Source organism: Quercus suber, unplaced genomic scaffold (assembly GCF_002906115.3).
Source record: "Quercus suber isolate HL8 unplaced genomic scaffold, Cork oak 2.0 scaffold_251, whole genome shotgun sequence".
NCBI lineage: Eukaryota > Viridiplantae > Streptophyta > Magnoliopsida > Fagales > Fagaceae > Quercus > Quercus suber.
In genome coordinates, this window is record NW_027069707.1 from 695364 (window position 1) to 758110 (window position 62747).

The 62747-nt window shown below is 34.2% G+C and overlaps 2 protein-coding genes and 1 pseudogene across 3 annotated transcripts; 2 read left to right on the forward strand and 1 right to left on the reverse strand.

The window, feature by feature from the left end:
• The first annotated feature begins 8659 nt into the window (after positions 1-8659).
• LOC111998154 (zinc finger protein 8) lies at positions 8660-9850 on the forward strand. The gene has a single exon (XM_024030256.2). It carries the CDS (start codon positions 8998-9000, stop codon positions 9748-9750), a length of 753 nt encoding a protein of 250 aa, XP_023886024.1. The 5' UTR covers positions 8660-8997; the 3' UTR covers positions 9751-9850.
• Positions 9851-19278: 9428 nt separating this feature from the next.
• On the forward strand, positions 19279-19900 carry LOC136070672 (NADH dehydrogenase [ubiquinone] iron-sulfur protein 3-like; annotated as a pseudogene).
• A 10459-nt stretch (positions 19901-30359) lies between these two features.
• Positions 30360-51188, reverse strand: LOC111998144 (uncharacterized). 2 transcript variants are annotated; one of them, XM_024030245.2, is made up of 16 exons: positions 50974-51188; positions 49535-49604; positions 49154-49255; positions 48916-49032; positions 48536-48795; positions 48102-48361; positions 47561-47714; positions 45742-45851; positions 45545-45632; positions 34554-34889; positions 34346-34420; positions 32830-33178; positions 32574-32739; positions 31807-31915; positions 31508-31687; positions 30360-30995 (listed from the first exon to the last, which is right to left on the reverse strand). In XM_024030245.2, the coding sequence occupies exons 5-16, from the start codon at positions 48701-48703 to the stop codon at positions 30819-30821; spliced, it is 2172 nt and encodes a 723-aa protein (XP_023886013.2). In that variant the 5' UTR covers positions 48704-48795; positions 48916-49032; positions 49154-49255; positions 49535-49604; positions 50974-51188; the 3' UTR covers positions 30360-30818. The 2 variants fall into 2 exon arrangements, with proteins under 2 accessions (XP_023886013.2, XP_023886015.2); XM_024030247.2 differs by lacking the exon at positions 49535-49604.
• Between the last annotated feature and the right edge of the window lie 11559 nt (positions 51189-62747).

Sequence of the window (62747 nt, forward strand, 5' to 3'; positions counted from 1 at the left end):
TATAACATTCATCTAGAAATAAGTTCTTCACACTCCAAAAGAAGTGCATACACTTCAACCCAAATTCAAAATAACAAAGTTTCAAAAAAATAAAATAACATAGTTCAACAAATATATAATATTCTTGGAACTCGCCAAATGCTAAGTATCAATATTGAAAGAATTTGAGCAAACAGTAGACTAATCCTAACTATGACCACGATTATCATCCATAGATTCTTTATTGATGTCCAAATTCATAACATCTTTCACAAGCTCATCAAATTTCATTTGTGTAAGTTCTATGCCAAAAAAGAAAAATAAAAAAGTATTAGTAGTTCTAAGATCTGTAAAGTTTCAATTTCCAATTATATCTCTTGTAAATTTTTATAATTACACACTTTTTTTTTAATTTAAAATATATGTTGGATATAAAAGATATTTGACAAATCTAAAATAAAATAAATATTTATTTATTATATGAGTTAAACGGGTTGTGTTAAGTGAGTCATTTCGGGTTGACACAAATAAATTGGCGTGTCAAACGTGTCTATTGCGAGTTACGCGGGTTGACCCGTATATGACCTGTTTCTTATCGTGTCGCTTTCGAGTTGACCCGTTTATGACCCAAACCCATTAAGGCCCAACCCTAACCCGAAAAAACCCGTGTCGGGTTCGTGTCGTGTTCGCGGGTTAGGTTGAACATTGACACCCCTACTTTTCCCCGAATAATCAGTGGTGGAGCCAAGTTATGATTTTAGTAAATCAATTAAAATATACTTAAAACACATGCATACAAATTTATAATATGTGTGTATGACAAATAAAAATTAAAATTTTTTAATTGGAAAATAAGTTATAACTCATCAACATATTGTATATAAATTTATCAAATGATATATATATATATATATATTCTAAATTCTAAGGAATATACAAAAGTTATCTAGTTTTCTTTGAATATATACAAAAATATCCAAAATAATAATAATAATAATAATAATTCTCTATTTTTGATAAACCAAAGCATAATATATAATATTTGTCTATATAAAGAAAATAATATCTATGACAAATGAATAACTAATTATAAAAATGTAGTTTTTTTTGGGGGGGGGGGTGGGGGGGGGGGGGTAGGGGGTGTTAAAAAGCTTTCTTTTATTTTAGGGGGCTACCTAGAATACAATTGAATTAATTTTTTTTCCCCCAAAAGGTATTGTTCTAAGAATAATGCTAGAGATACAAACTATTTTACTAAAAATTCTATAAACTGCTGATGTGGTGAGTGATTATTGGTAAATGAAAAAGTGATATTAATGGTAGGCCTAAATAAAAACCAATAAGGGTTGGTCACATCAATATTTTGTAAAAATGTTGTAAAATGATTTATATCTATAGCATTACTCTTGTTCCAACTCGCGCAAATGTTTCTTTTTTAAATAAACTCAAAAATTTTAGGGGGCCCAAGTCAGTTTTTGAATACCCAAATTGTAAAAACCAAAAACTTTCAAAAGAATGCATTTAATGGTAAAAGAAATTCAAAACTTTTTAGGGGGTTGAGGGGGGAGAAAGTATACCATATTTCGATAATACCAACTCAGCATATATTTTGGTATTTCCTACCCAATAAATGAGTGACACCTGTTTCAAAAAACCACATCAGACTACTCCAATAAATGATTAATTTATCTTCCCGATAGTATAGAGGATTATAATTAATTTATTGGAGTAATCTGATGTAGTTTTTTAAAACAAGTGTCACTCATTTATTAGATAGGAAATACCAAAACAGATACTGAGTTGGTATTCTCGAAACATAGTATACTTTCTCGGGGGTGGGGGGGGTGATGCCCCCAATGACTAACGTGGCTCTGTCATTGCATGTAATGGTTAGTAGTAAATTGTAAGGAAGGGAGGCTAGACATATCGTATCAATGGTTAATTTAAAGTAAATTTCTTTACTACAAATTATTTCACAATTTTTTTGTCACAATTTTGATATGGAAAACGGCTTATGATTGTTTATCATTTATACATAAACCAACTCTTTTTTTTCTACTATTCATACTCTGTCACATCACAGTTCTAGCAAGAAGTTGTGAAATAATTTGTATTCTTACGTTTCTTAAACTTCTTATACCCAATATATATAACAATAAAATAAAATTTTGAGATGTATCATTTGAAATTAATGGTCGACTTTGAAGTGGTAATACAGCATTTAGGAATTGCTTTTCTGTTAACAACGAAATCCCTTCAAGTTATATTGAAATGGCATGGTAGTTATTTATATATTCTGGTGAAGGACCTTTTATATCAATGATAGCGACTCAACTATAGGAAAGCATATCACAGTTATTAGAGTCCCCAAAAAAAAAAAAAAAACATCTAAGAACACACTGTAATGCAAAAGTAGATTCATTACGCTTCAAGTAGCTGGCACAGACTCTCTTTGTGCTCGTAGATTCATGAAGGTACTTTGAACTGGAACAACATTATGGTTTCTGACTTAACATTGCTAACTTTTTTATTCATGCAATTTACACTTGCTCTACCAGTTCAGCAGGAAATCATTCTTCTTTTTATTATTTTAATGTGTTGAAATTCATGTTGGGAAACATGAAATTCTTGATGTCATTCCCTAAGAAAGGTGCAGAACATGCCAAGTTTCGGGCTTTCTCCTCTTCAATCAGGCAACTTCTACGAGAAAAAGATCTATAGCAATAAAAAAGATCACTGTATTCAAACACTATAGAACACATTTTCCTTGAAAGATGGTTGAGACAGAACACATATCCCAAAATCAATGTCAATGAAAAAGTTTTACTCTTTATAATTGACTACTTTATCCGTATTTTGTAAGGGATTCATTGAGCCGTATCAATTATTATCCAAAACTCTGACCAAGCTCTGCTGCCACAATAACAGTTAGATTAAAGAAGTAGATAGATCCATAAGTACTAACTATCACTGAATTATTGCCGAGAGAAAAATGCCCTCTTCTTCCCTAGAGAAGAATCTCTAAACTCTACTCACCTAAGTCTAAGCCAACACACACCTCTCTCTCCCCCTCTCTCTCTCTCTCTCAAACAAACACATAAAAGCAGAGGTACAAAAGATGTAAAAATAAAGGTGGCAGTCTAACTACCATGTTCATATGTTCGAGTCCTTTAGAGGGAAAAGGAAGACACATCCTTTTCCGAGGGTCGGTTTTGCCATTTTAAAGCCATGAAAGCTTTGGCGGTGCTGCCTCTGAATGTTGAAAATTTGTGTTTAGAAACAGCCACAGAGACGTGGCCCATGCCTTCCTAGTTGTAGACCCTCATCAACTTAGTAATCACACATGTCACTTTATTTTTGAATAATCTTGTTTTCATTCCGCTACTCCAACATGTTGTGTCTTACATCGCAACCAGTTAATTTCAACATGTTGTATAACAACCAAGGTCCCACAACTCTAAACCCCATATGATCAATATCAGATGGTGTAGGTTTATGGAGATCTTGTTAGGAATTCCATCAAATATATCTTTTTATTTAATTCACCGACAAGAACCCAGCTTTAGTCTCAAATATTGTCAGGTCGACTATAGATTAACAACAAATTAGTCATGATGGGGTACATGTTAAGGAATGCCCCAATGAGTATCTGTAGTGGGTCCTTTAATAATAAAGTGACGAAATTTTAGTCTACCATTAACCTACTACAATATAAATCTTCCCCTTTTTCACAAACTTGGGTCATAAGAACAAAATATGACACTAAGTACAATCATATTTTTTATTTGAAAATAGGAACAAAAAAAAAAAAAAAAAAGAACAGTGGTCTTACAATTACTGACTTTGCTTCCTCAGCCCTAGGCCTCATGGCAGGAAGATCAACAGCACTATTCTAAGTAGAGGCAAGACAAAAATTGTACTTTAGTAGGAAAACATACATATAGATCTCTCTCACTCTTACACACTCAATGTTTTGCTCACAGTAAGTGTGAAGCAAAGGTAGAATATGCATTAAAGATTGGGAACTATGCCACCCGCAAATGCCATGGAAATATCATTATCTTTCTGCATCATAAGCAGAAGAGACATCAAACCTTATCACCTGATCTTTCTTATCTCTCTGTTGCACTGAAACGAATCCCACCTCCCTTCCCACCCCACCTGTCTAGCAACATAAATAGATATATGCACACGTGTGTACAAGCAGACTTCATGCTCACCCAAATGATACCTTGTATTCCACACACGTGTGAAACACTGAAGGAAGAGATATAGATTGCACTAGAGAAGTATTTTCTTATCTTTTTCTTACAAAATTCAATGGAATTTAACAAAGAAATTAACCAATTGGTAAACTGTAGCGTTAGCACTCCAAATCACTTATCTTGCATTTAAGAGCACAAACTAGTGTAGTTTCTGCTTCCGAAACCAAGAAAAGTGGTTCCAAATGTTAACCTAATGATGCTTTCTTAATTAACCCCATTAAAAGTGAGGATTTCATCAAGTCTTAACATGAACAACATGCTGTCCCACATTCAAAGACATAAAAATTTACAAAACAATTAATTTTTTTTTTTTTCATTTCATATACATATTAACTCTTACTAAAATTACGATGTCAAATTAAAAAGTAGGGAAAAAAAAAAAAAAAAAAAAAATCTGATAGTGACTTGTCTGGGACGGCAAAGAAAGGTAGAATTATGAACAAGTGAGAGGCAGTTGGGGCTGATCGAGAATAATTGCAAAACGAGTGAAGCATGCACGAATAAAGCAGACTGTTTTGGTGCAGACACCAAAAATATCATTAAATTACTATTTTAGATAATAATCATGCAATACAAAATTCACAGGCACTCAAATACCCCCCATGGAAAACAATAACAACAAAGAAAAAGTACCTCAAATAGGTAGAATAAAACTTTTTATGCCAACAAACAGTAGAAAAAAAGTTGGCCCGTGTAATTCTTGAAAGAAGTGAAATAGGGAAAGACTAGGATGTTACACATAAATGATAAATCTCCCCCACCCTTTTGTACGTGACAAAAGTATATATCTTTGTTTTCAAAAAATAGATAACTGAGCTTTGCAAGTTTTTTCCTTAAAAAAAAAATCTACAATTCGATAAGAATAAGAATCTATTGCTGGTGGGTCTTACATTACACAAGCATTAAAAAAAAGCAAAGGTAAATTCTAAGCATTCACCGTGCATGGATTGAGTTTTTGTCTGTGCCGTAAAAGTCACTATTGGAAATTTTACACTACATGGAAAATGTAATGTAATTACAATGAAACAAACAAAGCAGAGGGATGAAAGAGAAAAAGAGAAGTTGTATATAGTACTTTGTTACTCAGAGGACTTTGTTTGAGAGAGGGGGGGGGGGGGGGGATCACTCTTTCCCATTTGTGCTAGCCTATTCCTGTTAACATTTTTTGAGGACCACATTGCAGAATCCCTGCAACTGATATAAAACAGCCAACAAAGCTATAAAGAACCAACACCAACTATTAGTACTCTGGTCCTGGAGAGAGAGAGAGAGACTTACCACCGAAGTTGGGGTCATTTCTCTGTTTTTTGTTCAGTTTGTACAACTTACAAAACGTAGTGGTGACTGATGCATACACGTACATGCAATTAGAGATTCACAGTAAGAAACAGATGTGCCGGGGAAAAAAGAGTGTGATGAAACTATGCTATCCTTAGCACTTTCGACCGAATAATGATCCTACTATAAGGGGTCTTTAATTTTGGGACAATGTTATTTGTATTATTAATTTTGAAATAGCGGATATTTTAATTCAAGCCAATAGCGAATAAATCTTCTAATTGAAAATTGGACCAAGGAAAGAACTTTAATTTATTTAGTTTATTTTTATCTCTATAAAGATCTTTTCTTTTATTCAAAACTTGATCACAATCATAATTTTTTAACCTATTTACATTGTAAAATACTGTGTTTCTATGTATACCATTTCCATTCCTCGAATTGAAACAAATTATATTTCTCAACTATCTACGACACCTCGTGGATAAATTTTTTTTTAGGAAAAAGAAAATCATAATGATTTTTGTCTCTATTTACAATCATTTTTTTTTATGTAGTGCAATGGATTCATCTCCTTACTCCCATAGATTTATTTCAAATTCATGAATCATCTCAGGAATTTTTCTACTTGATTTGATTGTAAAGTTTATACCCACTCGCTCAATTAGTAATTTTTATTATTATTATTGTCTAATAAGAAATATGAGGTTCAAATTGGTGTCCTGATTTAATAACAAAGAGCAATCATCACGAAGCATATATTAAAGTTAAAATTCTATCAAATCAATAAAAAAATAATTTTGAAATAAATATAAACGTGACATTAACTTTTAATGATATAGATAAGACTTAAGAGGCATGGATAGATATATAAGAGATGTCAAAAACACTTCACAACATAATATCATTTTCTTCTCAAAAAATAAGAAATTATTTATACTGTAATTAAACACACAAGCTTATCTTTAAATGTTTTAAGAACAATAATATGAATGACAACACAACAAAATTTTCAATTTTTTTTTCTTCATAACAATAAGTGATTCCTAAGGCCTCATGATGTCCTTGAGATCCTGTGTTCAAAATTTCTTATCAGTATATTGGGACCATCTCATGGGATATTTTCCTGTAATAACTTGGTGTGTGTGGAACAGGATGAAAGCATACACCCAAGAGAATAGTTAAATACTCGAAAATGTTTGGATACCCTTATTTGTTAACAAAAAGTTTAGATTAACGTATAACAAAATTAAAGTTAGTAGTTAGCACTATGTAGTAAAAGTGATGAGCAGCAATTATAATTTGCCACATCAATAAATTGTGAAATTTTTTTTATTTTTATTTTTTATGTTTGTAACTTGGCCAGAACAGAATGGAATTTAAAACCTTATGGTGTACCTGTGGTATTGAGTTATAACAATTAATTGATGATCTATGCTATTCTTAGTTCTTCTCCACGGAATTTATTACTTCTTTAATTTTCTCTTGGGTCGGGGAAAATTATTACATTATGGTCCAATCACTATATCTTCTCAGCATGCTTTTGAATCCATACATGATGAATCATTACATACCTTTAGGTGATGATTTGTGCAAAGAAATTCTTGATTATACATTAACAAAACTTGCTACGATCCTAAGGAACATGAACATAGAGGTGATAATATAACATTAGTTTTTTTTTATGAACATATAACCTTTGTTGATATGGACTCAAAATGAAGCCAATTTCATGGCATTCAAAATTAGAAAAGGGATGAGAAGAGACGGGGCCCATACAACTTGTGAAAGAACTTTCAATTATGATTACGTATTGGCTTGATCATATATAATTTATGACTGCCTTCTAATTAANATTTCATGGCATTCAAAATTAGAAAAGTGATGAGAAGAGACGGGGCCCATACAACTTGTGAAAGAACTTTCAATTATGATTACGTATTGGCTTGATCATATATAATTTATGACTGCCTTCTACCTTGTGTCTTTCAAACTCCAGTAAGCTGTCACTTCTTGCAGTTATAACATTGTAACGTACGTTGGCATCATACTGATAACTAGAGGAAGCATGTGTTATGCACCATTAAAAAGAAGTAAAATCTGCATTGATAATTTGAAAATGTTAGGATAGCAATATATTTAATATGAACCTATTTCTTAGCATACTAAAACTTTGGCATTTAATTTTTTGTTGTTGTTGAAATAGAAGCCTTGGCATCAATTAATTAATAAAAATTCAAATAAATATTGTAACAATCAAAGTCACTCCAGATCTAGTTTCTACCAATAGCTAAAAAGACATCGTAACTCTCAAAATAGAAAAAAGTACTAGTACTAGGCCACAGAACTGAAATTTTGTTCACTTCTAATCAATTAGATATTTATACATTAAGTATGTTGCGCTAACAAGTAATTAAAATGCACGTTGTCTTCTCTTTTTATTTTTATTTTTCATGGTACGTAATTATCATGTTCGTAATGGAGGCCCACTAGAATAGCAGAGCAATTGATGTAGGCCTGCCACTGGCTTAGCATGTCCTTATTTGGTGTACTAAAACAACAACCATAGTAAATTTTGTAAATATTATAGTACATCGCCAATTAACTTTATGGCATTATCAGTAAAACGTTGTAATACATCAACGATGATGCCGTTTATTGATAATTTGATATATGCTTTTCTTTTGGAGGAGGTTTGAAGCGTAGTAAATTTTGGAGGTGTTTGGTTTGTGTTTTCAAACAATCATTTTTAGTTTTTTAAAAATATTTCATGTATTTTCATATTTTTTTCACCCACATGTATTTCTACAAATGTTTCTAAACAACAATTTTCAGTTTTTAAACACATATACCAAACAGACCCTTAGGATTTATGACATAAGAAATATTTACCGACAAATGTCGCACTACTAACTCATCCTCTTTTGGACCATAATAAGTTTGACTTAATAATTTCTAAGGTTTTATGAGATGTATAAAGCATTAGGTTTGAAATTTTTAACCACTAACTTGGAGACGTTATATCCAATGAATTCTTCACTATAATTACCTGGTGCGTGTAGAGAAGCTTAAAAAAAAAAAAAAACCCCTCTTTTGTAGTGACATGGGGAAGATACAAAATTATCAAAACTTGGAGGGTTTAGTTGTGTGAAGAACTTTCCATATCAAAGGAAAACTGAGTGAAAGGAGGCAAAGGTGGTACTTTGAGTTTGAGAGGAGCCGAAGCCACTCTCAAAAAATTACTTGAGGGCTTTGTCAGGCTTCACTCTCAGATGGGTCAGCCCCAATTGTCTAAAAATCAGACCTCTCCGCCCTCCTCCCCTTTATAGGTCCCACCACACACAATACAATCTTTCAATACCAAACCTCTCTCAGCCGAGGTAGCAGTACTAATTGCTTCACCCATTTTTTTCTACCTATATCTCTATTTCTCTCTCTCTCTCTCTGAATCTGTGTTCATCTTCTTCTTCTCCTCATGGACAAGACGAGTGAGAGAGAAACCCATGACTTCATGAACGTTGAATCATTCTCTCAGCTCCCTTTCATTCGACCAGCACCAGTTAAAGAAAAAAGCATTAGGCTTTTTGGCATAGAGTTTGGCAGTGACAACAACATCCCAGCTTCCACCACAGATGAGTCCGAGTCAGCTGAGCTCAACGCATGCGATGATATTGCAAAAGACAACAACAATAGCACCAACAACAACAGTGAAAACGGTGAGAGCAACCGGAGATTCGAGTGCCATTACTGTTGTCGAAACTTCCCTACCTCTCAAGCCTTAGGGGGTCACCAAAACGCACATAAAAGGGAACGTCAACACGCAAAAAGAGCACACCTTCAGTCAGCTATGGTGCATAGTAGTCTCTCTGATGCACACGTCTATGGCCTCATGAATTACCACCGGCTTGGCTCTTCTCCAATGCCACCTATGACTTACCCTTCATGGAACACTAATAATTCTAACACAGCCAGGTATTATGGAAGCCACACTAGCTCGTATTCTCAGCCTGCACCTATAAATGGGAGTCCTTTACCTTTGTGGAGAATCCCAACTGTCCAAAGTAGTAACCCTACTACTCGGAACTCGATGCACCCTTTGCCACTGTTTGCTGGTGATGAGTTAAAGCCTTCACACTCGCAGGTTGGTGGCTCTACTTCACAAAGCAGGTATGTTTATGAATCCAAAGCGAGCGTGACAGACCATGTCAGTTTGGATCTTCATCTTTAGTGATATATTTCATCGATTACATCGTGAAGAAGAATTTGAGATTTAGAGCTGCTGGCAATCTTTTGATAGGCAAATGAGGAAATTCTAAGGAACCCCCATAACTGCTCTCTCTCTCTCTCTCTCTCTCTCTCTCTCTCTCTCTCTCTCTCTCACATAATTTATTGGACTTTGTCATTAAGATTATGAGCTTTTCTTAGACCACTTCAGCAGAGACCCATTTCCACATTTTCTCTCTCTTTTTTTTTTATATATATAGATTTAGTTTTCTGATATGTATATATAAAATAAAATGGAATAAATGCAATAGACCCTTTCATAACAAAAAAGGCTACATATACCAAAAAAAAAAAAAAAAATTCATAACATTTTTTATCACAGTTGAATTAAGAAGTTTTTACAGATTTTTATATGCCGCATAGTAACATCATTTTTTTTTACTTATCATTAACAATCAATCACATCAATAAATACGAAAATTTGTCATTTTTTTTTTTTTTGGTGTATATAGTTTATCATTTATGATAGATGCACCCATCTCAAAGTGGGCCCCATTAAAACCAACATGCCCTATTAAAAACCCACATCTCCTTAACCCTAACGACAACAACAACAACAACAGCCACCACCCCACACCCTTCCTTCCATTCTATGCAATTGCAAAACCAAAACACCCTTTCTTTGTCATTTGCCATTAAAGTCACAGTCGCAGAGAGGGTTGTATTGTGTTGTTACTTACATTGGGAGGGGACCGTATTGGGTTCAATGCAACTGCACCAGTTATATATGTGCCCTTTCATAAAGTAGAAAATTATCTGATGTGAACTCAAGCACTTACCCTTAGCTTTGCCTCATCATGTGGCAACATCATGTGCGACGTATCATGACTCTAAAGATAGATATGGCACCCCTGCCCCCCCAACCTTTATTTTGATCATGTTTCAATTGGTGTATATATAACATATACATGTACATGACATGAGCAGCTCATTGAGTTTAATCCAAATTACATTTTCTATAACTGATAAGAAAAATCCCAAAAAGTACAAGCATTAATCCACCGTAATTATAGCCTATGTTTCACAAAGATAATCATTATCTCTTTCGATTTCCTTGGGATGCAACTCAAGTTGCTGCAAGTCAAAATATACACGACACATTTCTAAGAAATTCAGAGCCAACTTCATGTCTTGTGTATTTCACTTGCGTTTACAATAATGCTCTATAATCTATATACCATATGTTTCCTTATATTCCACATTTGGAGGTTTAAAAGATCTCTTAATTTAATTATACCAGTTTTTTATTTGTCCCCGACCTACACATGCCTTTCTTCATTAATTATGAGTTGTTTAATTCTTGCAGTTGCTTTTCTAGTGGTGCAATTGGATAATGAAACGAAGTTAATAGTGGAAAGTCATGAAAGCGGCTTAGACTTAATTTTCAAACAGTTTGCATTAAGTTGCCTGATTGGACTTGAAAATTCTTATTATTAATTAAGGTGTGTCGGTACGTTAATGGCTCAAAAAATTGGTCTTCACATGCAAGACCTTTTAAGTTTTATTTTTCTTAAAAAAAAAAATGTTCGCGGGCGGTTAAAGCAATTAACAAAATTTGCTTATAGCTTTTTTTTTTTTTTTTTTTTTTTTTTTTTGAGGGGGGGGTCTAATTTTTTAATAATTTGACATTTATGAGAATTTGAATCTTAGAAGTCTTTGTTGAAAATAATAAATAAGAGGTGACAGTTAAGCTTCAAAAATTTTATTTTATAACTTAAAATTTTGTGAAATAATTCAATATATCTGTTATACTACATATTTTTCTCACATAAAGATGGACCTTACATGTGGATTATATATGTAAGACCTACAATTATGTGGGAAAGAAAGGTACTACACCAAGTTTATGGAATAATGTCTCTTAAAGTTTCAATGTCTTTTGATTAGATATGCAATAGATAGGGGTTCAAGCAATAGCTCAATGATAATATTATCTTTTGTTGTGTCACATTTATGTGGTTCAAATGTCACGTATTTAGTTACATATCATATAATTATATAAACAGAATTAATAATTAATGTAATATATATGGTTATGTATAGTTTAATTACCTATGAAAATGTTTGAAGAATGAGATATATATAAACTAAGAAGTGCAAAAACTAGTTACACTTTCTTAGGTATTGTATCTAAAGTTCTCCAATTAAGTTCAAACACATAACCGCATTGATCAATGCAAACACAAATAGTGTTATCTTTGTTTTAAAATAAAAATGAAGAAAAATAAAAGATGTAAAGAGAGAAGGAGAGACTAGAGAGTGAAACATCAGAAACCCTTAGGATACGTTTGGTACGCTGTAATAGCTCTTGTAATGGAATAATTATTCATGTGCAACATCAATTCGGTCATTTGGTTGCATCTTTATTACATGGATTAGTTATTACATTAGAATAACTATTCTTTAAATTGAAGAATAGCTATTCCTCTTTAAAATAAATGTAATAGCTATTCCTTAGTATATATAATAAGTTTTAAAATTAATATATTTCCAAAAATATAAAGTTTCCTTATACATCATCTTTTACAAGTTTTTCATATGTAACAATCAAGCTTATGAATAGTAACAGTTATTCCATTACAATGTCTTCTACTCCCAGTAATAAAGATTACTATTCCTAATGTAATCTACATTCAGTGTACCAAACGTACCCTTAGTGACTACATTTTTACCATTCAAAATTGTTGTTTTAAAGTGACCCTAATTCCAAATATGGGAACTAAATTTGAATCAAGAAAATCCTTTTATTGGAGTAAAATCAATGACAATTAGTGTTCCTTAAATTTAGTGAGTAAAGTATATCAACGTGTGTTAAATGTGATTTGCACAATACACTAACATCCCCCTCAAATCCAAGGTGGAAGCTTGATGATACCTTTAGTTTAAAATGTAAACTTGTGAAGATACCTTGAAGATGACCATTAGCAAATGAATGAGATGTATAATGACAGGCATAATGTGGAATGAATCTTGCAAAATATTGACAAATGTAGCAAACAACAACATATGAATGTCGAAAGATGGCTAGAAGGGCCTCAGAACAACTACACCAGTTATAAATATTTTAAAAAAAAATTAAATTAAAATTTTTTTTTTAAAAATGGTTGATATGGCCGACGGACGACCACATAAGTGGCTTGAGGAATATTGGCAAAGGTTTATGTCATGATGGAGCACATTAGTGAGTTGGTGAATTTCACATAGATTAAACCCAAAAGAATGAGTGATTGACCAAATTATGTGACTTGAGAGCCTCAAATGCAAAAATAAATCCCCAAAATTGAAATCTATGCATAAAACAAAGTGGGCATGCTCAGAGTAAAACAATGGATGGACAACAGCAGTCAACAACGATCAAAAGTGTTGGGTTCTAGATTGACCCCGTTAATTAATTCAATTATCAAAATTAATTAACTAGGTCAAATTACATGAAAATCGTGGAGGCATCAATAAATCACCAAATAAACTAAGTGCAGTGAAAATTAAATAACATAGTGATTTGTTGACAAATGGAGAAAACTTCTCGCAAGGCAAAAATCTCACTGGGTAATTTTTCGGTTACTACTCCTAAAAATCCACTAATTAAGAATAAGCGGTTACAAGTATAAAGAATCTTACTACTACCCTGAACTATCTCAAAATACCAACTTACAGTTAAACTTTTAGTCCAATCCCCAATTAGATTTGATCTTGTAAAGATTTCTTCTTTTACACGGACCTCAGTACGTGACTAATTCCAAACAACTGATTGATTGTTGTTAGATGCAAAGTTATTCACTTCAAAGCACATTGAAGATCTGGAAGCACTTTGTTACAAAATCCTAAAGCGCACAAAAATGCAGTAACTTCTCACAGAGTGCATAAGTTCTCTAATTAAATCTCTGTGTGTTTGATAACTTTAAAATAAAGCTTTTATATGATCTAAAGGTTTAGTAAACGAAATCTAGCAATTCAAATCTGAGAATTCTGAAATCGCAGAGCTTGATAGATCGAGAGGTATCGAGCTTGTGTCAAGAATCCTTCATTCAGTCTCAATAGATGCTAGTGTCAAGCTTCACTGCATCAGCTTTTCTTCACTTATTTCAAGGTTCAATTTTTAAGCCTTTAATGATACGACTTGTAAATTAAACTTCACATACTTGTTGATATGTTAAACCCCACTTTTGTCAAATGATAAGTTAATACATAGAAAATATGACCCTAACAAAAAGCAATCAATGACTTAGCTCAAATGATGGTTGGCAGTTGGTTGCTTGAAATCAATTGAATTCCACATAAAATTGACTTTGATACAATGTTAAAAGAAAAGATCAAGAGAGAATAGAAGTAAGAAGAATTACATGATTAGGCTTGATGACTTACATCCATATTGAAATGCTCGTAGTACTATATTCTGTTATTTTTACTATTCATAACTAGTTTAACAAAGAGAATCCCTTGATTGGACTAAAATCAAGGGATTGGACTAAAAATAACAGAATATTTTTACTATTCTGTTATTAAATTTAACTAAAATTTGATCTAAGAGAATCCCTTGATTGGACTAAAATCAATGACAATTAATGTTCCTTGATTTTAGTCAATCACGAATCAACTTGTGCTAAATGTGATATACATGATATGCTAAATTATTTTTAAAACAATTAAATTTAATGCAATTATGTATGTAAATGTAATTGAGAAATTTAAGGTATAATATTTAAGAAACTGTACATAAGCAAAATTTTGCTCAATCAAGAATAGTGACTATGCTTTAAGAATGTACTTTTAAATCCATCAAATACAAAAACTGAAGGGAAAAAAACCTTAATTTGATCACCTTTGTCTATTATTCTCTCTATTTCAAGTGAAATATATAGAAAGATCTCATTCACTTTATATGATTTTTATGTTATTTAAATAATGTAACATTAAATACGTATTTAAGGGGTTTTTTTTTCCCCCCTGACCTATGTAATATCTTTTCTAAAGATACTAATCCACAAACTCCACAGCCCATTGAATTCAAAAGAATATGCAAGGGAGACGGATTAAATGTTAGATCATGATTCTTGTCTTCATGTCCTGTGAGCATGATGTTATTTAAAACCTGAGATATGGAAGTTTCAAATGTGAGTGAAGTGATGTAATTATTTAAACAGTAAGTCTCACATCTCATAATCGTGACATGAATGGGTGAGTGATAGATTGATATAATATGTGTAGACTAAAACCTATCATAGCTTTCTGAGTTAAGGTGAGATGCACTTGTAAATGTCGTTGGCTGCATCTAATGGCCACTTTTGGCTTATGCATAATAGTCCAAGTCTAATTCTAGCCCACCAACAAAAATGTCACTATCGTGAAAAAAACCCTAATTCTCTTCCAAGAAGCAATTGGTATAATGTGGCATGGCTCATCATGGTGTCTTATTTCCTTCTAATCTCTCTCTCTCTCTCTCTCTCTCTCTCTCTCTAGCAGCGTTGGTTAATTGTCTGTTGTGGCAGAAGCGAAGGGTCACTATCTCCTTGTTCCTCATCTCTTTCCCATTAGGTGGCTTGAATACGACGTTGCCTCTGAGAGAACTCCTGTCTTGGGCCTCCCACTTTGCCCTTTCATACAAACATCATCCTTCCTTTCCCTGCAACATATGGATACTCATGTGTGGACCAAATGGATAGAAATAGAGTGATCATGTCCCTCTAACCAAAGCTTGTTTAGATGCGGACATTCATCATTTTCTTACTGCTTTTTTTTATAAATATAAGAAATGCTAAAGATATAACAAATTTTATTTCATAATTTTTACAGATGTAATAATGAATATGATTGATGAATTTTAACTACCTTATATATGAATGTCTAAACTATTCTTTTTGTAGCTGATAATACATTAGTTTGTAAATATTTTGCAATATTCCTAACATCACTTTTTTAAAATTTTGGTGCTTCCATATAATAATATTTTTTTCCATGTGTGTCAGCTATATTCATTCATCCACATTTTAAAATTCAAGTTCTTGTCGACCAAAAATCAATTTAAAACCAGGTGCCCATGTTGAATTGAAGTTCATTTCAGACGAACAGAACTTAGGTGCGCAGCTTTATAAATCTTTTCTGCCAATGGAAAATTCCTGAAGGTAGGTATTTTATTATTAGACTAATATTTATAGGTATAATGCAGTTAAAATATTCAAATGAATAAGAAAGTATTTATTGGTTTAAAAGGACACTAAAATAAAATAAATTTAAAACTTTGAACAAGAGGGTTGCCAATTTTCAAAACCAGTTTGCAAATAAGATTTTTTTTTTTTTTTCCTTTTTAGTGACTAATATTTATTTATTTGATTCCATCAAAAAAATACACTTCAAACTTTGTAAAATTGAAAACCACTTTCCAACTTACAAATTCAACAAATGCTGTTAGAAATGAATGTTCTTCTTTTTTTTTTTTAGGCTAATTTCATTTTTTTTGTCTCTCAAAAAGAGTCTGTTTGATTTTAGTCTCCTAATTCTGAAACATTCGATTTTGGTTCCAAAAACTTTATTAAAAAAATATTGAACAATTTGGTCCCCTTCTATTCTTCTACTTAGGTGACTAACATAGACTAAGGTACCCCATTTTTTAGGGATCAAATCGAGGCGACCACATATTTAAGTGACTAAAATTGAACATGAACCTTTTTAAAATTTGAAGCTCCAAAAATTAAAATTACTCTAAATTTTGTGAATAGATTATGAGAGACATCCTTTGGTAATTCTAATAAATATCACGCACATTTTAGAACATGTCAAATGTTGTTGGAGATTAGTAACTTTCACATTCTACTTGTTTCCACAGATGTATGATGTATCCCATACCCATATGTAATTCTATCTAGTATCTAGAATCCTCCTGCAGTTGTACTCCAAGATGATTTGACCTGCAGAGAGATGTTGAAGTAGCAATGGAAAAAGGGTGTTGAGACCTTCTTTTTCGGCCCTTTCATCACGTGTAGTATCACATTCGAAGCTACAAACCAAAAACTTAATGTTTGGAATAGATATTTGTGCAGAACCAAACAGAAGGAAAAATGTGGATGCAAGAAGACGATGAATGCAAGTGGCAATGAAAACATGAGAGCCCACCATTTATTTGAAGGATAAAAAAGCAGTCTAGCACCATCAATCACACACACAACAATATATTATGCATGGGCTAATGTTTGTGACCATGATGGAAGGTGGGCTTTTTTTCTACATGTAAGATCTGAACTGTCAAATGTAAGGATAGTTCTTTGAACTCCTTTTAATTAAAAGCCTGACGCGTATGATATCATTGTTGTCTCAAATTGGAGACCTCTGGACCACAAAAGGGCATCTTTTCGGATGTTGCATTGAGGCTGTGGGGTTAGCTTTAATTATTTGATTTCCTTCGTCCTTTGCCTTTTTATGTTATAAATGGACATCTCTCAATGTATCGATCGGCCATTATTTTTATTTGGTAAACTTTTTTTTTTTAATATCAATAAATATAATAATTTTTGTAGTTATAACGAAAGATGAGAAATTTAAAAATTCTAAATATCTTGATAGAAAACACCATGAAATGTCAATTAAGCCACAAAGCTCTTAGCATGATTTGGTAAACTTATGAAAACACAAAATAAAATAATAGAATGCAAGCAAAGAGATATAAAATCTAACGGGGTTTGGTCTATACCTAGATCTATGGATAACACCAACCAAAAAAAAGATCCTACATAACCACAATTACAAGCTCTTATAAATAAAAACTAATCTCTTTTCCCAATACATTTGGTGTCCTGAGAGAGGTGGTCTAGCGGTCTTGGTGTGAACACGGGAACACCAAGTCCCATGTTCGAGTCTCAATGGGTGAACTATGGGATTCTGCCTGCAACTAGCCCAAGCTTCTAGCTCTCTCGTGGGGCTAAGGTAAGATCTATGGTTACCCCCGGCCATAATAATTATAGCTCAATCTAACATTCTCTAGCGATGGGAGATACCCCTATGGTCAAGCTCAAGGAGGTGAGTCACAATGGTCACCCCCACTCCCCTTTTTTGTTCATAAAATATAAAAATTAAAAATTAAAAAAAATTAAAAAATAAAAAACATTTGGTGCCCCAAAACAATAACTCTTATATCAATGTATTGTGAAAAGCATAAAAAATAAAATAAAAAATAAAAAACAATTAATATTTTGATAGCATTCTCAATTTTTCATAAAAGTGATATAAAAACTTTCTTAAAATTGTTTGTTACAATTTTCCTAAGAGTACCTGTTAACCTGACCTTATAAAAATTACAACCACATCCAAATCTCCAACACATCCAAAGGTGCTCCTACACTAACACACAAGACAAAATTTAGTCTTTTAACTCTTGCACTAGACAAAGTTGTGTCTTCTAATTAAATCTCACACATCACAAAAGCTACACTACCACTCTATTTATAGGAACTATTATACCTTCTTACTTCTTTTCTTACCAATTTGGGACTAAAGCTCCTCGTACAAATTAACCATCCTTATTATTCTTTTAGCCAATGTATGATTCTAAAACAAATCAAAAAAGACCTAACACATGCACACTCCAATTGGTTACAAAGTAGAAAGCCTATGAACGTATTCACACAAAAAACTACTATGGGGATTAACCACCAATCCCAATGAAAATTCAATAACCTCATTAAGATTTGATCTCCATAGCAAACCCTAGGATGGTTCTATGGCTTCAGCCTTGATCTACACTGTGGCAGCATCAATACCAAAAAAATGTCTTTTCAAATGCAACGAGCATGGCCTGATTTTACGTAGTTCCATATATTGATTCTAACGAGTGAATTCCATCCATTTACTGATAGATAAAGGATAGGAACCTACCTATCAAAAGAGTTTTAAACTAGAATACGAACAAGATAAGAGGATGCCCCATTTTTTTAGAGGTATAGGTTTGGGAAAATGGGGTTTAACCTAGTAGGGGTGTGAGGGCTTGATTAAGAGTTTTTGGTAGGAAACTACTTGCCAAGGCTTCATAGGAAAGAGGCCTTGGAAAAGGCTTTTTTAGGACGAGCAAGGGCCACGAGAGAGGTTTTCCTATTATCTGCCACTAGAAGCAATCGGTAATGGAATAAGAGGAGCAACCAAAGGGGCACCTATTTGCATCTGAAAAGCGGTACATTCTGACCCTCCCTTGCTGCATCAATAAGATACAGCAAGCAACAGCTAATGTAATGCTATTTGTATATATATGTATGTAGGCTAGGCCTTCTCTTTCGTATCGAGAAAGCCACTTCAGAAAAGAAGGCAGAGGCTGCTATGGACGTCTTTGATTGGATGGAGACAGATATATATATATATATATAGAAAGTGTGCAGTGAGGAATCTTTATAGGTAGCCAGTCTTTACTTAACTCGGCCCAAACAATGCCCAAAGACTCCCATGCCTTTCTTGGTTGGACCAACCCAACCGGCGATTTCTGACAAGCCTTTCTTCATTTTTAGAGCAAGAAGCGGAACTACAAGAAAGCTTTCTTTATCTTTATGGATAACCAATCCATTTTCAAATATAGTTGGGAGACTTTCCCCAAGAAATGGGTAAAACAAATGGAAAGATCAGAACATGGGAATAGATCTGATACCAATACGGACTACCCATTTCAATTGTTGTGATTTCTTAAATTACATACCTATACAAGGGTTCAAGTTTCGATCGATATTTGCAAAGTTGATTATCCCTCTCAAAAATGAAGATTTGAAGTGGTCTATAATTTACTAAGTACTCAGTATAACTCACGCATTCATGTACAAACCAGTGCAGACGAAGTAACACGAATATCTCCGGTAGTCAGTCTATTTCCATCAGCCGGCCGGTGGGAGCGAGAAGTTTGGGATATGTTTGGTGTTTCTTTTATCAATCATCCAGATCTATGCCGTATATCAATAGATTATGGTTTCGAGGGTCATCCATTACGAAAAGACCTTCCTCTAAGTGGATATGTGGAAGTACGCTATGATGATCCAGAAAAACGTGTGGTTTCTGAACCCATTGAGATGACCCAAGAATTTCGCTATTTCGATTTTTCTAGTCCTTGGGAACAGTGTAGCGATGGATAATTAAGAATCAGAATAGGTCTAGTCCAGGGGACAAATCAATAGGAAATGCTATTTGCTTTGTAAGAATAAGAATAAACTTCTATGAAATGAAAGAGTTTCGTGGGAATTGTTTTGATTGTCGGATATCATTGAGAAATAGGAAGAAGTGTTATCGAACGATTTCCTGCAATTCTTCCTCTTTCTGTATTGAAAACAAGAATCGTCTTTCTTTTTTTTTAAAGACCAGCTCTCTATTTTACTTAAGACATTCCGTCTTTTTTCTGTGTCCTTCAGATCATAAAATAATGTAAGTGATATTCGATATCGCTATGGTCTGAAATCATACCATTAGGCTTCCTTTCAGTGGTTGTTCTGGTTCCTTCCTCCTGCAATGAGGCAGATCGCTGAGGAAGCTATTTCCTAACCAGAAAACGAGAAAGGGAACCTAATGTTCCACCTGGCAAAAGTAATGAGAAAAACCCCATTTCTTTAGCAAAGAATGAACAAGATTGAGCTAGCACGTCAGACTTGCCTGTCTACTTGAAGGAAGGTGTGAATCCTGTCTTCTTTGAAGAGCAATCGCGTAATCATTCTCACCTGTTATTGTCAGGTTTGGCTAGCCCATTTCCTTTCAATATAAACTAGAGTTGTTAGTTTGCTAGAAGAGGGCTTTTTGATTAGGAAACCTATGAAAAGAGAACCGGATATCCCGGCAAGAAAACGGATGCGCTAACGCGCAACGGCTTTCGCGCTAGCGCGCTCAATCTGTTGCTTGTTGCTTCAGAAGTTGGATTTGGAATTATATACTACAACCTTTGCTCCTGACTTACCAAGCGCTAAGTGTACCTACATTAATATACTTTCAGACATAGCTCCAGATGGTGTTCATTAATATACTTCTAAACTCTTGGGTTTGATAAGTACATGCTAGGGTTTTCTCACTGAATAGCACTAACTTTTATGTCTCTACAACTCTTGTAAAAGTCGTGCATAATGGACATTTATATATTCTCTCTAATTAATTAGAGTTAAAATAACCCACCTCATCAGCCAACTTAAAACTAAACGTGTCAAGAAAAAAATCGACTTCCCAATTCTCAATCAATTGAGAATCTTCCAAGAGTCTGTTAATGTATAAATCGATAGATCAAATGTCTATCGAGCTTGGAATTTAATTGAACACCATGGGTTCATTGGCACTTTAAGTCAAAACCTAAGTTTCGTTTCAGGCTAAATGACTGTCATTCAGCACTCTTGGACAAATACTCTAGGATTTGATCCTAACATTCTTCGACTTCTCATGCAACACTTTTATCATTTCTTATTGCACCCAGATGCCCTTGACATTACTTTTCCAAAAAAATAATTTTATTTTTCTCATCGAAGGACTCCACCTATGAGCTAGGCATATTCATATCCCAAACCAATAGCTCTAATACCAATTAGTTATGAAAAAAATGTAAAATAAATAAATAAAAAATGAGCAAAGTAAGATACAAAATTTAACGTGGATCAACAAATTTTGTGCCTATATCCATGGGTGACACCAATAAAAAAAATCCAGTATAAATGATAAAAATTACAACCACACTTACAATACTCCTAAATCTCACAAATATAAGCTAACCCAAATCTTCAATACGCTCAATGTGTAGTCACACTAACACATAATGTAAGGTTGAATTTAATCAACCATCTTGTTGACTTCATTCCGTGCCAATTTGCTTGTATTTCAGCACTTAGAAACCTTGTATTTAGGTGGGATTCATGTAAAGGTAGTGAGTGAAAGAATGTGAAGAAATGCTCAAGAAAATGCAAGAAAGCAAGGCTTCGCGCCTAAGACTCGCAGGTGACTCGCAACTGGCAAGCCGCCAAATTCAACACACGAGTGAAGCATGCGATAAGGTGAACAATCGCGCCAGTTGGAGCACTACAAGACAAAAAGTCCATCCTGGCCGTTCTGTTAGCTCACGGCTTGAACTCGCGACTCAGCCAAGTCGCGAGGCCAAGCCACTAACCAACTCTATTTTGAAAAACCTGATGTTTCACATTCCTATCTCACCCTAGTATAAATATTCTCTTATTCCCACGAAATGTAGAGATTTTCTTAAGAGAATTTTGAAAAAGAAACCCTAGAGAAAAACAAGATTGCCTCATCCACAATCTTCACCTAAGAGACTCTTCAAATTTCTCAACTCTCTTCCTCTCCATTGATACATCTTTGAGAGGTTCTTGATCAAATTCTTTTCTCACCATACCCACGTCTGTGAGAAGGTTCTTTTGATGCTAAGAGAAACAGTCTGGAAGAGGCCAATGATTATTAGTTGATGTTATGGTTTATAGTGGAATCCGGTAAGCTAGAGAAAAAAAAAAGGTTCGGCACAACCTCATTGGAGCAAGAAGCTTGGAGGGCTTAGGTACCTGGGTAGATTAGGTTTGGAGGGTCTATTACTGTTCATGTATCCCAACTTCATTTTCTAGTGGATTATTGACCGTTTGGAAGGCGGTGAAGAGGTTTTACGCCGAGAGCTTCAACTTCCTCTTCGATAACACATCGTGTGTTGTCCTTGTGTTTGCATCTCTCTTCCCTTTATCTTTACCATTTAATTACTGCTGTGATTGTGATTATTTATGGTTTAGATTGCTTATCAATTCTGTTATAAGTTTATTATCATTTTCCACACATACATTGTTTGATATAAAGCTTGAATTGGTAATTTATTATTTTGGGGTCTAAACGTTCATTGTGTTTTCAACGCTATTTGAACTTTCACATAAGACAAAATTTAGTCTTCTAATCCTCTCTCTAGACAATACTTTGTCTTCTAACTCTCACACACCACAAAGGCTATACCACAACTCTATTTATAGGGACAATTGCACTTCCTTACATATTTTTCTTGTTTATTTAGAATTAACACTCATAATAGGAATTAATGTATCTCCTTATTATTCTTTTAGTCAGTGTGAGATTCCAAAATCAAGCAGAAAATTTCCAAACCTTTTTTTTTTTTTTTTTGGGTAAGTAAGTCTTCCAAACATATTTTTATCATATGTTGGACTTAACATTGAGCGCCTAAGAATTTGTCCTTTTGAATCAAAACCTACCACTTATATGTTATTGCTTCCCTACTATGAAGTACAAAATTAATATTTACATATTTGTGATCGAGTAGCAAGATGGGAATAATATTTTTTTAAAATAAAATAAAATTAAAATCAATTTCCAAGAATTTTATAATATTTAAATTATAAAGTTTATCAATGTTATTACCGCGCACCCTTGGTGCGGTAGTCACTCCATAAGTATAAATACTTGTGGAGTGTGGAAGGGTCAGGGCCGGGGTTCAAGTCTCCAATAAGAAATTTCACACACATATACACTTAGATTAGACTAGAGTAAAAATTCTATCTTATATTAAAAAAATAAAAATAAAAATAAAAAAGTTTATCAATGTTTAATAATTTAAAATTTTGGAATTGAGTGATAATTGATCATGAGAGTATTCGTTCAAAATCTTGTCCATCTCTATTTCTCATTTAACTTCAGTAACACATGTTGACTCTCAATCAAAGAGTCTTAAAGTAACTATTAAAAAAAATTTAATTCTCATGTCAAGGAACTTAAACTTTTGAAACAAGTGATGATATATCAAAAAGAGTATAAGGAATAACTAGTTAGACGATATATTAACTATTGCACACTATTGATGCGATGGTCACTCCACAAGTATAAGCACTTATAGGGTGTAGCGGGCAAAGGTCAAGCTTTAAGTCTTCTGGAGGAGTTTTACACACGTATACACTTAGACAATAAAAAGTAAAAAGTTAGACGATATATTAATGGTAGAAAATGTAGTAATTGATATGTTGGAGATTGAATGAGTACTTATTACGAATATCTGTTAGAATTGGCTCGTATTTTTTTCTAGTTCAAGTAATCCAAGGCCTTAAAATAAAGGATAATTTAAAAATTGTTACTACGTATAGAGTTATGTTATATATAAACATTGTCATAACCATAATTTCTCATAGAGTGATTAATAGCCATTAGCTCCTATGAACGTAAGGACACTATCGAACCACGTGAAATTTCTATATTTATTTTTCTCTTCATAATCATGCTTAAATTGATTATTGACAACAATATAATATACAGATTGAAAATTTTGTGATTGCTGTAAGGGCCATTAAAAAACTTGTGATCCAAGATTTCCCACCCCTAGCTTGTAACATATCTAAGAATTTTCATTTCAAATGATGAAAGATATCAATACATTTGCACGTGTCTATCGCTTTCCTCATATCTTGGATGGATTTTCAATGATTTTTTTTTTTTTTTTTATGAACAACGGGAGCTTTTATTCAAGAAAGATGGATTTTCAATAATTGAATGATGAAGGGTTGCCTTTTTTTCATTTTTCTCTTTTCTTTCCTATCTTTTATGTACGAATCACATGTCAACATTGTCTATATGTATCATGGAAAAATATGTGAGAGATAATATGAACTAGCATAATAATTTACCAGAAAACAAAACTAGCATAATAAGTTGTCCATATATATCATTCTTCCTAAACCTATTAATCTTGAAAAATCTGAGATTACGAACAAAAATTATGTATTAAGAAAATTTTTAGTGCATTATAAAATCAAAAGCGATCTTGCTGGTGATGAAACATTGCAGAAGAATGAATTTTGGTTGCTAGCAAGAGTAAAGTGAGAAAATCAACACAAAGATTTATGTAATTCGAAAGCATGTCTATATATGCCTATGAGAACGAGTAACAAAAATCTTCATTATGAGAAAATACAAGGTTTACAATGAATTTATAGTCTCTCTAATGAAACCCTAACTCAATAAAAATTACTACATTCATTGCACTCCGCCCATGAGACCCCTAATTAAAGACCGATGTTACTTTTAGAACAAAATATGAGCCACCATCTCTAGCTAATAGTTTTAGTGGCAAAAAAATACATGCAAATGCTTTCACCATTTGCTATAGATTTGTTGCAGAAGTTAAAAACTGGTTTCAAATTGAAGTGGCCAAGACCAAGAACATGGGTAATTCAAAAGGACTGTGTTAGTAAATTCACAAATGTTACAAGCCTTAAATTTTGTTAATATATCAAAGTTGAAAGATAACATTGAAAAATTACCACTTACTCGATCACAAAAAATTAAGCTAATAAAAAAAAGGGTCGAACTTAATCATTTAATTTGACAAGTTACTTAAATTAAGTTCTCAGAATATTTCAATTCAACTTTCGTACAATATTATTGACCCATGTGTTTGGTTGTCGCTATGACAAATAATAATGAGAGAGAGAGAAGTTATGCACATTTCTTTGTTCTTTGAGTTTGACATTAAAGTGCCACGACGATGGTATCTGAATTTGGTAGTTGTAAGTTAACGACGTTCACACGAATAATGTTCCCTCCATTTACTTCGATCACTGGTAATAGGTCCACATCTTTAAATCAGACGTTGACATGAGAGGACCATTTCGAATTATCTCTTATGGATTTACACATCAACTTAATTAAGTATTTACAAGAAAAGTAATTGAAGAGTGGCTTCTAGTTGAAATGTTATGAATAAGAGCTACTTTTGAAAATTATGCTAAAAGGTTACCCAAGCATATATTTGCGTGTACAAATGTCACCCATATGCAAAGGAAATTATTTGGACATCTTTTTTTTATATAATTATAAACCCTAGAAACATTTATCAAAAAAATAATAATAATAAACCCTAGAAACATTTATAAGAGCATCAAAAGTGACTAAAATTAAATTTTTATTTGTTTTCTAGTGGGGTGTGGGGTTAGATCAATTTGGGTTGTACTCTTGAAAGCTGGGTAGTATCATTTAATCAAAATATTTTAAGTGAACGATGAGCTAGTGTCTGCAGATAGCGGTTAAGGTTAAATTTTTTATTGTAATAGATTAGTTTTTTAGGTGCAATCGTACATGAGTCCATCAAAAAAGTATTTGTATATTCATTTTTGTTACTTTTCAATATAGTGAGACCTAATAAATTTCTCCTCAACGGGAACGACACTCATTAATAAAAGCCGTATAAGATTCTTTTCTATGTGCCCAAAAAAACAAATTATTGTCGAACTTGAATGACTAAAGATGAAGCTTGTGGATATCATCTCCCTTTATTAAAGTACAACCAAGACTTTTCCCCCCCTATCCTGGGCCATTTTAGCTTGTATGAATTTATTTTCTTCAGGTACAGAATTTATTTTCTTCTTTTCTGGGTAATGCAACATCGGCAGCTAGTCATTTCTTTTATGTTTGCAGCTGTTCTATGGTACTTGTCGAACAACCGCACATGTAGATGAGAGATGGAGAAAGAGACAGAGACAGAGAGCTTAGATCTATGCACTTGGTAGGCCATAGTACTTGGGCTTAAAATTAATAACGAATGCTCTCTGGCATCCTCAAGTGGTCCTAAACAAGTACTCTTTTTCTTATGTCTTGTGTTTTTATCATCTTTCGTACTGGTTCCTAGCCTCCACACATGAAAACTTTCTTGACTTTTCTTACAATGTTTAGTAGTACTGCACTGTAGGGTCACATTGTGGGGATAAGAAAAAGCTTTGCAAAACCCCAAAATACATATATAATCATGTTTGTGAGCCTAATCTTGTACAGGATCATAACTAGTTATAGAAACCTATCATAATTATATTGTTTCTCATAATAGTAGTTTCATGTTTGAGAAACAGTTTCATAGATATCCTTCTTGTCTTCAAAAAGGTAGGTACATTTGTGGTTTTAAGTGTCAAGTTGCGTAGCCTCAACTGTCCATCATGTCATGCCATTCTGATCATTACCAAAGAAACCACTTCTATCACAACAAGAAGTAGTCCAAGTAGGCTAGCTAATGGGGTCCTTGATATTGATACAATTTAGTTGGCCAATTCCATCATTATTAGCTTTTATAAACATCTCCAAGATTTGTAAGATAACCTATATCAAGCCCTTTCTAGATTGGAAATTCTAACCGATACATGAATAATGATTTTCTTTCTTTCACAATCGCACAACGAATATCCGTAATGGGTCCCAAGAAAATATATATATTTACTAGAAATTAATTTTGGAAATAATTTCCATTTTTAGGTGAATAGGAAAACTAGTACTGAGATTCAATTCTTGCAAGTATTCACAGCTGGAATTCAACTAGTTCTGGTGAATAAATAATTGATGAAGGAAAAAAGCAAAGTACGACGTGCATAACTCAATTATTGCGCTGGATTGCTTTGGATGTTTTAACAAAAATGGTGAACGATCATTTGTTTTGCTAAGTATGATTGTTTAGATTTTAGAAATGACTTGAAACTGTTACGTTAATATTGAAGATAATAGATAATCTTACAGTGACCAATTTTGTCATCTTCAGCTAGAAAATCCAGGGAATTTTTTAAAAAATAGTAAATCATTGGCCCGTTAGGTCACTGATTTATCCAATTAAATTATTAAGATGTGAGTGATTGTAAAGAGTAATTATCATGGAACAGATTTGGTTATAGTTTGATGATAAAAAGATAATTATTCTGGAACGAACACCATAAATTTTAAATTTTATTATATTTATGTTAAAAAGTATTAAAACAAATTTTTGTGCAGTCAACTAACTGGGATGAAATGTTCACCCTTTTTTATTGGGGGAGAGGGGGATGATTAGAGGTTTTCGACCTTATTTTATTTCCTAAACTTGAGGTTAACAACCTGACTTGACCCTAATAGTAAAGGTTTGGTATTTATTTTAAGGGATTTGGGTGGGTATGAATTCAAAATTCTAAACGGGCTAGGGTTTCAGGAAATACACATTAGGTACCTAAATCTAATCCGATTTATATCGGATTTGTAGTAATTTTTTCATACGATTTCAAAATATCAGATTATTATGACAATTGAGTAGTTACCATGCTTGATTATGTTTGGGTAATACTATCAATGTTTCTTTTTTTTAAGCCAGACTATAAGTGTCATTCTTATTATTGGCCAAGCTCTCTTTGGTTCTGGGTAGGGGGTGTCAATGTTTGACACGACCGCAAACACGACATGGGTTTTTATGAATTAGGGTTATGCCTTAATGGGTTTAGGTTATAATTAGGTTAACACGAAAGTAACACGATAAAAAACATGTCACAAGCAGGTTGACCCGCTTGACATCGCTTGACATACAATTGACACATTTGACACGCTAATTTATTAACACTAACTAACGCATTTAACACGACTTTTCTAACCCATATAACAAATAAATATTCATTTTATTTTAAATTTATCAAACACATTTTATAGCCAACCTATATTATTAACTTATAAAGAAAAGTAAGTAATTATAACAACAATAAAAAAAAAAACTTATAAAGGGATATAATTAAAACCATAAATCTCTAAACCCTTCACTATGAACTTCTGGAAAATATGCGTTAAGTATTTTACGTTATTATTAACATTCAAATTGTATGCTCTTCTGGAAAATATGCGTTAAGTATTTTACGTTATTATTAACATTCAAATTGTATGCTTAATAAGTATATTGATGTTATGACTTTGTATTAAATTTTTTGTTTATTAAATTCAAAACAATATTAATCAAGTCAAAAGTGTTGAAAATGGTTACTTTCTGTAAGACAAGTTAATGGGTTGTATTTATGTCAACCCAACCTATTTAATATTAATTGGATTGAAATGAGTCATGTTAGCCCAGCATGACCCGTTTATTAAATGTATCAAGTGAGTTATATCGTATTAACTCGCTTCATTAACAAGTCATGTTAAGGTTGAAGAGCCATGACACAATTATTAAATGAGTCGTGCTCGAGTTGAGCTATTAATCAAAATACCACTACCTCAACATAATACGAACATAACACACTAACACGAATTGACAGCCGTAGTTTTAGGGATGGGAGAAGACTATCGTGGACAATAATAACCATAAAATAGGCCAAGAGTCCGCTCTAGTTAATAAATTGTAAATATATAACACATTATCTCAAGGATAAAGAAAAAATAAAAGGTGTTCAAATTAATCTATCATTTCCAACGGAAAAATGAGGAAATCATATTCTCAACTAATAAAATATTTCTTGCCATTCTTTGTGGATTTGCACGCTTACAAAGAACAAAAGTTTGGGTTGAGACCACCTCAAGCTCTCTTTTTGATAGGCCTCAATTTAGGAGACCATTTACTGCTCCTACAAGTTTCCTTTTTGGTGGGCCTCAATATTAAAGAGAGAACTGGCTTCAAATCCGAATCTCTATCCAAGTCAGCTAGTGAGACCCAATTTAGAGAAATATCATGAGAAAGAGTTGGAAAAAAATGAAAAATAAGATGCAGAACTATAATGATTCTTACATAGTTGCAACATGCATGATGAATGAATTTATTTGCGCTGGTTGATGTTCCATTGTTTTCTTTCATTCTTGCCTCTTTTTTTCTTAATCTTTTCAAACAAATGAATTTCATTGAATTGGTATCTTCGTCCTTCATTAATCAGAAGGACCACCAAATTTAGCGGTCAAGTGATATCAAAGTCATACATGTGGTCCAAAATTGACAAAAGGTTTTTTATTTATTTAATTTTTTTTTTTATTGCTAAAGATTGTGAGAGGAATCCAATTGTTAAATTTTGAGTTATTGCCCTCAATTGCTAAGGATTCTGTTGAGTTTAGGGTTTTTTTTTTTTTTTTTCCGTTGGCAATGCAGACAACTGACAAAGTAGGTCCCTAAATCTCTATGAAATCATTTTTTTTTCTTTTATAAATAGAACCGAATGATATACATAAATAGACATTCTAACCAATGCATGTCAAACAGGTTCCGAGAATCTCACTTTTTTTTTTTTATCCCTTCGAAAATGGCCCAATTCTAGGCATGCAATGGGCCTGTCACCAAGTCGGACAATTTAACTAAGAAATTGGACCCACCATTGAATTTTAGCCTGAACCTACAGAAGCTTGCTCAAGCTTAATATTGCCTGAATCTAAAGTTTGGACCATATCCGAACTCAATGTGAATGAAATAATTAGTGATGACAATGAGAATGAAATAATTATCCGAACTCACAAATTTTTTTTTCATCAAAGTTTAAAATAGAAACAAACTAGACACATGTCAACTGCAGTTGTTGGAGGGTAAAATGGAACACTAAAATAGTTTGAAAATTGTGGGTACCTTTTAGGATTTCTTCTTTAAGTAGCAATTTCTAGCCAACAGTCTCTCGAAAGAACCATACATTTTTTAACCATGTCGTCCAAGAGGTGAAGTGATCTCTAATGTCTTTGGATCCATGACTGCTCCACCTCCCTTTACTGAGAGAGGGTGCATCTATGGGCCAGGCCCTTTTTTATGCATGCTTCATCTTTGCGATGCATGCGGTGCTTATAATCAACATTAATCTTTAACTATCTAATTATCAGCAAACTCTCAAGATCACCCCAAAATTATACTATGTGAAAGAGTAATAAGTTAAATTCAATGTGAGCAGGATGTATACCGAATGTCATGTACAAAATGAACTACGCAAAAATGTCATTGAGGTTACAATGGGTTAAGTCTATCAATTTGGAAATGGCTAATTGGAATTGAGATCCAAGATAATAGGGAGATAGCTCGAAAATTTGAAATCATTCCACTTATTCTAGTAGAAAACTTGTTCTAACAGAAAGTCCTTCCCAACAGTACAGTGGCTTATGACAACAACCTAGGACATACTCCATGTTTCTCTTTCGGCTTGACAGAAAGCACAACCATACTTGTCAATCGTAACTTTCACACTTTTTGCAGTTTTAAAGTTTGCATATCTGACACGTTCTTGCTGAGGGAATTGTTTTTAAACCAGCAAATAAGCATTTTCAGTAACAGCGAGCAGCATTCCAACAATAAACCACTACTCAGAAACTTCAAGCAGCAATGGATGAGTTCATCTCATTGAGAATGCGGTAATATGTATTGTGATCAGAAGTGTTTTGGAAGTCAGGAATAAAATCTGAAAAGAACCTCAGAATTGCAGCTAGATGTTGCGAGTCATTGGAAGCAAATGCCGCTTCAAGAAATAATGAAGGCCGGACATTATTGACCTGAAAATTTTAGTCTTTTAGTAAGTCCACAACTTCATCAACCCAAATCACATTTTATTTTATTTTTTGCTGAGTAACCCAAAACGCCAATTATTAACACAGACTATAACAAAAAGAAAATATCAAGCATTTTCGTAAAGTAAAATGAACTCCTTTTTTACACACACAAAATAAATGGAAAAGGATTTGGCAAAAATTGTAAATCATCCTCCTTGGACGAGGTATCTCATTGGTCTTTTAAAGTCAAATAGAAAGCCAAAACCATAAACTAAATAGAGTGCACATCCCAAGGATTGTGGGAGGCCACAGCAAGATGCAATTTCTACCAACCAAAACACAGTTGGGAAAGGGATTAGACAATAAAGACAGAAATTTTCACTCTTCAGCTTTTTCAGTGCTCCAAACAAGGAAAAACTACTAAATGTTATACAAATTTTAAAACATGAAATAGTACTCTTTCTATAGCTCTCTTTTGTTTCATTTTTTAATGAAATTAGCTAAGTAGGAATTACCTTGTACTTCCGTGCATAACGTAAAGCTTCAAGATAATAACCGTCTTGCACTAAAAACAATACATAGTCATGATGTAAAGAAAGCTGCCTTAGCATATCCAGACCCAGCTTCCTTGTTTGGAAATTCTGACGGCCAGATTCCAGGAGTTGCAATGCAACTTCTTTGGAGGGTTCAACAATCTGTGATAAAAACAGAATTCCTCTGTTAACATCAAATCACACATAAACAAAGCCTAGAGCCAGAGACAGCCTTTCATTACTTTCTAATCAGAAAAACTCATAAAAGACAATTAGAAAACCTTGTTTATGACAAACAGTCCAAGTTCTGCATATCGCTCATTGCGCACTAGCAATTGTACAGTCAAAACATAGAGATTTGGATGTACTTTAACCTTTTCGGAATTAGCACTGCAAAAGTAAAAACAGATAAGTTGGGACAAAAACAGAAAAAGAATAGGTATTGTTTATGGGACACACACACACACACAAATAAACACGCATTTTAAAAAAGAGAAATATTTCATGATATCTTCATTTTATCATTTAAGCGCTCACCCAGCCAAAGTGGCCTACTAATTCAGAGACCATTTTAAATCCAGTTCTTGGACTACATTTCCTAGCCCATCAGGTTGCAACAAAGCCATATAATAGCTTGATTTCATTTTTAACCTTGTCCAGAAAATAATCACTGCCTTTTGAAATGAATATTGTACTTTTGTAATATTTTAACAAAATTAGATTATTATCAGTTATTCCAATGAAATTAGCAAACTAAGTAATTAATCATGAGAATAGTTGTCAAACTTATTATACGCATTTGAACAATGTGGGCATGGATGGGCCATCTTAACACAGCATCAGTCCTTAAGTAGCAACGATCAACTAACCCCAGGTAAAAGCTGAGTCCTCAAACTTATAAAAACCACATTAATGGGAAGAGAAATGTAATAATAAATAATTTCAAGTACTGATGGAGAACTCAAAGTGCAATTTTTTTTTACTAGACCCAGCAAGATTTTGCTTTTGGTACCCTGAATCACTTTTAAGTTCATTGAATACAGCATACCTGTGAAGGAACTCAACAATTATGGCAACCAAGTACGAAGGGTCTCCCACTATCTCCTCCTCAACAGGAGCAAACACAAAGCTGTACATCTCTTCAGGTGAAATTGCAGGTGAAGTAAGTTGGGCCTCCTGCTGCTCAGAACCATTAGCATTCAATGGGTTGTTACCTGGTTCAAGAAGATGATGTTGTAAGGATGTTGGCTGAAATTCAGTACTAGAAGTTTCAGCACCCATTAACTTTTCATTGTCCACTTTACCATCAAAAATTTGAAGATCACTTAAATTGGTCTTTGGTGGTTCAGAGCTGGGATTCTCCTCAGAGTCTGAAGCATACTCATTGTCCACTCCAGCAGCAGATGCATGTTTAACAGACTTTTCAAGTGCATCTACTCTACTGGCAGATATATCAGCTCCAGATCTAGGACTACTAACATGCGGCACACTAGAAGGGGATGTCTTCTCAGATTTTATTCCCTTAAGATAGCTGCCTGTTTTGACAGAGTGGGAGTAAGAGGTAACTAAAACATCCATAGCTCTGGCAACCATGGGCACAGGACTGCGTTCTAGAATAACAGTGCGTGCTATTGCCAAGCACAATTGTTTAGCCTGAAACAACAGAGAACTAGAATTAAAATTCGTTATTTGTCACATAATTTAAATTAGAGAAGGGCAAGGAAACAAGACCATTCCAAGTGATGTTGAAAACCATTACAATATTTTTAATAATTCCAGACAATGACATAAGTTCATCTTTTGGTATTTCATAATTGTCTCTAAATCTTAGTTGGGCAATTAGCTTTATTTTGTGATGATAGATGTGTTTATAGTAATGGTAGAAGGAATTAATTAGGGCCTATTTTGTAGCTATATTTAAATACAATTTTTTTTGTTTTCAAAACCAAAAATGGTGGTTGCCACATTTGAATCCATTGTTTGGCTGGTGTTTTCTAAATACAATTTATAGCAAATTATTTCCTAATCTCATTGTTGAAAACAGGATTTTGAATACACTGGCAAAAAAGCACGGACACTTCATTTGGGTTGTAAGTTATAATTTTTTACAAATTGCTTGTGTCACCATGTTGTACACGTACCCATATCCATGTTCGTGCTTCCTAGTGAAAATTTTTAATGGTATAGTTGTAAATAAATTGAAAACCGTAAACCCCATAGATTTTGCACAAGTTATTTTACAATTTAGGCACTTATCATTATCACAAAAATTTGAAAACAACAAATTTGCATGGGATGAAAGAAAAAGGGAACGAATAGGTGTGATGTACTATTTGTGTCTTTTTTTTCCCTTTAGCTTTTACCATTGGAGTTTTTGACATTGTGTATGTAATCCATTGTTTTTTTTAAATAAAACATTGGTGTTTTTATATGTTACCAGCTAATTTTTGTCACAAAAATAAATTTTTCTCAAAAATATAAAATGTTCTTCCAAACTCTTTTTTTTTTCAATATTTTGAAAATTGTCCTTAAAAGTGGGAGCCAAACAATTATAATGCAAAAATTTTCTCTTAAAAGTGGTTTCAAATTCATTATTTTGAAAACAAAAACAAAAATCCACCTACCAAACAAACTCTTATTTGCAATGTGGTGTACGTAGCCAAACAAGTATAATGCAAAATTTTAAAATTCAATTTTTTGAACACAAACAAAAATCCACCTACCGAATAGGCCCTTATTTGCAATGTGGTGTGGTGTATCTATGCCCCATAAACAATCAGGTAAATACTGAGCAAACCTAAACTACATAAAGAGTACTACCTTATTGGCTTCCAACCTCCGGCGCTGCAAAAACTCTAGTACTGATGGCACTTCTGAGCTACTGGCAGAAATTGCCTGCCAGAAAAAAGAAGAAACATTTATTGACAGAATAATATCTTAATTTAATTAGAGACGCTAAAAAAATAAAAAATAAATAAATAAAATAAAAAGAAAAGAAAAGAAAAGGACAGGAAAGAAGATAACTTGCCTCCAAATCTAAATGAATCTTCCACAGCAACTTGTTGGCAACATCGCATATGAATTCGGGAACGAGAAAAGTCCAGTCATCTCCATATATGACTGCTTCATTGTCAGGTACAACATTAGCCTCTGAACTTCCACTATCTTCCCTACTAGATTGAGAAACAGAGGTATTAAATCTGGGGTAACCCCTCAACAGCAGGGGGAGTGGGGCAGATATGGGTGCCCGAGAATCTGCATATATGTCATACAGGATAACAACCTTCGCATCATTTTGGTGAACAAGCACTACATTATCAACCACACTAACAGCAATCCTGCTTGAATAAATCGGCAAAGAACCCTGCACATAATCAACATCAATTTGAAAATGAAGTCAACAATAAGAGTAAATGTCAAATTACTGCAATCATTTGTGGTCCAGAAAACACATGATTGTGAAATTTGAAATACAAGCACCAAAGTAATTTCTCCCACCACCCGCACTTGATCTCATAACAACAAGATAAAAAACAAATATGCAACAATCAAGAGATTCAAAATCACCTAATTAACTGTTTTATGTGCTTAGATTTTTTTTATAAGATAAATTATTGCATATTGATGTCGTGGAAGCCAGGAGAAGCACACAAGATGCTCTCTTTGATGGATAAAAGCTAAACTATTAGTTTCTGGATAGTAAACCTCGAATCCACAAGAAGTTCCTTGAATCCATAAGGTGTTAAAACCTATGAAGCACGAACGCAGCTGGGAGGGTGCCGCACCGGAGTCCGACACGGCCCAACGCGGGGTGTAGCGTCCGACACGGTTGCCCGCACGTCGGTGCCACGTCTAAGCTTTTTTTTTTTTTTTTTTTCACAGATTCACACCGACTCAACTTGATTCGCGCCGTACCGGGCTGATTCGGCCAGAATCAAGTCGTATCAGCCATATCGAGTCATATCAGCCTTGAATCATCAATCATGCCAAAATAACCGAAATCGACTTTGAATAAGGCCCAAACATCCTAAATCTATCCTTCCTCAATTTTATTCTGAATATTTGTTACTTCTTTTGTGTTTTATTTTTTGTTTTGTGTTTTGTTTTGTGTTTCTTGCCTTCTTCTTTCTTTGTTTTGTGAATCAAGGCACAGTAATATATTTTTTAAGAATATTTTAATAGTAAAAAAATATAAATAAAAATATTTTTAATAATTTTTTAATCGCCGCACCCACACCCTACTTTTTCAAAAATTGCCGAATCCCACACCTGCACCCACACCCGCACCCGCACCCAAATCCAGAAACACACCCGAATCTAGAAATGTACTCATGCTTCATAGGTTAAAACTGGAATTCAACAAAGAAGAAAATTGACAAAACGTTTGTATTTTATTAATAATAGTCCAATTTGCCTCTGACGGCTACAAAACATATAAATACTCAGAAAAAAGTCTAAAACCCTAATTTGCACTAATTACGCAATTAGGTGACAAAACACTGAAATTTACCCAAAATGGCAAATTTGAGTTATAAACTACTGACCTAAAGAGTCGTCTCAAAACAATCAAGATCTTATTTTGACTTTTGAGGAAAAAGTTATTAAGGAAACAAAAATTACTATAAATGGCAAAATCGTAGTTTTCAGGGCCTAAATGGACGAATTCGCCATTTTCAAGGGTACCTCATGGTGAAGCGACAACTATTGCTCAAAAGGCTGTTTCGCTTCAACCTGCCAAATTTCATGCGATTTCGACTCCGTTGCCCAAATGATTTCTACTGGTGTCTTTTAGTCTTGCGCAATTTTAGGCACACTTGAGAGTTAAAAAAGGCCATGGTGGTCTGTTCTACATCACATATGATGCCAACACAAGTAGTATAAAAGAGAAGACTACCTAAGGTATGACTTATTTGGGCTGAACCTTGATGTTCCTTTAAGGCTACCATTGTGTGGAATGGCATTATACAGAGATTGGAGACGCAATTGGCAAAAAAAAAAAAAAAAAACTCTCAAAAGTGGTGTAGAATCACTCTTCTTAGAAGTACTTTGTGAAACTAATATCGCTCGAGACTTGACTATGCTAGCCAATGTAGCTAAAAGATTAGAGATATGTACAGGGAGTTTCTTTGGGGTGGTATGGGTGTGATTTCCTTCTCCCACCTAAGTGTGATAGCTTACCTAGTGTGATTGCCTAATGCTATTTCACCCTCTATTCATTGTTTTAACACTAAACAGGCATCAAACATATTCAAGATCCAATATTTTCATTACCCAAAACCTTAAACATTAACCTTATTCAAAAACCATTTAAGATCTCATCAAGACATCTAATAGTTCCAAGTTCCCAAAGATCCTACATCATATTGTTACTTTTGTTGATGACTACCCCCAAATGACTTAACTATTTTTAATGAGAAATCTTTCTGAGTTAATGTTAAATTTCATCTTTTTAGAAAAAGATATCAAAACCGAGTTTGGCCAAAAACATTCAAATACTGCAATCTGACAATGCCAAAGAATGTCTCAAAGACATCCTTTGCTGCTTATCTATATGACAAAGGCATTGTACACCAGATCACTTGTCATCACACATCTGAGCTGGATGTATAATTGTGTGTTACCTTAATCCCTCTAATGCCTCCTCCTCCCTATACCCCTCCTCCACCCCACCCTCACCCTCTCCCTCAACCGCCACCATCTTTTTTCCCTTTCTTACCACCCTTAAATATTCCTCCTCCCTCTCCTCTTCCTTTGTGCTTTCCTCCACAATTTGGGTTTTTCCCATATCCTTATCCCACTCCTCCATCATTGCCTACCCCATCCCCACCTCTTCAGGGGCCTATCCATGCTTTGACTAAACCGCCTAACCTTGTACCTGCACCTCTAGCCATACCAAATATTCCCACCATAGAAACCTCACAAAATATCCCTCCTACATCTCGATCCTCTGACCATGGGGGCAATAAGAGGTCTTTCCGTATTGATGCAATACCTTTTTTTTCCTCTTTTGATGGGGGGCGGTCTGATTCATATGCCATACATGAGACACGCCGGGATGTTAAGAGCTCTATTTGGGTTGGACATAGGGGCATGGAGTGGATCCTTACCTATCTTGCCGATATTCGAGACCAGGTGCCCTTTCAAGATGTACTTTGTAAGAGACTCAGTGACAATGGGAAGTTGATAGAGTTTTGTGGTAGATCAAACAAAGCTGGTCTTTTTTGTGGTTATAGCAATATATTTTGGAGGGGCTAGAAGAGGCTGTGTTATGATACCAGCAAGCTCTAATCATGCTGGTTGGTCTTTGTTGCGGAAAGAGCTAGGGAATTTTATATCCGATGCAAAACCTGTATCTATGGCCAAAGTATCCCCCAATAATAGTGGTGGGGGTGGTCAATCTGCCGGTGGTGGCCGGAATGGGAAAAATCTGTCTGTTTATGGTAATCAGCAGAAGTTCAGGAATTTTGAAAAAATTGGAACCAATTTAAGGCATAACATGATTCATGGAGATCCTATACTAAATGTTTCAGTTATAAATGGTAGACCCACGTGGGTATTTAATTTTAAGTTGACATTTGCTAATTTGGCTTTAAAAGTGTGCAAGCCTGAGAGTGGGCAACATGCCGTGACTTGTTTGGGTGTTAAGGATTTTAGCTGGCCCATGGACTTAAGTGGTGGGCCAGAGGTTATAAAACAAACAAGTGGGCTTGTTAAAGCCCAACCCTTAGCACAAGTGACTCTGAAAGATAAGGGTAATTTGGTCAAGCCCAACCCAATACACTTAAGTTCTGCTATTGTACGTGGGTAATGGGCAAGAGCTCGAGAGGAAGTGGACTGCAATCAAGTGGAGTTTTCGAGATGTCGATGATAGCATGAGGTGCCAAAACCGGAACGATGTGTCTCTACCCTCATCGCAAACCCTCTTCCTATCACCCCGATGGTCTCACCTTCTGTCAAGATAGAGGGAAATCATCCCGACGATGTGGCAAGTGCGACAGAGGCTTGCAAGTCTGGGTCCATCGGTGAGGCGGTGACCAATCTAGGTATGGGGGCTGATATCTCAATTCCGATGTCTGGTGACTTGAGTTCAGGGGTGACAGTGAGGCCGATAGGGCCTGGGACTGACGATTCTTCTCACCATCAGACTCAGTGGGTTAACCAAGATCAGTTTTCTCCTCTGTCAAGTCTGGGTAACGAGATGGGCTTTTGTTTTGGGGAGAGAGATAATTTCACAGAAGTATCAAGTGATAATAGAGAAAAATGGTGCAATCCTCATGCTGAGTTAGTGTCGTCAAGCTACTTGGATGGGGTTGAGTTGTTACAGGGTGGTTCTAAGCCTTTTCTGCTATAGTGGAAGCATAGTGGAGTTAATTCTAGTGGTTTTTTTTTTCACAGGGAGGAAGAGAATGGCTTATTGGAGTCTTCACCTCTATCTAAGTGGGATCCTAATGAACAAAAGGAGTTGGAGATGACTCAAGAAGTTGATGAGGGAGAGGCTCTAAGGTCAGAGGTAAAAAATTCGAAATGGGTGGTGAGCTTGATGAAAAGTTTCTGCAAAATTGTGGGTTTTCCTATTGTAAAACACAAAGATCAATGTCTGGCTTTGTTTCGTCTTCTAGAACAAGACTGCATTGATGTGGTTAAAGATAGGACTTCTAAAGGAATAGTAAACTCAAGGCAGAAAGAGCTCAGGGAACTTAAAGGTTTGATTTCTTCAATTAATTATGATGGGGTATCTTCTAAAGGGAGGAACAGAGGTTCTTCAAAAGGAAAAGGGGTGATTGCTAGTTTTAAATGAGATTACGACTTTTATCTTGGAATGTTAAGGGATTAAACAATCCTCAAAAGCGAGATGTATGTAAGAATCTTCTCAAAGAGTGGAAGCGTGGTATTGTTTGCTTTCAAGAAACTAAGTTGTCTTCTTTAAACTCTTCTATTGTTCGAAGCCTTTGGGGTAGCCCGTTCCTCGACTGGGTTGCTCTAGATGCAGTCAACACTGCAGGGGGGGTGTTACCGGTTTGGGACAAGAGAGTTTATGAAAGACTTAACAATGCTATAGGTCAGTTTTCTCTTAATGTTTTACAGAAAGGGGTTGTGGATGATTTTGTATGGGCATGTTCAAAAGTGTATGGTCCTAATGATGATAGCCAACAGGATGCTTTGTGGGAGTAGCTCATAGCGATGCACTCTAGGCGGAATACAGCATGGTGTGTGTTTGGAGATTTTAATATCATTCGATATCCGAGTGAGAGATTTGGTTGTGAGGCTTTCAGTCCAACTATGTTTGCTATTTCGGATTTCATTGAGGCTAACTACCTTGTGGACTTACCTCTTGAAGGGGCTTCGTTCACCTGGTTTAGAGATCATAGAGGAGTATGTCAAGAATTGACAGGACCTTGGCATCGGTGGATTGGGTAGATCATTTTGGAAATGTGTCTCAAAGGGTACTCCCCTGAGTAGTTTCTGATCACTACCCACTTTTAGGGGTAGGTGTCAATAAAGGTCAAAGTGCCTTCAAGTTTGAGAATATGTAGTTGAAAGAAGAGAGTTTTGTAGAGAGAGTTCGGCAATGGTCGAATGGGTATTGCTTTTTGGGTTCTCTGAGCTTTATTTTGGCTTATAAATTAAAAGCTCTTAAAGATGACTTGAAAAAGTGGAATAAGGGGAAATTTGGGGATTTAGCCTTTAGGAAGAAATGCCTTTTATCTGAATTGTTGGGTTTGGATGCTAGGGAGGATTTGTTGGGTCTTTCGCAGGAGGAACAAACTCGCCGTATTCAAATTAAAGGTGATATTGCACATTTAGCCTCTTTGGAGGAGATTTCTTGGGAGACAAAAGTCCCGGATATTGTTTGTGAAGGAGGGTGACAATAATACTCACTTTTTTCACCGAGTAGCAAACTCCTATAAAAGAACTAATCCTATTCGAGGTATAGAGGTGGATGGTGTCCTTTATGAGGATGAGGAAGAGGTGCGGTCTAAGGTGGTTCATTTTTATCAAGGTTTGAACACAGAGTCAAATACTCGGCGTCCTTCTATGGACAGTTTGGAGTTTGCTAGAATAGAGGAGGATGAGTGGCTTGCTCTTAAGAGGGATTTTTCTAAGAAGGTGGTACAGGTTCTTCAAGAGATGGAGGGTGATAAAGCCCTAGGTCCTAATGGCTTCACTATGGCCTTTTTTTCATAAATGTTGGAGTGCAATGGAAAAGGATGTTATGGCCTTCTTTGATCATTTTCATAGGAGCTCAGAGTTTGAACGGTCTCTAAATGCTTCTTTTCTATCTTTGATTCCCAAGAAAAATAATGCACTAAATATCAAAGATTTTCGACCTATCAGCTTAATGGGCAGTGTGTATAAGCTGCTATCTAAGGTGTTGACTAACAGATTGAGGACAGTACCGGATAAACTCATTTCAGAGTCACAAAATTCTGTTGTTGGTGGTAGACAGATTTTAGATTCAGTTCGTATTGCTAATGAATGTCTAGATAGTAGACTGAAGTGTCGTACTTCGAGAGTGGTGTGTAAGTTAAACATCAAAAAAGCCTATGATCATGTGAATTGGGACACTTTGTTCTTTTTGTTGGAGAGGATGGGTTTTGGGGGTCGATGGAGGAGATGGTTAAAGGCCTGTGTCGCTATTGTCCGCTTCTCAGTTTTGGTTAATGGATCCCCTGCTAGTTTCTTTGGTAACTCTAGAGGTCTAAGGCAAGATGATTCGTTGTCTCCCCTTCTCTTTCTTTTGATCATGGAGGTTTTAAGTCGGATTCTGAAGAAAATTGAGGAAGGTGGTCTCATTCAGGGTTTTCATGTGGGACCTATTAATTCTACTGGTATTCATATTTCTCATCTATTATTTGCTGATGACACCATTCTTTTCTGCGATGCTTCTAGGGAGCAATTGCTTTCCATTAGGTTGGCTTTGACTTGTTTTCAAGCTTTTACTGGTTTGAAGGTTAATGTGGGCAAAAGTGAAATTGTCCCTATTGGGGAGGTGAGCAACATTCAAACTTTGGCTAATATTCTTCAGTGCAAGGTGGGCAATTTGCCTATGATTTATTTGGGAATGCTTTGGGAACTTTGTATAAGACAACCTCTATCTGGAATCCGATTCTAGACAGGATGGAGAAGAAGTTTTCGGGTTGGAAGCGGTTTTATTTGTCAAAGGGTGGCAAACTCACTTTGTTGAAAAGTACCCTTTCAAACCTTCCAACTTATAATCTTTCCCTTTTTACTATTCCTAAAGCTGTGGCAATTAAATTAGAACGTATTCAGAGGAATTTTTTGTGAGATTCCTCAGTTGAGTGCTTCAAATACCCCTTGATGGCTTGGGAAAAGGTTTGCTTACCGCGTGAGTTGGGTGGTTTGGGAATTTGGAATTTGGTGTCTTTTAATCAGGCTTTATTAGGGAAATGGCTTTGGAGGCATGGCCACGAATTTACTCATTTGTGGCGGAGGCTCATACCCATGAAATATGGGGAGGGGAAAAGGGGTTGGAGCACTAGAGTTTGTTGAAGGGCTCATGGTTGTGGTTTATGGCGAATTATTAGTGAAGGGTGGGAAAGTTTTTCTAAGCATTTGTCTTTTGGGGTGGGGGATGGTTCTCGTATTCTTTTTTGGCATGATAAGTGGACTGAGGATAATTCTCTGAAAACTCTTTATCCTCAATTATTTGTGTGTTCAGCCAATAAGGAAGCTTGTATTTCTGAAATGTTAAGTCCTCCAATTGGTGATAATGATAGAGTGTGGAGGTTAAGATTTTATAGGAAATTCAATGATTGGGAGTTAGCGGCTTCCTACTCCCTTCTTCATTTCATCCAAACTCAAGTCGAGTTCCTAAGGGTGGAGGTTGTAACAGTCTTTGTTGGCGTTTTAATGGAAGTGGGAAGTTTGACATTCAGTCTTTTTATCATAAGATTCGAAATGCAACTCTTTCTACTTTCCCTTGGAAAGGAATTTGGAAAGTAAAGGTTCCTAAAAGGGTAGCATTCTTTATGTAGACAGCAACTCATGGTCAAATTCTAACTTTGGATAATCTTATACTTCGTGATCGTCTTTTGGCGAATCGTTGTTGTATGTGCTTTTGTAATGAGGAATTTGTGGATCACCTGCTGATTTTTTGTCCGGTAGCTCATTTTTTGTGGATGTATATGCTTCAGTTGTTTGGGATCGATTGGATCATGCCAGGTTCAATTGCAGACTTATTATTTTGTTGGTATCATTGGCTTGGGAAGCATAATTCTAATATTTGGAATTTGGTTCCAGGCTGTTTAATGTGGACTATTTGGACTGAACGAAATTGGCATTCCTTTGAGGATACTAGGAAATCTTTGGCTCAATTGTTAGATTTATGCCAACGGACTCTCTTTGATTGGTCTCGGTGTTGGGGTCTCTCAGATTGTTCTGCACTAACGGATTTTCTTCTTGTCTCTTAGAAAAGCTTAGTGGCTGTTTGTTTCTTTTTGCTTCTTTTTACTCTTTGTTCACTACCATGAACCCTGTGTATTTTTCCTGCCATTCCATTTTCAATAATATTTTTTTCTTACCTATCAAAAAATAAAAGAGCGGGAAAATAGACACCTCCTTGATGTTGCTCAAGCTCTCTTGTTTCAAATGGATGTACCGCATTAATTGGATACCTTCCACTATTCTTGATGGAGCATCTCTTCACTCCATCTTATCCCCTGCTTCTCCAGCCTTCCATTTGTCTCCTCAAGGTTTTGGGGATGTCATGTTCATAATCTTGGACCCTGTTTTGAAAAACTTGATCCTTGCTCCATCAAGTGTCTCTCTCAGCTATTCACGAACTCAAAACATATATCAATGCTATTCTCTAGTAATACAACACTACTTTACCATTTCTAATATTACTTAATTTGAGTCCCAGTCATATTTCTTTGTACCTAGTTCTCCCAAGGAATATCAATTTGAGATGTATGTCCTTTTTCCAACTCTGAATTTACTACCTTCTTACCCATTCATGTCCCTTCCCCTAAGTCATTGCTTCCAAAGGCTCCAACTCCATTGCAAATATATACTAGATGTCTACAGTCAACAACTCTATTGCCCCTAGTCAACTGATCCCCCATGCACTCCAAACTCACTTCCCATTTCTCTCTGGACAGGAATATGTTCCTATGTTACAAAGCATCCCATTAATAACTTTATTTCTTGCCAAACGACATCTCCTTCCTTTTCTAGTTTTATGTTCCTATGTTACTAAGCATCCCATTAGTAGCTTTATTTTTGGCCAAACACTGTCTCCTTCCTTTTTCAATCTAACAAGGTACGAAGGAAGAAGGCTTTACCGTCAAGGATAGACAATTTACAACCCTCAAAACTTCTAGCATTCCATTCTCGCCAAAGGCTCCATATGATCCAATATGGCACAGCCTTCCAAAAAGCAATATTTCTATGCCTTCAAAAAGATCCCTACTTCTTTGGCATAACCCACTGGGGCCCAAATAACCAAAACACCATTGTCCACAGCTCATAAGCTATTGGACAATGAAGAAGAAGGTGATCCACAAACTCCCCACACCTTTTACATGCAACACCAATCCAATACAATAATCCCTCTTCCTGAGATTTTCAAAGGATAAAATCTTCCCTAGAGAAGCAACCCAAGAAAAGGAGGCCACCCTAGGCGGGACTTTTGATCGCCACACCAATTTCCGAGGGAAAAACATGCTGTTAGAAGCAGATAAGGAGTGATAATAACTACAAACCACAAAACCCCTGCACTTGGCAAGTCTCCAACAGGGTCTATCCATTCCCCCCTTCTCTCCCCCCCCCCCCCAACCCCCTAACAGGCTTGGAATAAATAAGATCCAAAAAAGCAACCAAAGGCTCCAACTCCCAATCTTGGACTACCTAGAAAAGCGAACATCCAAACAGGACTCCTCATTAGAACGACGTAAAACATCATTTATTGCAGCTTCTTTATGGACTAATATTAAATAACTCTGGGAAACCCGCCCTAAGTGAACAATCACCACACCACACGTCATGCCAGAACTTTACTCTAGGCCCATTCCCCACATGAAATTGAAGAAACCGGGAAAAGGTCGACCATCCCCATCATATAAATTTCCAAAGGCTTACGCCATAGAGATCCTCCACAAAAAGAGAACCCCCCCCTCCCCCCCCCCCCCCAAAAAAAAAAAAAAAAAAATTGTCCCCATACTTAGCCTTAATAACTCTCCTCCAAAGATGCTCCCTCTTGGTCCCATATACCCACAACCATTTCCCTAATAAATTTTGATTGAATCTTCTTATGTTCAACCTTTCATATCAGCTTAAGTTTTTGGAACAACCCGTCGTTTATCATGGTATCAGAGTATAGATGTATTGAGTTAGAACTCTTATCTCCACCCAACCTCCCATTTAAAAGTCAAACATTCCACGTGTTAGCTGCCACTTATTGAGACAGATTATGGACTCACATGTGAGGGGGGTTGTTAGAAAAATGGCTAAGAGATTAATTAAATTCACCATTTCTTATTAGTTCAAGCTTTTGGGGCTAGTGATAGTTTATCATGATATAGACACTCTACCAGGCACTTCTTGCCTAGGTTTATATAGCATCAAACCATACAAAGTCTAGCAACAAAATTTTGGGTATTCTACTCTTCTTTGCAATGAGTTTTGAATATTTAGACAAAAAATGCGGCATGTAATAGATACATAAGTTGAGCTTTTTCTGATGAGGTGACTAGTAGCATTTGAAGGCTATGATTCATTAAAAAAAAAAAAAACCGTACATTAGTTGAACAATGTCAAATAAATTTACCAAAATGATGAATATATCACAAAATACACTCATGCATGTTCAACTCTATCATTTAGAAACTGTAATAAAGCCTGTCTGTATACCCTATAACCAACATCCTAAATTGGTATTCAAATGTGCTTTAAAGACATGATAATTATTTAAACGAATCCAGCTAGTCTGCCACTAATGGATTGAAAATCCAACTTGAGTGAATCAAAGGACTGGAAAATAATTGGGCAAGACCTTACCTGTTGTATGACAGCATCACGGTAAAACCTATATGAGTGGAGGAGCATTGCAACTCTATCAACTTGCAAGCAGTATATTCTACCATAGCTGTGAACAGTGACAATTATTAAATATTTGACTTTAGGGAACAATTTGAATATATTAGCAGGAGAAATTAAACAATAAGAACCTACACAGTGTGTTCAAAAGAACCTACACAGTGACAATATTGATATCTTCGGCAGCTAGGACAGGCTTACTGTTAGCCTCAGATTTAGCCATTGCCATGTCAAACCTTGGCAAGCGAATAACCCCTGCAGATGAAAGCTAAGAAGAAGAAATAGTAACTATGTCAGACCATGGGAGATGCTCAAAATTTCCACACAGCTCTTAGTCTTATTTGCATCAAGGAACACCACAAAAGCTGCATTGATATATGTCTCAAGGAGGAAAGGAACTTTCTGTTCTAGACCCGTAGTTAAACCAAACATTATTTCTTTCTTTCATACTATTTATTCTGCCAAAACTAGGTAGAATGGTGAAAACAAATTATGTAGGGTCCCTTACACAGGTCATGGTTTTTAAGCCAAAACTTTCTATACGGCTTTGAGCTCTAGGGCAGGTTCTCCTTTCCCTTGGAAGAGTGTTTGGAAGATGAAGGCCCCAAAAAGGGTAACTTTCTTTGTATGGAAAGCTTAGGTAAAATCCGAACTGTGGATGACTTGAAAAAACATTGACTCACAGTGGTGGATTGCTGCTATATGTGTTAGAAGAGAGGGGAGACCATTTATCATTTACTAATCTTCTACAAGGTGGCTAAAGAAATGTGGGACATGGTATCATGTAGCATGTTGGAAAGGACAGTTTGGTTGACACAGAAATAGAGGCCTTTGGGAGGCAATCCCCTCATGAATCGTGCGGTGTTTGGAGAGAAAGAAATGCTCAAAGATTCGATGGTTGTTAGAACTCGGTTTTGGATTTGAAGATGGAGTTGAAGACCCTATGGGTCCGTTTGGATACAGCTTATTGTTGCTGAAAATTAATTGTTGCTGAAAACACTATAGCAAAATAATTTTTAAATATATGAATAGTGCCGTGGAACCCATTTTTAATTTTTTTTCTGAATAAAGTGGCTGTGAGTCCCATGAGCAGTGCATGAATAGTACTGGAACAATGCGTGAATAGTGTTTTTTTGTCCCTGCACAGTAAATTCTGTCTCCTAAACCGCGTGAAAGCAAAAAAAAATAAAAAATAACTGAAAATGCAACTCCAAACCCTCACTATATGATTGGATGACAACTACAAGGTCTTTTTCTTTTTCTAATTTACCTGAATTTATGTATCTTTTATATGTTTTTCTTATTTTTCTTTAATTCATTTTTTGGGTTTGGTGTATCTCATGTTTTACTTCCCGTGTAAGGTTGCACCCCTTTACACCATTTTAATATATTTCTTACCTATAAAAATACTTTTTTTTTCTTTAACTTGATGCTTGATAGAAAAAGAAATTTATACCAATGAGCTCTAGCTCAAAAGGCACCCCCTCCCCCTATAAAAGCAAAGGGAGAAGTTAAGAGACCTACTGGGGTGGACGTGTAGCGTAGTTACTAATTTATAAAAATAAAAAAGAGATAGAAAATTTTCTCAAAACTGGTTCAAAGAACTCTCTTCCAACCAATTATGTGGTGATTCAAATGACCATCAAAATTATTTTAATCATGACTCATTAAGTAATAACAAGTCGCATGACTCTTAAATTTATTTGAGTCTCCACTTAGTAGGTCGAAGGAACTTTACACCAAACAGGTTTGAAGAAAAATTCTGTCCCAAAAGAAAATTCTGCTTCCAAGCACATAACCATAAGTTGGCTAAGCAACCAATTTCTACACAACCTACATTAGAGCAATAGTAGTTTCTTAGAACCAATTCCCCAATCCTTTTTTTTTCCCCAAAATACCAAGTCCAGCCTAACAAACACAGCCTACTCTAGCAAGGGATAAAAGACAAGTAAAATAATAGCAGCAATGGTACCATACCTGAAATCCATTGAAGGTCTTGCACTGCATTCCAGAAGCAAGAAGAACCAAGCGGCTTTCATGCGTGTAAACATACCAACTGACAATCAATTTCCTTGTCTCTACCAATTGGAGTGATTTCAACTCAGAATTGTACACAAATAAGTCCAGCCCACTGTGATATCACTCCATTTAGTAAAATGGAAGAAAGAAGATAACACAAAAGATCCCATATTTGTTGAAACAAAATCTATCCCCCGCCCCCACCCAAAAAAAAAAGGAACAAAGAATAGAAACAAAAATCCAGTATATAAACAGAGGCCAGCCAACAGGCAAGTGCAGGGGGTGGGGAGCTAAACCATGCAGGGATGTCAATTAATGTCAAATTCATTTTTTTAAATTCACTGAAAAAAAAAAAAAAAAGTTGACATTAATTGATATCCCTCCATGGTTTAGCTCAAAGCCCCTCGCACTAAAAATAACAATCATAGCTAAATGATTCAAAGAAATGAAATTTATCCATCGACATTTTCATATAAAGCATACGGGAAACTTCCCTTACCTGGTCTTTACAAATACAATATCACATAATGGACAATCTGTCCAAAAGAACCCCAGAATACTCTCTGACTCTGGCCTGCACCTCTGACTAAAAGTCTCCCCAGTTTCTCTATGCCTAAACTGCACCTCATGATTAGATCGTTGGATCGCTATAAACTTTGCATCTAAAGAATACCGAATAGATAAGATGGGCCCCTCACTTATTGAATCAGAGGTAGGAGCAACAAGAGGAGAAAAGGGTACAGTTTTCCATGAGAAGACCTATGCAAAAGAGAAAGGAAGAGAAAAATAAAATACAACACCATTTAGTTCACATAGATTTTTTTTCTATGAAAAAAAGATTGAAATCTACCATACTTAATTTAAATATTTAATGTTATAAAAAAAATTTAAAAATGCGAGTACAAGTACTTCATTCAAATTTTCTCTTATTACCTGATCAGATGTTGGGGAGAGTATTAACTTATTTCCATCATCATAGAATAAACCCCTTGATCCAGGAACGTTGCATCGTAAGGGTGGATACTGAATATAAACATGTGACAAGGCACTAGATCTGCTCAAACCAACACTAGACTGTGAACTTGATGCTTTCCCAGACATCTCCCCTAGTCACCTTTTAATTTGGAGAAGGCAATGTATGGCAAATACTGCTGCGAACAATCCTAAAAGAAAGCTTATGCACTCAAAGTACACTGCAAAAATTAGAAAATATCACATCAGTGGAATGGCGAATATGAGATCTGAAGGAGCATTAAAACCCTAGAAAAATAAAACAATAATGCAATCTATTTTACAATATATAAATTAAAAACCTCTTTTCTGCTGCTTTCGACCACTGCCTCCAAACTTCACACTTGGTGCTTGCAGTATTCAACATATGCCTCAACACAGTGATAACGCAGACTACAAAGTTAAACCTTTCCTTGCAACTATTCAAGGAGCAAAAAGAAAAAGGCTTAAGTAAAAAATTTCTTGAATAAACTTTCCAAAAGCCTTTTTTCCTCTTGTCACACTAGAACATATTTCCTTATCAGTTATAGAATACAATACCGTTTTCAGCATGCATGTCTTTAGGGCAAGAAATTCTTTCAAACACATATCACGCTCAACTTCTGGAACCTTGGCCACAACACAACCCCCATATTCTTTCGCCTATCAAAAAGAAATATCTTGCAATAGTAAATCAAAAAGATTTGAAACACTTATATAGAGAAACTCCTAGTAACTTGTGTTTATAAAATTCAGAATAGAGAAATAAGCACAGACACTAATTAGTTCATTTATTACATACTGTACCCTTTTATAAGTTAGCTTTACAAACACTTTAGCAATATTCATTTTTCATGTTTTCATTCTTTTCCTACATGAACATTATCTATTCCAAATAAAGAAACATATTTCTGGATAATGATTTAAAGCTAATCAACAAACCTGGGCTGAACAATTCACTAAAATGCGCTTGAGTGTGGAAGTGGAGTTCCTTTCTTTCATGTCCAGAGTGCTATCAAAGAAATGTTTAATAAAGAAACACAGTTATTACTAGCACAATGTAGCATGAAAATTTCATAACCCAGCTGATAATTATGAGGACACATGCAAAAGGATTCTAATGCTAAGTGTCCTTTCTATTTGTAGGAAGGTATTTTCCCTTATTTCACGACAATCATAAGCAAGATTGCACCCCCAGATCCATCATATCTTTGAGACTACCATATGTGTAGATTACGCTACATAAGTATCAATAATTCAATAGCCTCTTGAAATTAATGAGGGCTAATTGTGGATGACCATTAGAAGGGGCTGGCCCATGTTGCTGTGTTTTATCCAGTTTGAAGTAGGGGAGGGGTCCACAGTGAGATTTTGGCAGGATCTATGGTGTGGAGGGAGCTCTCTAGTTATGTGTTTCCCTGAGTTATTCAGGATTAGTTGTGATAAGAAGGCTAGTGTGGCAGGATTGAGAATTAGAGGTCTTATAAAATTTTATGGATTCCATCTATGGGAAGTGGGGAGGATAAGATGTGTTGGATTCTAGTTAAGAAAAAGGGTTTCAAGGTTGGTGGTTACTATCAGGTCTTTCTTAATGCTAATGTACAGTCATTCCCTTGGAGAAGCATATGGAAGTCGAAGATCCCGTCCAGAGTTGCTTTCATTGTATGGACTGCTGCTTTGGGGAAATTTTTGACAACTGACAATTTCCAGAAGCGGCATGTTTGGATTTTGGATTGGTTCTATATGTGTAACCGTAACGAGGAATCAGTTGACCATCTACTACTCCATTGTCCTACTGCTACTGATTTATGGTCTATGATGTTCAGGTTGTTTGGAGTTTGTTGGGTGATACTGAAGACTGTTGTCAAGTTACTAGCTTGTTGGCAAGGGCGATTTCGCCCTCATCAGAATGGTCATATTTGGTTGGCTGTCCCTCACTATTAGATATGGTGTATTTGGACATATTCCCATCGTAACGTGTCCTAATTTTTCAAGAATCATAGTTTCACCGTGTCCCATGCTTGTATTACAAGCAAAGGTTTTCCAGAAAAGCAAATGATATGGACCTTACAGACATAATGTGGAGGCTTTTAAGGATGATAGGGATACGAACCAAGGCTATGATATTGATTGGTTCCCTTATACTAGGAAGCTAAAAACCCTCAAATAAAATTTGAAAAGAATGTAATAAGCAGGAATTTGACGATGTGGAAATTAACAAAAGAAATATGAAGTGAAATTTCATGGAATATCGAAATTCAATAGAAATGCAAATATTCAAAAACCCTAATTCATTCCTGAGCAAAAATCTACACACACGCACGCACGCACACTTGATCGGCAATAAGAAATGAATTTTCAAGTACGATTCTGAGAAATACCTGTTGAATTGACCATCGGAGGGATCGCTGTGCGTAAGGAGAGAGCAAAAGCAAACAAAGCGAGAGTGAAAGAAGAAGATGATGAAGATTGAAGAAGAATTTCAGCAACTAACAGTCTTGAGTCTTGTTTGGATTTGATTTGCTGACTTTTTCATTCACCGCTGCGCAAAACGGGGGTTTGAGGTTGAGGTTGAGCTCGACGAACTGAACTGCCACGTCATTTTTTTTTTTTCTCCGTCTTTTTATGTGGGCCCTTTTTAGATCGATGGACAGGCCTACTCGAGTGTGGCCCAATTGGTTTTTGTTGAGGGTTTGGGCCATTTGGGGATTTGCTGCTGTTGCTAGATAAACAAGCCAGGCTTCATGCTAATTTCATTTTAGAGCATTCACAAAATCTCTTCTTTGTCCAGCTAGCTACGAACCTTGATTTAAAACCCAAAAATTAAAAAAAAAAAAAAATTGCTAGAGTGACTTTTCTGGAAGATGAGAGGGGTAATCGTAATTCTACCGCAACAACATTTTTCGCTATAAATTTCACAACAGCTGAGTTGATGAGTTATTATATATTTTCATATAGGTTTACTATTGACACTACTTTATTATTTATCATTAACAACTTACCATTTTGATTGTTGTGATTGTGAATTATATTGTATCTCTAGACATGTCGGAAATGAGTAATAGTAAATCTTTCATCTGCCCTTTTATGAATTAGAATCTCATGCAATACATAGGTACTCATTCCTCTAAAAAAAAAAACATTAACTTTTTAAAAAAATTTAATTTGAAGGTTGAAATTAAAAGTAACTTTTTTTAATTTTCAATCACAGCGCAGTTGCAGCTGGTCTCGCCTGATCTTAATCCTCTTTTATGGGTTTATTTAACCTCACCTTTACCAAAACCATTAATCAATCGGACGAAATAAAGGGAGTTCCCACTACGTGTGGTGGTCTTGCTAGGTCGTGGAGATTGTCAAGGTTCAAGAGGTTTGTTGTGACTTTGAAAGAAAAATAAAAAAAACATGATAATAAAATGTTAAAGAACTATCATTTTTATAGAGTAGTGATAAATTATGGGATGTGGGGTTATTTTTTTGTATTTTAAAAGTTGATAGTTAAAATAGAAAGAAATAATAGTTGTAAGGACGCAGTTTGAGTCCCTAGCCCAAAGGATAAATGAACGTAGGTTTAAAAAATCCAATACAATAAATTTGTAGAAAGTTGGTTGGAAAACTGGGATTTAATAAGTTGGATAACAAGTAAAGTGAGTTTAAATGACAAGAAAATGAAGATAAATTGATTTAAACTAAAGAAAATTGTCCTCGGCACAGTCTAATGAGATCAGTTCTTATATATTTCTTTCAAATTTGATTACAAATTCAGTTATTAATTGCTACAGTGTTTCTCTCTTAATTTCTTGATCTCCTTCTCTTAGGGCCTCCTTTCTAATTTATACTACATCTCCATCTCTACCCTCCATGTGAACAACAGATTGCTTGTGTTAATCCTTATCCTATCAGCACCCTTTTGAAGTTTTTGGGGGTAGCTGTAAGGCTGAAAAACACTGTTCAGACATCATTTTCTCATTAATGTGGCCAGAGAATTAGCTACAGAGCATATAATGCGGTGGTAGCAGTTTTCTCTTAAATATTTCTTAGCTCCCATCTGTCATGTACATTCACAGTACATATCATTATCAATAAAACTTCCTAATACATCATCTTGGATGATAAGACACACATTTTGATATTTGTTTCATCTAGCCGAGGGGATATTTCTCCTCAAATCACCTCCTCCAATCTTTACAGTCATAACTTGCTCGTGGAGTTCACAGTCTTACATATTTCTTACTAATGATCTACCCTCAGACCACTGAGCCTCCTCAGACAAGGCCCAAAGCCTAATGTATATTTGGGCCCCTTGTCCCTACAATAGTAATTTTAAAAAAATTAAAAAAAAAAAAATTGGCTAAACTTTACAAAACTAAATGTACATACTATTTAACTTAATTCGTTTGTTTTACTGATATATTTTTTTCCTTTTTCTTTTTTCATTTTAAGTTGTGTTAAGACACTATCGTGGATTTTATATTTTCATTGATAGTTTCTTTATGTAAATCAAACTTAAATGGATGGATTAGAATTTACTATCTTAGATATATGGTAGTCAGTAGATTTTAGTTAGCTCAATTGATAAAATTTTGTATTGTCAAATAAGAGATTTGGGGTTTGAATCTCGTCTGCAAGAAAAACTAATTGTTATTTTGACCTGATGATAAAAAATAATCATCATAAATCTAAAGAGTAATAATCATGGATCAAACACTATAAATCAATTGAAAATCTATCCAATTTATAACAAATATATATATATGTGTGTGTGTGTGTGTGTGTGTGTGGTAGTTAGTTAAAACTTAAAAGTCATACCAAAAAAAAAAAACATTTTTTATTCATTTGATCATTTTATTTACCTTTTGAGATGTGGCATCACAATTCATAATAGAACCTTATTGGAGAAACCCAATGATCATAGAAGAAGTTTCTTTTCACTTGTAAGTTAGTTGTGAGTTCTACGCAATTCATTCAAGATAGAGTTCCCTTCAATGTTTGCCCAAAAAAAAAAAAAAAAAAAAGAGTTCTCTTCAATGAGAGCATTAACTGTGTTTTAAAGGCTATTTAAATGTAGATTGGGATAGATTTCAACAACTAAATTTTTGATGAGTTGGTCTAACTTTTTTTTATTGACATGATGAAATGATTTCAATATATGATGGTCACTCAATGATAACTACTGTATTATTTATCATAAAATTAAGATTTTTGTTTAGACAATATTTGAATATATACCACTATAAGTTTTTTTAAAAAACTTTCTCCCCTCTTCACGGGTATGTGTTAAAAATACTTAATATTCTTAAAAGGAAAAAATAGTGGGTTAATCCCACATTGGAAAATGAGTGTGAGTAAAAGAGTAAAGTCTGTGTTATGTATTCAAGAGTTAGGCCCTTTTGGATTCTCCCCTCCCCGTGTATGTGTGTTAAAAATACTTAGTATTCTTAAAATGAAAAAATAGTGGGTTAATTCCATATTGGAAAATGAGTGTGAGTAAAAGAGGTTTAAAGCCTGTACTGTATAACTAAGAGTTAGACCCTTTTGAATATACACCACTATAAGTTTATTTAAAAAACTTTCTCTCATTTCCCCATGTGTGTATGTGTTAAAAATATTTAGTATTCTCAAAAGAAAAAATAGTGAATTAATGTGATGCCCCAATTTGATTGATTGTATGATGTGGGTGGGTGTGTGATGAGTCCCACATGAAGTATTTACTGGGTTGAACTAGGCTTTATTAACAACTATACTGATAGCCCAACCGTGGAGATGGCTGCCTAAAATCAATCCAACGATCAAAATTAACTGACCTCTACATATAATTTCCACTACGAAGCACGAACTCCATCGGAGTTCAATTCTTAATTAGACGAGGCTGGCATTTATAAAGACTTCAACCGCTTTTAGCCGTTGGATCGGTTGTCAATGGTCATCAATGTAATCTACATAAAAGAGACGTACCTTTTGTTCTAAAAGAAAAAAAAATGTCAAAAGTTTAATGAGAAACCGACACAATTTCAGCCATGCATTAACCATGGATTAAACGTGCCAACCACCATTGAATATAAGGCCGGTCTTTGTCAAGTATTTCTTGTTTTGACTTTCGATCAGTAATGGTTGATTATTATAGATAAAGCATTTACATTCGCAATCTTCAAATTATTATATTTTACGATTTTAAAAGTTACTTTATCAATTATGTCATACCATTTTATAATACATTCAATATGTTAATTTTTATTTTATCATACAATACATTAAAATAATATAAACAATAAAATAAAAAGTAATATAAAAATATATCTCTCTTCTCTCTCTAACCTCTGTTTCTTTTACTCTCTCTCTCTCAACCACCCACTCACTACCACCACCGTCGAGCTTCCCAGTCACACCACCTACCATTGAAAGCACCACAAAGAGTTGACATTTGGTTATCTCAACCACCTAGTCACACCACCCACCACGACCCACAGTAGCCCACCAATCAACCACAACTCAGCAAACCCAACCTAACAGAACCTACTGCTCATTCAAACTCAAACCCATGATAACATACCGATTAAACCTGAAACCCATCAAACCCATGCCGCCAAACCCATCAAACCCATCAAACCCATGCCGCCAAACCCATCAAACCCAACAAACCACAACCAAACCCATCAAACTTGAAACCTAGCTAAACCCACGAACAACCCATAACCAAACTCATCAGCCACTAATTGAACCCGAAACCCATCAAACCCACATTGCCACCAGACCACGCCGCCACCAACAAACCATGACCAAACCCATCAAACTCGAAATCTAGCTAAACCCATCAACCACTAATCAACCCATCAACAACCCGATCCTGAAACCCATCATAGGACCCACCAAATCGTGCCACGCCACGCCATGCCGCCACCAGACCCACACTGGACCCACGACCCAGCCTAGAAAAAACCACCACCATGAGAGAGCAAGAGAGAGAGAGAGAGAGAGAGAGAGATGATAGATTGATGAAGAGAAAGAAAGAGGCAGATATTTAAAGTAGGGAATAAAAAATATTATATTGATTTGCACAATTGCAAATTTTTTTAGAATTGCAAGTCCAGGTAACATGAGTTTTAAGGGGTTTGATGCTAAAATTCCTCAACACATTTACAAGACCCAATGTGAATACTCTTATAACTTATAATTATGTATTGTGTTCCACCCGAAACGGCCAAAATTTTCTATTTCAATTAGTTATTCAGTACAAATTACTCTCTTTGTTTTATTTTGTTCCAAATTTTAACTTATTTCGCTCTATTTCACCCTATATGGTGATTTTTGTGGGTACGTAAACAAATCATTATTTTTTCTTAAAACCTTTTTTTTATTACTTCACTCGCATATGGCATTTTCTTATTATTTTCTTTTAATAATTTTTGTTCTTGTTTACTTTGCTCACATATGACATGGTTTTTTTCTTCATTAATATTTTTTTTCTTTCTACATATATATGACATGTTATATATTTATATTTTGTAATGATTATGTTTTTTTTTTTTAGAGAGTTTCAACCAATAACATCCGCTCATAATGATAGTTCTTTATCATCAGACCAAGATGCCAATCCGTTTTTGGTGTAGGCAATGATTAAACCCCAGATCTCTTATTCAATTACTAAAAACTTTACCAGTTGAGCTAATTGGAACTCACTTGTAATGATTATGTTAAGAATGCACATTATTTAATTTTGAATTAATAATTTGATTGGTATAATATCATATATATATATATAAAGTTTTAGTGGTAATCTTGAAAGGGTTTTAGGGCATACATTAATAAACAATTTTTGAAAACTTTTTATGACAAAATAAAAGAGAAATTAACCGTTTTAACAGATTTTTTAATTATTCATAAAAAAAAAATTTTAAAATAAATGCTTAATATATGTCCTAAGGGCATACATTAATCCGGCCTACCTTAAAATGGTAAGTTAAAATAAGTCTATATCAAAATGATTTGTTCCAATAAACAAACTAAAACGGATCGGAAATGATATTCAGAACATTGCCGATTATTATGCATTTGTTTTGTGAGGATACACGAGTTTTATATCGCTGTGGTCCACTGGAACAGGTAATCATTTATCTTCAGCCGAGTAAAAACTCAGTAATAAGTCTAATAACTACGTTGTTGGGATTTTGTTGTAATGTCATTATTATGCATTTGTTTTGTGAGGATGCACGAGTTTTCTCGCTATGGTCCACTAGAACAAGTAATCATTTATCTTCAGCCAAGTAAAAACTCAGTAATAAGTCTAATAACTGTGTTGTTGGCATTTTGTTGTAATGTCGCTATTATATAACTTAAAAGGTTGTAATAAGGACCCCCACCACTCAACCTCTTCTCTCTCTCTCTCTCTCTCTCTCACAAATAATGAGCAATGATGCTTACTGCATGCTTGAATTTATCCAACCACTCCTAATAAACTTTGAATTACTAAATTTTAAGCAATACTTGAAGTCTCTGTCGGCAAATACTGTGATGATGTAAGGCTATCTGTTTGATTGGGCTGTACTGCTAGCAATCGTTTTTTATTTTTTTTTTAACTGGGAAAAAAAATCAACTTGTATTCCAGCAAATTCTGATGATGTATTCACTCTATTCATTGGTCAAAGATGATAATTCCATAAGAACTTACGGTGTGTTTAGATTAGTGTTTTTCATTTATTTATTTCTTTCAATTTTAGACATTATGGTATAAATGAAACTCTTTGTAACATACTTGCAACAAATATATATTAAACCTTTTCGCACTAATTCATTAGTTGCTGTCACAAAATTAACCATGCTTAGAAACCATCCTCACCAATATTGACCCCAAAAAAAAAAAATCCTCAATATTTCAGTCCCGGCCCCAACCCCTCTCAAAATGTATAATATTTGATGGGAGAGAGATAGAGAGGTTTCTTCTTGGTCAATGACCTAACATCCATCACCATCCATGACCATATATGAAAAGCATGCTATTTAGGTGGCAATCATTGTCCTGCTTCTCCACTAGTAGGTATTTCATACATTCCAATTATGTTTTAATAAACGTTTGTTATACTAATAATTTACTAATAAGAATCACATTGGCATATCTCACTCAAGAAATGATATGTCCACAACATTTAAATAAAGAGATGCTACGCCCATAATATTTTTACGACATTTTTACAACAAATCAAAGTAGTTATTGTTATATAACAAAATACTTGTTTTTTTTTTTTTTTTTTATAGTTAGGACACACCTAGCCACCCCACCTTAGCCAGGCATACGTGAATGCAAAATTTAAATTTAAATTTTGATTCGGTCAATTAGTTCTATTTTAATATCTAAGAAATCACAGCTTTTTTTTTAATAAAAGTTTTAAAAAATCTCCAAATAAACTAAAATAACTNAAGTTATATTTTATCACAACAACAATAATAATAATTAAACTAATATATTGATAATTAATTGAATTAAACAGGTTTAGGAAAAAAAAAAGTACAAAGCATTTTTATTATATCTTCATTTATCATTTTTTACATCTATTTATTTTTTCCAATTTAGTTACCAAACTTTTTTTTAAGAAGTTCAAAGTAATTTTTTTTATTTTAGTTTAATTTAAAAAGTTTCAAATATTAAATGTCCTTTCAATTAAAGTTATTCATTGAAAAAACTAAACTATTTATTAGATCTTTATTTCCTACAACAATCTAAAACGGAATGTCTCAGATTTGACTTTACTGCCACAGAAGTTCCTTGCTGCGAGGGTCAAAAAATACTTCTCTTTCTCGAGTTCTTTATGGGTTTCTAGGTAACCTTTCCAGCATATTGCTCTGTCTACTCTACTCCCACCGAAGGAGAAAGCTGTCCACCAACCACTCATTGTAACTAAAGGATTCCTTTTGTCTTGGATACTTTTCGCCTTTTGTTTTTGTTTTTTTTGTTTTCTTTCCAATCAGTTGGAATCTAATAAACCATGTGTTATCAGTGTATAGGCCTAATTAAAAATTATGAAATATGAGCCAGAAGCATCTCCGTTCCTTTCTATTCTCTTTTATTTATTTTTGGGTTTATCCACCTTTCTTACTTGTTAATTGGGATGAGATTAATAGATGACCCAATTTATTTATTTATTTGCTTCAACGTCCTTTATTAATGAGGTTGCACTTGCATCACATAATTAGGGGCATTTAAGCGATAATTTAGAGTTGACACTTGAAATATCTCTTTCAATTTTAGACATTATGGTATAAATGAAACTCTTTGTAACATACTTGCAACAAATATATATTAAACCTTTTCCGCACTAATTCATTAGTTGCTGTCACAAAATTAACCATGCTTAGAAACCATCCTCACCAATATTGTTGTTGTGATAAAATATAACTTACATAAGGTTCATGTCATCTACTGTCAGCTCGGATAAACAGTAGTTGTAGACAACATATTTTGTACATAGAGATGACAAAATCACTTTACCTCGCTCAACTTGCTCTGTCTCGTGAGGGTCAAAGTTGATATGTGCACTTATTACAAGCGTATTTTCGAGCCCATGTTTATGTTGGCAGGCATGGTGGCATTCATGAGCCACGTCTTGGGATGCTATTACTTGCTTCTTACTTTCCTTAACGATATCTTAATATTTTTCTGCTTATAAATTTTTTTAACTGAATTTGTTGTCTCTCTTACCCTAAATGATCCATAATTTGAAACCTTCATCGTGGTCAGTTTGTTTTTAATACTTTAATGTTCTTGCTTTTTTATTTGACATATAAACACACAAATGATAATAATAAAATTATTGTTGTTATTACTTATTAGCGTTTTTACTCTTTTTTTTTTTCTTTTCTTTTAAGAGGGGATATAATAGTAATATTAGTATAAAATAATTTATTTTTATTTATTTTCATAGTACTCCTAAACAAGGCCACTTAGGTTTTGTTTTTTCATTTTCTTTTCTTTTAGGACATCCAAACAAAATATTTTGGTCCCATTCCATTCCATTTATTAATTTTTGGATAAATAACCTAATTTAATAAGAGAAAAATGGATCTAAATACACAGGCGGTATTATATGGGTACATCAAAATCAAACTCTTAAAGTAAAAAGATCAATCAAATCTAATAGGGAAGAAAAGTAAAATGAGCCCAATGTTCGCATACTATCAAACAAAAATTTGAAAAATAGCAACTTTAAATTGAGAATAGTCCATTCATGACATCACTCAAAACTTCAAACATTTAGTTCCCACCAAATAAATCGTATAACAAAAAATGAGGGATAACTTTCCAAATTTCTATATTTTGATAACGACCAAACCGATCTTACCAACAAGCTAACATATCCATAACACTCTTCAACATAACTTATTTAACTTTGGTTATACTAAAGATACCACAAAAAAGATGTCCACTCTAGCCTTATAAATTTTTATAAACTAATGCCACATAGGCCGTGCACAACATTGGTACCCCAATTGCTTCATGCCTTCATGCACTCTCATACTTCACCTTCATTACCCTTCTCCATCGCATCTATAACTCTTTGTTTGTTTTGAAATTAATGTTTTTCAAATGAGTCGTTTTCAAAAAATAATTTTTGGAAAACTATCTCATTATTTTATGTTTGGTAATATTTTTTGAAAAAAATTAGGACAAAATTTAGCTACAAATTTGGTTGTAACTTAAGGCTATAACATTACTCAATATCTTTTTATTGGAGGTGAATTTTGACAAATCCACCATTGGATTATATCTTCTTTTTATATCCTTCATGCTTGCAAAATTTATAAAAAATTAAATATCAATGCCTATGTCATCAATAAATTGTTTAAATTGCAAATTTTTGTAATTTAAAATTATGCATAAAATATAAGTTTATAGATTATATAGTAAATAATATCCCATTGACATAAAATTTGACATGTGTATTATGAGCGTAAAGAACATGCAATTCAATTATTAGATTTTCAAATTATATAGTAATATTTATTTTATTGAGTAAGGTTGTAGCCTTAGGCTACAATAAATTTTGTAGCTAAATTTTGTTCAAAAAATTATCTTATTTTCCTATATTTGGCAGTATTTAAAAAAAAAAAAATCTAATTTTCCTATATTTGATAGCGTCTTAAAAATAAGATTGTGTTGTTTTCAATAGTTTCTAAATTATCCCTTAATTTCATTTTTTTTACATGGTATGATATAGAGTTGTTTCTAGAAATTTTTTGCGAGAAAACAATCTTTTAAAAATAAGTTATTTTTTTAATAGGATTTTTCGTTGACCAAATATAATTTTCCTCTGACATTTGTTCTGATGCTAACAAACATAGAAAAATGCAAAAACTTAATTTACAAAATATTTTCTATTGAAACAAACAGAACATTTGTACCAAACCTCCACAATGACTTCACTAATGGAGCATGATTAAATCACCTTAGATTTTGATTGTCAACCCCTCATTTTGAAGAGGTGCACAAATCTTGGTCCAAGTCATTGAATGGAATTTGGACTTCTCACCTAATCTACTCAACAAAAACTCTCTATGTAACTTTTCGATATGTTTAGCCACATTAGCTATAATAGGAAAAAGAAAGAAAGAAAGAAAATAGATAGGCAAATTTAATAGAGTAATTTTAATTAGGTCAAAATGCAAAACTAACCCTTTAAGTTTCACATTTTGTCATTTCAGTTCTTTAAGTTTGACTTTTATCATTTCAGTATTTTAAGTTTCAATTATGCTCAATTCAGTCTTTCATTTACTATTTGTTAAATTACACATTAACTTACACAAAAAACATTGTTTTACAGTTTAGTTAATTTAAAATTTAAAATTTTAGAAAAAACGTTAATTTAAAAAAAAAAACTAAACCCAAAAGTCTGAAACCCAAGAAGAACAAAGTCGAAATAGCACCAATTCCATTTTGATGATAGCATCTAGATTTTGAAAAATGATGAACACTATCTTGTTTGGATCGAAAATGGAATCGTATTTAGATTTGGAAGAGTGTGGTTTTGGTGGCGTTGGGATCACCGATGAGGTTCTGGGCAAGGGATATTGGTATTAATCTAGAGACATGGTTGGATTTTCCGATTGGATGGGGAAGAGGACTTGGATAGTATGTGCATTTTTTATCTTCTTCTTTGTATTCAAATCAACAACTAGAAAGTCAATGCTTATCTTTTGTAATTTTCAAGGCTTTTTAGTTTTATGATATAGATCCCTCTTAATCTCTCTTTTTCTCTCTTTCCCCCTCTTGTTCTTCATGGGTTTCAAATTTGGGTTTTTTTTTTTTTTTGAAATTCATAAAAAAAAAAAAAAAATTGAATATTAATTAAACTGTAAAATGGCGTCGTTTTGTATAAGTTAACGGTGCAATTTAACAGATAGTAAACGATGGATTGAATTGAGTATAATTGAAATTTAGAAGACTAAAATGACAAAAGTCAAACTTAGAAGACTGAAAAAAAAAATGTGAAACTTAGATGGTGAGTTTTACATTTAGGCCTATTAATTAACATAACTTTATCTCATTTGGATGAATAAAGATGTTTTTATCCTGCAATTTTCTTTCTATCTTCTTCATAATTGTGTTTTAGATTGTCTTCCAGGTGAATTTGCAAGTCTTCTTTCCATCTTCTCCATAAATAAGGTGTGAATGTGAAGTCATTTTGCGATGGTTAAACGGTGACTCTAATCGATGGAGGATGGGATTTAGTTGTTTACTCGTTGGTGAGGCAATGACTTTGGGTTTCTAAGGCAAGCCAAATTGTCTTTGTTTGGCTTTGACCTGCTGCCATTTTAAACAATTATGAAAAAATAGGTGTATATATATATATATTAAAGCTAAGGAAAAATCAAATTAGAATCCAAATCGAATTAGATTTGGATTATTGAGTGTAAAAATTGAATAGTCCAAATTCAATTAGATTTTAAATTGGTTTTCAATTAGAATCTAATTTTGCGTCACATGTCTCTCTAATTTTTAATTTTATGGCAACTGAATAATTGAGTATAAAAACTGAAGAGTTTAAATCCAATATATAAATAAATAATGAGAATGTATTACATATTTTAGAAATTTATGGTTTAAAAAATGTGTAAGCTAATATCATATATAATTTCAACATCTTCTAAAAAAAATGTATAATTTGAACCT

Coding starts and splice junctions, on each gene's coding strand:
- LOC111998154 (XM_024030256.2), top strand. CDS start 8,998: ATGGACAAGACGAGTGAGAGAGAAACCCATGACTTCATGAACGTTGAA.
- LOC111998144 (XM_024030247.2), bottom strand. CDS start 48,703: ATGTCTGGGAAAGCATCAAGTTCACAGTCTAGTGTTGGTTTGAGCAGA. Junction 34,421..34,553: donor AGATTCATTTAGATTTGGAG/GCAAGTTATCTT, acceptor TTTTTCTGGCAG/GCAATTTCTGCCAGTAGCTC. Junction 30,996..31,507: donor GTTATGCACGGAAGTACAAG/GTAATTCCTACT, acceptor TAAAATTTTCAG/GTCAATAATGTCCGGCCTTC.